Source organism: Magnolia sinica, chromosome 7 (genome assembly GCF_029962835.1).
Source record: "Magnolia sinica isolate HGM2019 chromosome 7, MsV1, whole genome shotgun sequence".
Lineage (NCBI taxonomy): Eukaryota > Viridiplantae > Streptophyta > Magnoliopsida > Magnoliales > Magnoliaceae > Magnolia > Magnolia sinica.
Genome location: NC_080579.1, coordinates 28,325,356 through 28,386,303, shown reverse-complemented (window position 1 = coordinate 28,386,303; position 60,948 = coordinate 28,325,356). Strand labels below are relative to the sequence as shown.

Here is a 60,948-nt window from a genome sequence, read left to right as displayed (position 1 = left end):
TTTTTTTTTTGCCATTCGGGCCTCTGTGCTAGCCTTTGTTTTTGTAGCTATTTTGTTTTTATCTTTCTTTTATATCTGTAGGTCTATGTAGTTGTCCCTGTTTGTGTTTTTTCTCTCTTTAATAAATTTCCAATTCATAAAAAATGGTCACATTTATAATGGTTGTGATTGTCCATGATAATGTGTTTTGAGATCGGAAGAATTGTATGATCCTCGATCCGAGCATGTGCACGGTATTCCTACCTAGTGGGAGTCATGGTTTAATGATCCAGACTATTGGTTTGTTGGGCCCCATTTGCAAGTTATAGCATTTTTGTACATTGGTATGCGAGGTATTGATTTAGGATTAAGAACTACACTTATAGTTATAGAATGTGATTGTAAGATTTGCATTTCATATTTATTTCATATGCTTTGTTTCTCTGCATCATTATTCTCGTAGGGTCTCACAACTTTTACCCTTCTCTTTTTCTAACTGTATGAAAATAGTGAGAGCTGATTTGGTTGGCTATCTTCCCTTGAAATGGACTTCTACAACTTTTCATCTTTGCATTTCAATTTGGACCTTTTATTTTATTATTTTTTATGAGTGATTGCTATTGTTATTGCTTCATAAGTTGGTTGGTTTTTCTCAAAGATGCTATATCAACAGACAACAGCTAATCTACTACAGGTTCAAGAGTTGAATGGATAACAAGTGGTTTTCGTCTGAATAGTGCGGATAAATGGATGGTGATACAGATGAATGGCCAGCAGGGAATAGCAAATGAATAGCTAATAATTTAGACAAATGAATGATAAAAAAAAAAAGTGGCCTAAACGGCTATGATTTGGACTGAAGAATGGCCAGCAATCTCAACTATAAATGGACAATAATTTGGGATGTAAAATGAGCAGCATGCTGGTGTAAAATAACCTATGATCTGGTAGTGGAAACAAGCAAGAATCTAGACATGAATTAAGGTCTTGATTTGGATGAATACAGAGCTTAGATCTGGACATTAACTCAACTCAAATAAGAGCTCTTAACTGAGCTTAGATCAGGCCATTATCTGAGCTTAGATCAAATCTGCAAATGATGGGAAATCTATGCAGTTTGTGTCAGCAATGTACTTTCTTCTTCTTTATGGGATTCACCTAATCATTTTCTTCAGTTTCTCTTTCATGCCACACATGCCATTTCAATTAGAGATAATATGGTTTGCTAAATCTGTTTCAGGCATATGAATCACTGAAGAATAAGCGGATAATTGTGAAATCTGAATGTTTGAACTTTTTAACTATCAAAATGCAAAAGGTCATCCCTCCTGGAAGACTTTTCAATGATTTTAATGGAATCTGTTTTATTAAGATCTTTATTAAGATCCCAATGTACTTTGTCTTATTGTGGAATCTGTCAAAAGTCTTCTCCTGTGTTTTGATTTCTCTTTGTTAAGATCCCAATGTACTTTGTTAAATATAGATGATGTTTCTCCTTTGGTATCTTGTTACTTATTTTCTCTTTAGGATTCATTTTATTTCTTAGCTTGTTTGGTGATAAGATGTTTGTTATGTGAATAACGCAACTCTACACGTGTCACACATGCCAACAGTGAAAGGGATGACTTGGCTATTTCCTAGCCCAATAATGGGGATGTTCCACTCATTAATTCTTGTTGAATATTTGTGAATGGCATTTTTATTTTTCTAACTATTATATTTATACATATGGACCACTTGATGAGCTGAAATGGATGACTTCCATGGCCCACTAGGTTAACTGCATTGTTTTCTCCACCTCATGAATGGCTCATTTGATGTCCCACAGATGCCAAGTTGGCATGTGTGATTGCATAGATATTTGATGAATATCTATAAATGACATTTTTATTAATCTAACTGTTATTTTGTACATGTGGACCACTTGATTAGTTAAAATGGATGACTTCTATGGCCCACTAGGTTAATTGCACCATTGACTTCACCTCATGTATGGCCCATTTGATGTCCCACGGATGCCAGGTTTGCAAGTGTGGCTGCATAGCTCATGGTGGTCACTTCTTGGTGGATAACAATAATGATCTGCATTAGGTAGTGCCAAAACTAGAGATTGCAACATTGGAAATGGGAGAAGTCTGACATGGCTTGGGTTGCAGAAAGTGCAATTCAGTCCCGTTTAGAAACTGCACATTTGGATGGGAAACTCTTATTACCTACATCATCTGTTAATTGTCTCTCTTTGTTTATTGATGTTTGAAAGCGGTAGAATTGTGTTTGAGAGTAGATTGTTCTTGTATCTTGCTTATTGTTAAATGAAAAGTTTTTGTCTGCATTTCTGAGGGAGATCGGATTCCTTTAAAATCTCTAAGTTTATTCTTTTAGATATTGGATTTAAAATTTGCTTTATGTTGATAGTTTTGCTGAGTTGTTTTTCAAATGTATTTTCTATTTCTAAAACAAATGAGCTAGGTTTCTGTTTCTCCGGAGGTTGTATCCTGAGGCACAAATCGTGCCATCATCCAACAGCTTGTAGCAACCTATAAGGAATCACATTTGGGTAGAAGAAAGTTTGTTTATGATGGTAAAAAGAGCCTGTACACTGCTGGGCCTTTGCCATTTGAGTTGAAAGAATTTGTCATCAAGTTGGTCAACAAAGATAAGGTAGGTTCCATTCATGTAATGATTGGGTTTGTTAGTCAAGCCTCATTCTCTCTTCTGACTACTGTTTTCATATTTTCCCTATGGTTTCTCTTAACCTTCCTAAAAAAACACTTAAATTGTGGTTTTTGTTCATGTTGTTTTATCTTGATAGTTATTTTGAGTTTGTTTGAAAATGTAGAAGGGAGAGAGAGTTTAAGGTGGTGATTAAGTTTGCTGCTCGAGCTGATCTGCACCATCTGAAGCAGTTTTTGCGAGCTAGACAGTCTGATGCACCATAGGAGACAATACAAGTGCTTGGTGTGGTGCTAAGAGAGTCGCCTTCATGCAAGTAATTATTTGCTACCCTTTACTTTTAATATAACCACTCAATATGAATTGTTATGAACTTTTGTTTGCCTTTGATTGTCACAGCTATACTCCCATGCAAAGATCTTTTTTCTCTTCTACGTTGGGTGAAAGAAGTCCTCTAGGTGATGGTTTGAAGTGTTAAAAGGGATTCCGTCAGAGAATCTGCACTACACAGATGGGGCTTTCACTGAACATTGGTAGTTTGTTTGCTGAACTCCAATTTTCTCATGTCCAAGTTCTGATTGATTTATGTAATCTGGTGTTTTTCCCATATCACGTATAAAATTTTTAAGGAGAAGTTAACAAACAATATTATTATTGTTGTTGTTGTTGTTGCACTACAACAACTGGGACTTTTAGCGGCGCTCGAAAGCGCTGATAGAAGCCCCTAAAACCGTTGGCAGTTATAATAGCCGCGCTAACCAAGCACCGAAAAATGGGTATGTTGGGAAAAGTATTGGCAGCGCTAGGTGACTTTTACTGGCGCTTGTCTAAGCGCCAATAATTATAGTTTTTCCCGACACGAATAAGCGCCGGTAGAAGTCTTTATGAGCGCCGCTAAAAGTAGTTTCTGAACACTGTTTCTCATGAAAAGGTGCCGTCAAATTTCTACACAAGCGCCGATAATTGTATAGACTTAGAGGTCCTAGCATGCCAATAATTTTTTTTATTATATATAATTCAATCGAAACCTGTATTTTTTAAATATTTGGAACATAAAAATGATGCCATGCAAATAAAACTGACTATTAAACAAAATTTATTTTACTAGACAATAAAAAAAATATAATATTTATTATAATACACATCTTCACTTGAGGGTTATTTGGGGGGCTTATGCCATATAAATATCTTGTAATTTGAGTTCGAAGATCTACTATGCAAATAAACTACTTCAAAATGTTCTTGGGCATGATGTATGTGTAGCCTGTCTCCTGTAATCAGGAATTACTCACATAAGTTTAGTTTCCAAAACCTTGAAAGTTAAAAAGTGCATACAATGGAAAATAACCATAATTATTTACCTTAATGTCCTCATTGTTTACATAAATATGATTGACTACTATAAGTTGGCTTGCTTCTTTCACTTGCACATGAAGATTTGCTAATGATTATTAGCCAAGTGAGACAGGCAAAGAAGCTTCTCAACTTGATAGACTTTTATTAAACACAACACTTGCTTCTCAATCTCCACAATTTGTTGCCTCTGTTGTGAAGGTGGAGTTATCTCAGCCCCCAATATTATATCACGAATTTTAGACTATACCAATGCCGAGGCATTTACATTATTCTTCTTGGCATAATCTGAGAGTATAAGATCTCTCAGAGCAACCTCAACCTGCATTGAAGGAGATATTAGCAACTCTCATAACAATGACATGCAATGCCAACCTCACACTGACATTACAATAAATGCCATAGATGGAACTTTTATGTCATAAGTTGCTTTGAGAAAGTAAGATAGTAGGAAAACTTTTGAATCTTCTCATGATGCTGAAAGATCTCAAGAGAAAGCAATTGAACAAGTAAAACAGAAGAAAAGCAACTGGGCTAGTTAGGAAACCAATAAGCAAAAAAGTAAAAACTAACAAATGGGAAAGAGTCAAGACTTGAGACTCAAACAGGAGAGAAATACAATAAAAAACAAAGTTGTGAGACCTGACCCGAGTTCGCATGTGTGCATGTGTATGTGTGAGTATGCATCTCATGTATTTTGGTCCCGCGGTCCTACAGGTCAAATTTCGGCGACCCTCGACCTTCGGATAGTGATTGCAGTCACCCTTGAGTTTGGTCACGTAGACCCGACTCGGATTGACCCAAGACCTATGCCATTGCGACCGCATCATCGCCGCGGTTCCAGCGCTGGGTCTCATGCGTAAATCCAGCGTGTTCATCAAAAGTTATGGGCCGCGCATTATTTGGACCGTTTATTGCATTTTTTGTGGGACCCACCTGATTGCACATTTCCCCATGTGCACTATTCCCCATGTAAGCCACCTTTAGGCTAGCAATGATGGCTTCTTTTCTCAAGAAAACTATGATGAGATTGGTTTCTCTAGGCAATGATGAGCCACCCTATCCCATGAGCAATGATTATTTTCTCTTTTCAAAACTCATCTTTTTCTAAGAAAGTAATCATTTCAACTTTAGAAACTCTCTCATCTCCCTCTCTCTTTCTTCATTTCTCTCTTCTCCTCTTTGCAAATGTCCTCCATTACTGAACTTTTCCAGCCCTCTTTCCTCTTCTTTTCCCCTAGATCTAACCATCAAAGATCCATCATCACCATTGAACCTCCTTCCTTGAAGCTTAAGGAGCATGGTGGTTGAAGAATCTTGAAGATCCAACAAGTGGGTGAGCATGTAGGATAGATTGCATGGTTCTTATTTTCATAGATCTTTTGTTGCATCATATGGAGAGTGTAGGACTCACCACATCAATGGTGAAGGTCCACCACTCCTTGGATAAGTTTTTTTTTGCCATCACTTGCATGCATGTGATCTTGATGGGGCCATTCTCCATGGACCCCATCTTGATGAGATTTCCTTTCTTCTTCTCTTCTCCACTTTCTGTGGTTTGGATGTAATGATTATGTGGCCCACCTGATGTGCCATGCAACCAGAATTTTTAAATTTTTGGGACATCCAGGCCCAAGTTGTTGGACACCCAGGCCCAACTGTGCTACCTAGTTTTGCTGCTTGATTTGGACAGCCTTTGGGCCTGATTTTATGAATTTTCTTGGGGAGGGGCTGGGCCTAGGAGTTGTGTTACACATTAGGGTGGACCCCACCTTGTGGAATCTATGATTTATTTTCCATTTATTAATTTTTTTGGGCTGATCTAGACAGCAACATGTTGTTGTCCAGATTGCTGGAATTTTTTTTTATGCTGTAATATATGGGTTGTAGGCCTTGTTTATGGTCTCCTTTTTCCTGATTTCTTAGACTTTTCTTTGAGGTGTGGACCCCACCTAAAATTATGCTAAACATCACCTTCAAATGTCCCTATTTGATCACCCAAAAGGGTGGGCCAAGGAGGGTGGATGGTCCAGATTTTTCTGGACTGTCCAGCCACACTGTTTGCTAGAAAATCATAAATATCAGCCTGATTTTGAAATGGTGGGCCACCTTTGTGGACCCCACCTTAATGTATACTTGTATAGGAAGGTTGGCCTTACATTTTTCCAAATTTACATAGACCTGGGCCCACTCAAATGGGGTGCTAAAGTCAAGGACAGCAGCATTGCTGCAGCAGGAAAATAAAAATCTGGACCTTGCTGTCCATAAATTGCATGAGTTAAATAAAATATTTTTACTATCTTAAAAATCCTAAATTTTTGTAGGGAGGTGTCCCACCTATGGTAGGACCTATCCACACAATTTCAGGGCCAAAGGATCCTATTTGGGCATCCAAAAGGGTGGGCCAACATACTGGACTGCCAGAAATTTCTGCTGTGCAGTCCAGCAGCATAGTCCCATAAAAATAATATTAAAAAAATTAATTTCTAAGAAGGTGAGCCATATTTCTGGATCCTAGCTTATTTTAGGCTTGATGAGGGACTTTGGGTCCAAATTTCAAGAATTATGGAGGCCCAGAACCCACCCATTGGATGGCCCAAATTGAGGACAATTATATTCCAACAATATTTCACCCTGGATAGATTGTATTCTTTAAATTAATTTAAATACTTTTGAGTATCCTAAAATCATAAAAATTTACAGGGAGGTGGTCCACCTATGGTGGGACTCACCTAAAAATTTTTGAGGCCAATGGAGTCCTGTACACACCGTGGAAAGTGCTGGAATGTCTCACCACGTTCAGGTGTCCCGATTCACTAGATTTTCTTGATGGTCTGTTTTATTTAAATTAATTAAAATACTGCCGACCATCCAAAAATCACAAAATTTTGAGGATTCGTGGTCCACCTATGGGAGGACCATCTTGTAAATTTTCATGGCCATTGGACCCCTATACTGACCGTGGTGTGGCCTGCAAACTTGGGTCAGTTTTGGGCCAGATACTCAGGCCCGTAGGACTACCCACCACGGGACGCCCCTACCTTGGGCTGTTGCTGGGCCTGTATTCCAGTGGCATGGCCCACTTCTAATGTGTGTTGTGCATTTCCCTCTCATCCGGTGGGACCCACTGTGATATGTGTGGGTCACCATGGGCTAGTAACCCATCTGAATTACATAAATTTCTGGATTCCAGCAGGCCCAGGAAGTGGGTGGGCTGGAATTCCAGTAAGGGGCCCAAATTTGCTCCATAGTTGATTGTTTTGGAGTTGTTGTGGCCCACCAGATTTAAGGGAGTATTCCACACACTCTTTGCCTTTTTCCTTAGATATTTTTGGGCGTAATTAGTTCCTCTTAAGGCCCACCTTTGTGGTGATGTTGGGGGTTAGCCTTAACCAGATTTTTGGTAGTTTATAGGTCCAATGGGCTGGAAACCTATTTCTTGAGCCCAAGATTGTGTAGGGCCTGACCTTATTGTTTCACGGGCCCAACGAGCCACCTACAGGCTGACCGTGTGTATTTATTAGCCGTGATGCCCTCATGAAATGCTTAATTATGGGCTGACTTGTGGGGCCCACATAAATGTATAGTGTGGAGGGCCTTGCTAAGTCTTTGGGCTGATGTGGCAAGGCCCACACTGTCAGTATAGGCCTTGCCCATGTGTATTCTTGGGCTTATGGGCTGTACTCAAGCCCACCATAATGTATGAATTGGATGACTTTTGTTTTGGGCCATTTCTTTAGGGCCCATTATGTGATATAGTATATGCATGTTTGTGTTAGCAAGTAGGCCTTGTGGACTCAGTTCTTTTGGATAGGCCCATTGATCTTGGGCCTATACTCTCATATCTATTGTGATGGGCTTAGGGGCAATGATACACAAGAAGTCGGGCCCTTGGTTGCCCACTAAACTGACCCTGTACTTAGGCCAAAAGTGAGGCCCAACTCACTTGTGTTAAATGTGCAACTTGCCCATGTAAATGAATTACTGGGCTGCCCATAAAGCCCACCACAATATGTGAGATTATGACCTTTGTGGTTGGGCCCAAACCTTACTTGAGGGCCCACTATATGGCCTATGAGTTGGGCTTGGTGTATGGCCTACTAGTCCACACATTGCTTAGGCCTTAGATCTTTCATTATATGGGTAGTGGTGAGCTACCTCTTGGAAACCAGTTGAGGTTGGATGTCCTCCTGGGTGATCCTAAGGTAAGCTCATAGGTTTCTCTATGGGTGGTTAAAGGCCCACCATAGACCTTAGGCCATTTATTTAAGGCTCAATGTGCATGTATGTGGAACCTACCTTAATGCATGTTTGGTCCAGGCCGTCCAAGCCTTGGATCGCCTGATTGTGGAAGCACTCTCTGCCTTGGGTTATTGGTGGACTCACAATCCAGTAGCAGGCTCACTTGATCTTTTCATGATATATACACACTCTCCATCTGGTGGGGTCCCTCAGTGAGTATAGTTGGCCTTCATGAGATTATTTCCATATACTCGACTAATTTCTGGACCTTAGCAGGCCTAGGAAGTCAAACGGGCCAAAAGTTTATCAAAGGGCCTTCGATGTACAATTTTATGGTTACAACTTTATTTGGCTGTGAGACTCACCATATTGAGAACTTGTGTACGTGTTACATGCTTATGCTTTCTTATAATCTTTGGGCTTAATCAGTGCATTCTTTTGGGTCACTTTTAATGATCTTATGAGGACCCCATCTTAAGATCAGAATTTTGGGACATCCAGTGAGCCCAGATTGGGCAGGGACATCCCAGCATGGCCCAACCATACATTGGGCCGACTTCCACCATTTTGATGGACTTGTGGGCTGGGGTAAGGATAGTATTGGGCCCTTGGTTGCCTACTTAAATTGCTAGTTATTGGGCTGATGTAGTGGGGCCCATTTCATTCAAACTTAAACCTTTTTTTGGGTCGTATATTGTATACGCGGGCTGCCCACCAAGTCCAACTTAATGCATGGATTCTATGGCCATTGAGAATTGGGCATTGGGCCTTAATTCCCTTCTTAGAGCCCATGTTGTTAAAAGTGGTATTATATCTTTTTATGGCATATTATGAGGAATATATGTATGTGGTTACTTTTATTTCTATCTTAAATGTAGGCCTTGGGCCTTTTATCCATATAGTTCATGGTTGATATGCCTTTTTGGGGAATGGTGGTTAAATGTCCCCATTATGGACCCCTCTAGGTCCGGTTGTATTTAAGAGTGATTGGATACTTATCTTAGACAGTTGCTAGGCTCATTTCTATATTACTTAGACCCGTAGTTATATGCTTAATCTCGTGGGCTACCCCAGGTAAATGGGCCCCCACTAGAGATGGGATTCCTTATGGATATTGTCTAAGTACCTAGTCTTGGTTCCTTCTTGGATAGGAAGAATGTAATTTACTTTGTATATCGCCGCATGATTCGCCTAGACCCATCTTCATGACCCATGTGCATCATTGTATGCTTGGATGACACTGTGTGTGTGGTTATGATTGTGCCATTGAGCATTGCATGCTGTCTTCCCGAGGGACGTAATATTCCCTCTTGAGCATGTTGGATGCTTGGAATTGATGCATAGATTGTATGATTCATGCATCTGGCATTGCATAATATATGAGCATTATCACCCTTGCTTCATCAGGGTTGTAGCCTCCACAGATACATCGTGGATGGCCATGTTTGGACACCGAAAATGTTACTTGAGCATACCGGGTGCATAGGATGCCCATGGGTGAAATTCCCAAAACTTCCATGGTACCAAGGATCTGCTCCAACGCCATGACCGGGTGGAATATATGAGCGCACGAGGGCCTTATACCATTAGGCCGCGACTCCCACTGTCGTGTAGTCGGTTGGATAGGGGTGTGGCCTTACTCGCCTGATGTAAGAGGGCATTGCTAGGCTGAGTCTAACCAAATCATAAATGGGTCCGCTACCGTCAGGCCTTGCTGGTGATTGGTTGTCCACAGGCAGGTAGTGAGGTCTCTTACGCTCGTTTGACTGTGTGGGGTCTGTAGAGCGGCAGTCATCCAGCAGTGTAATGGACCCCGGTGATTTCCTTATGATTGGAAATATACTTGACATATGGTTTGGTTATGAGCACTGGCATTACTTGCATCATATTAGTATTGGCTATGTAAGCCCTTCATGCATCGCCTTGGTATGGCGTCCAGTACTCATTGCATCATATTCATGATAAGCCTTGGTAAGGCTAGTGATATTCTCATTGAGCATGTCTCCTTCCTGTATCTCCTTTTATTCTTCTGTGCACTATTATCACACACTTACACCACCCTCTAAGCTTCTGTAAGCTTATGCGCGATTGATGCGTGCAGGAGATCCTAGGCAGGTGTCGCAGTGGCAGAGTTTGGATTAGAGCTGAGCTTGAGGACCCAGTATTGCATCCTTCCTTTCTTTCTTCTATTATCTTGTATATCCTTTTGGACCTTATGTAAACTTGTAAAAGTTCAAATTCTTAGTGGATTTTATGATATGTGCCTTTTTTATTCTCAGATTTACTTGTTATGATCTTGGGTATGCTCGTATTGGAAATGGTTATATTGTTATGAAAATCCTCCTTGTAGGATCCCAGGATCGGAACCTGCTTCAGGAGCCGAGAATGGGGTACTACGGAGGCTGTTGCGGACAGAACCGACCATCGGGTTCCTTGTGAATCCAGTTACCGAGTCTAGGGCGTGCCAAAAGTCCTAGTGGCCATTGCCAAATTATGATTTAGAAGAGTTTAAATACATGTATTACAAATTTTTTATTGTACCACAAAAGCATGTACTTCTTTGAAACTTCTCCTTCAGTTTCTTTGAAGTCCAGCTTGAAAGTCAGGTAATCGCAATTTGGAGGCATACCCCTCCATATGAATTCAGTTCTATATTGCATCCAAACGTGAACTTAAGGCACTGATTAATTGGAACTACAAATTGCCTATCCAAAGCAAGAATAATGGTAACAAGTTAAAAAGAAGAAGAAAAATGAAAAAAAGAAAACACCTTGTCTCTTTACAAGATCTGTACAGCTCCTGGCAGCTTCTTTTACATGCTGGAGGGAACTACTATCGAAAGTTTCTGCTGGAATACCTGGCAGCAAAGCAAATATGGCAATTAAAACATGTGCAGTTGCCATTGTGGTGAGAAAGGGCATTTATGATATGTTTTACCTCTTCAAAATTCTCCAACTATGACTTCAGTTCTGCTTCAATGTCTGTTGATGTTGGATGCATGCTATCTTGGTCTAGAGATTGACTCTTCGGTTCCTTAGGAACCTGCAACAACCTCGGATGCATGTAACCATAGCCATGAGAGGCCAACATTGAAACTTAAATTTGATAAGAAGTTGGGTTATATTTTCATTTAGCTTGGCCTTTAAATTCAGGTAATGCATTGAAAGAGAAAAAAAAACTATAGAACAAAAGTTCATGTGCCTGTTTCATGTGCCTGTTATCATCCCAACTAACATTTAAGCATAATAAACACTTATAAACAGGAAGCATTCGGATGTTTATATGCAGGCTGGTGCTTCTCTCTTCTTTGATGGCTCCAACCAAACTTGGAGATGACAATGAGAGAAACTCAGCAGCCACATGCCTGCCGTCCACCGGCGTGCGCCCCTGCACACATAAAGGTGTGCTCACATGGTACCAGGACCACCACAACTTGTGGGGAAACTGGACTATTATGAGGCCCACGTGATGTGTGCAACTAATCAGCTGTCTGTCATGTTTGCTCCCTCGTGTTTACCAGAGAGCCCAAAAATCAGGCCAATCCAAGACTCAGGTGGGCCACACCATAGGGAACAATGTCAAACCATGCCCGAAACCTCTAAATTCAGTGTGGCCCACCTAAATTTGGGAATAACCTGATTTTTTGTGTCCCTTCATCCTAGTGGGGTCAGGTGTGTGATGAATGCCTTGGATGACATATACACAACATGATGGATCTGACAAACCTCCTGCGAGGTTTTATTGGTTGGTCCCCTCCCAACTGTCCCTCAGGTGTGGCCCACCTTACTTCCTGTTCAGGCTGATTTTTGGCCAATGGCCAAACATGGAAGGCAGGGGTGGCAACGGGCAAGGGGTCCCACAAACTCTTGGGAGGTTCACCTAACTTTCTGTTTGAGCAATGGCCAATGAAACTCAAAACACTGTAAGAAAAAGGATGCATGAAATGCCTCATTTTACCAAAATTGTTGTAGTAGATAAGCAGAAAGTGAAAAGAACATGGGACATCGAGGTGTATTTGAGCAAACCTCCTCCTTTTGTATAATAATGTATTATATAATATTATTGTTTATATCATGTGTTGTTTGAGATGAAATGCAACTGGAATATCTACAATTCTACAAGTCCTTTTTGTCTAGGCCTAGAAGGTGGTTTGCCTATTGTGCTTTTGCTCAAATGTATCTATAACATTATCTAGCCAAACTGAGATCTTCTCTGCCAAGGAATTATACTCTGCCCGCCATAAGATAAAAGGAGATGGGTTGATGTCAAGTGGTCAGCTGGTTGGGAGCTTTTGCCAAGCTACCATGAGAAGCCGACCCTGAAGTATCCAGGATGATGATGATTATATTTATATCATGCCACAAATGTAATAAGATGCAGATGTAATATTAATTCTGTGTTTTTCTGAAAGATCCGAAGCTTTTTCTTGTACTATTTTTTTTTCTAATGTCCTGTTTTGTAGCCAAACCGATGGCTCCGCAAATTGTTTGTAGCGAACCCTCTAAGTTCAATTTCTATTTTTTTAGAGTGCGTTTGGTTACACCAAAATTCACAAAAATTTGCACCAAACCTATCTCTATTACATACTACTAACAAAAATAAAACAAACTCATTTTTAGATGTCTACCAAACAGGGCCTTATAATTACTAGGATAAAATAGTCAGGGAGGTCCACTTGCAGTAAAAGTGAAAAAAACATCACACAATTGTAACATCCAAGCTACTTATCAGTTGGGCCCACACCATGTAGACATGCTGGCCTGAAGTTCAGGGCTATCCAACTAATCAGGTGGGCCAGTTGTTTTTGTATGTTCAGCTCACCTGGGCCATGGAATCTGCATGGTAAGGTCCACTTGATGAGTGGCTTGGATCTTGCACATGATGACACATATGGCTGCGAATACTAAGAGTTTAGTCGATAAACTGGGGGCTTAATTTCTAGACATTGGTCATCTTTATCCATACATCTCACCAGCTTCACTGTCTCTCTTTCTTTCTTTTTGTCTAGGAAAGTATAATCTTGTCTTTCTGAACCAAGGTCGGGGATGTCCCCACATCACGGTGTAGATATCATATACATCATGGTGGGACGTCCCATTTCTTTGATCCAATCCTGAAAGAGTAGCATACATAATTACCAATAGCGAAGCCCAAATGGAGTTTCGTAAGCTCACTTGCCTGTAAATCCTATTTCATGCACACAGTCTCATGGCACAAGTGTGCGAGATGCAAGCTGTCTTTTTTACCTGACCCAAAAAAGGCTTGTCCACTTATCATGAAAAGAAAGTAAGATGATAGGAGAAGAAACATACTTGTTGAGTCCAAAGAAGAAGACAGAATAAAGTCCCCAAGAGGACTAAATGTAGTTGAAAAAACAGGCCCAGCATGACCCTGAAACAATGTATAAGATCTTTTCCCATCCTCCAAACCTAGCAATTCCTCGCTAGGAACAGATTCATTTTCTCCCTGCACATTAACTGAAACCAACACCATTTAACACACATTACACAACCTCCTTAGCAAAACCATCTTGGCAATATTAATACATACATACAAACAGATAGACATAAATCTAAAGAGGCTTGCTAGCCCCATAAACGCAGAAAACATTATGCGCCAATTATCACTAGAGAAGGAACCATATCAGAACTAAAAAGAGAAAGAAACAGCATGAACTACAGACAATAGTAAAGAAAGCTGTGACCTTAAGTCTTTAAATCATTTGCATACAGTGCCCAAATCTGCAGAGTGCGGAACTTTGGTTAAGAATCTAAAAGCAATGGTGGAGTTAAAAAAGGGCTTAAGATCCATTTACCCGGGCTTCCTCTGTTATTGATTTTGCGACGCTCAAGTCCTACTCAAAACCTGAGAATCAAAATATTTGCTGAAGGAGAAAGATAAGCATAAGAGCAAAAGAGATTCAAAGAATTTAGAAACATAGTTGGAAAAAGAAGATGTTTCACATGTCAAACATTACTTACATTTCACATGGGGCAATTGCTATTTTCATCCTATTCTAAAGTGGCTCCTCATTCAAATGATCCAATCTATCCCATAAGCAAAGTAATACTGGTCTGGCAAGCTTGAAGACATCCAGAAGTGAACATTCATGATCAGCTCTACCAAAATATTATAATCATCATCATCATCATTGAAGTACAGAACCGATTCAGTTGTATAGTATTTTCCACGGATTTTATTTTACATGATCTCACTAATCTCTTCGTGATCTGTGTTTAAACCACCTCTACTTCTAGCATGTTCTAGAATTAATTGAATTTAGAAATCAACTGTCTTCAATTGTTCCAATATGATAAAGACATTGGGAACCTCATGAACAAGAGTTTATCAAGTTCTGACCCTCAGATTCTGTTTTTACTCATTTGACTGTCAATAGAGTGTATAGCCTAAACTAAGTTTTTTAAGTTACAATTTTAGAAGTTGAAAACTTTTTCAATGTTATGGTTCCCTTGTTAAAACTCAAGTATAGTTTCCAAAACTCATGCAAAATGAGTTGCATGAGCTTCAATTGATGGTGTGAGGCTTCCGTTTGTTTAACTGTATAACACATGCATGTTTCAATTTATGTTTTGTACTTGGGCACATATCTTGTTTGTCTATGATTCTTGACACATTAAATGCCTTTGATAAAAAATTGAATAGACTTGTTTCATTGGACCTTCTACCTAAACATGTTTACTGACTATTTTTATCAAAATCAAGGGCGGATATATCTCCCAGCTGGAAGGGTCGGTTTTACAAAGTAGGAGAGCCTATAGTGCCATTGAAAGATCCCACATCTGATATGGCTATAATGGCCAGGTAGATGTAAAATACATACAAATATACATGGTGTGCAATGATATACATTTCGTCATACAACTTAAGCTTCATAAAACAAATACAAACCATTAGGTGGCCAACTCATGAATTTATTCCTCGAGAAGGTCCTCTTTAGCCCAAGCTTGCAAAAAAAAAAAAGGATGGGAACAATAAAGGAACAAATTAATTATTTAAAAACAGAAATAAGCATATTCAGACAAAAGAAATACAAACATTCCTTTGACCAAGATACCTTGATACAGCTTCCATTAATTCTGCTTTTGACAGATAATTGCTGCCACTTCTTAATATTTCTTTCAAAATAAATGCTTGGACACTACTATGGTGTATTTTGAACATGCAATAGACGAATCAAAAGAGAAGAAACTCATGAGTATAATACAAATCCTAAAAATGAGTATCAACCTAACAGAAATATCAACCATAGTAAACGTTGTTACTAATTCTCAAACAACTAAAAAAACAATAAATAAGAAAACTTACTTTAAAGATACCTGCTTCATTTCAGGTCCACTTTGAATGGCCAATTCTACTAAGCTATAAACTGTAAATTAATCAAATTTGCATGAATGCATGAGAGAAAAAAACAGATAAAATTCCTTGAGATTGTGAGTATCCACCATTGCTGCTAACTTTACATCACGGTCCAGGAAAGCTTTGACGGCTTCAGCTGGTTGTGGAAGTACCCCTTGCATTTTGAATTTGCAAACAACAGTTAAGGTAGATCCCAAATTAGAAAAGGTGACAGGCAAAGTGAGATACAGGCATTTGAATGAAAGATATAGAATACAAGCTACCATATTATGATATGCTACATTTTGAAAGGTACTGTTTGTAGGAAAGTACAATCCAATACAAAATACATATTAATATACTCATAATCCACAACTCAGGTGGGCCACACCATAGGGAAGAATGGAGATGGGATGTCAACCAAGGGTTTGCTTCTAGGGCCACCATGATTTACATAGATTGTGGATTATTTTTCACTTAAAAATTTGTCATTACCAAAGGCCACAAATGGAAGGTTAACATTGTCCCACAGTAGATTTTTGCTAGTTATGTTGTTTGTCAAAGATCCTGAAATTTGATATGGGTTACAGGAATTTGACTGAGCTAGATATACAGGAGAATGGGGTTGATGATCTTGGAGGCAGCTGGCTAAGTTGCTTCTAAATAGATTCGATGTCTAAAGGCATGTGGATCTTGTGGCCAGGGTTTGTTACTGTCTAAATGGATTCGATGCATGAGCAATTTGGTCTGCGATAGATTGTGAGGCTATCTCTGGTTATTCTTTGAGTGGCTTCTTGATTTTCTAATGAGATATGGAGTCTGTTTGTCTGATGTCTTGATGGCCAACATGATGCTGTCTTGCCCTCGGTATCTAACAGGACTTTTCCAACAAACCATTTAATTTTCTTCTTTCCACTTGCAATCATGGCACTTCTCAAATATATTGATTATGGAGTTCTGATTCATTGCCTACAGCCCTGGCTTCCATCTGGATGGCAATGAAAAAAAAGATCCTCACTTGTACTCAATTTGTTAAACATGATATTTCAATTATTATGACACTTCCTATCCTTTCATCATCATCAGCATCATCTAAGCCTCTCGATTAATTGGTGTTGGCTACATGAATCATGTTCCGCCATTCCACTCTATCAAGGGCCATAGCTTCATCTAAGCCCTTGATACAATTTTTATGTAGTGAAATTAAAAATAAAAAAAATAAAAAAAACAACTCTAATTTCTAGAGTCTGCAACATGCAAAGTTGTCTTGTATTCTAAGTCAAAACAAGAATTAAATTTTAACCCAACCTTGACCTTGTTCTAAGATTGCACATGCTAGTCTGGTTGATTCTAGACAATAGTTAGTTCCTTTATACATGTGAAATGTTCTCCATCTCTTTCTTTCTAAGGAATCTTGGAAAAGCTATTATGCAGGTAAGCTTGCATTAGTAATTCATTTATAACTGGTATTATGTTCTACTTAATGTACATACCTTAGAGAAAAAAAACTATTCGGCAGAAAGCTTAGAATGGTAATTTGTTTGCAACTTGCAGGAAATTGGAAACGTGCATACGTTGCAATGCAATATCTTGTGGAATATCTTAATTTTGATGAACCCTCAGCTACTTGCAGCAAGGTTGTGGAAATTTGTAAGTAAAAGTTTGTGTAAAGGAATGCATAATCTACCATATAACTGTCTGTTTGAGCAGATTATCAATTTTGATCATAATAGCCTTGTCCGAGCTATTATGAGGTTTGGGTATCTATTTTGGCTAAAGAGTAATTGTGAATATATAGGTAGAAGGAATGGGTACCTTTTCTATTTGGGCAGTTAGGGATCTATTTTGAACCCATCACCGTAACCTTGTCCCAACTATTTTGGGTTGGCCTGGATATCTATTTCGACTTAGAGTTTCTATGAACACAGGCAGTAGGAGTGGATCATGTGATTTCAGAACTTGTCAGGGTAGTTGCCAGGGAAATAGCACTTATTGAAGAATGCAGAGATCTATCGTCCAAGGTGCATATAATGCAAGGATGTCTTCCTTGTGCGTGTCTTCACTTGTACGAGCTGTATGAGTACAGACAAGAAGAGGTAGGATTCTGCACCACAAATCATCGAGAAAGAATTGTGACCATCAATTTGCAGTGCTCTTGGATTGCAAAATTGCATGTATAACAGGGGATTTTTTATGCATTAACTGCATGAACATGGGATGTGATTTGGTTTTCATAAGCGTTTTTCATGTCATTTTTTACTACAAGCTTTCAGTTTGAGTGGTGAAATAATACTAGAGTTGTATTGAGTTAATGCAAATATGCATTAGACTTATATTTCTACCTGGAAGCTTTGGAGACATTTCTTCATTTTTGGTTAATTCTTATAAAGAAAAATATAGTTAAGAGGGTAATTATTGTCTTGGTTTTACAGATGTAAATGAAACATCCTCAAACTCCATACACAGCCCATGGCTGTGTATAGCAGAGAATATACAGCAGGACCTACACACTTCTTTATAAGAGAAATCAAGAGTCAAGACAGGGGCAAGGCCCTAAATGCGGAAAGCAGACTCTTGAGAAACAAGAATCAGCCAGATTGGAAGATCCTGAACCTCTGACAAATGGCCTTTGAATGGATTGTGAAGCAGAGAGTACAACAACAGTCCACATCCAACAGAAAACATTACAATGGTTAAAAGGTCAAGGATCTTCCAATCCAAGAGCTTTCTAGGCATCCCCATCCAAGAGTGCGGCCCATCGGATAAATGGCATGGATCACCGAGCTGGATCCACTGCTACCGAAAACCATTCAGTTGCAAACGCAGGTTTATTGAAAAATCAGATCAAGGGAAGAGAATTGCAGGAATCTGGAAAGCGAAACCAAAATCCAAAGTAACATCGTCGAATCTCGTCGGGAAGTCAGGATATTGGAAGAAATTTGGAGAAATAGGAGTAGAAATCTAGGGTTTTGAAATGAGTGAGTGAGTTGGAAAAGGGTAGTACCTTAAATTGGAGATGGAAGAGCGTGGAATGAGATCCACATCTGTCTTTTTACTCTCTCAGCTCACGAGAGGAGAAAGTCTTGAAAAATACACAAGAAATCCACAGATGAAAAATGGAAAAAGAAAAAGCATCTTCTCACTTGAATTTTTTGAAATCCAAACCCTAGTTCTATATCTAGTAAATCCCCACCATAACCAGTCAAAAAACCTTGCAAAGTGCAGAAAATAGATCCAAAACCCTAGGAAACAAGAGAGTAGCAGATCTAGATACTACGATGAGATCCCAAAGTAGGTTGCTGCAGCTGGAGAGATCCCAAAGCAGTCGTGAGAGACAAAGAGGAGAGAGAGAGGAGAGAGTCGTGGAGTTGCAGAGAGAGAGAGAGAGAGTCAGGGGTAGGAAATGGGAGAGAGTCGTGCTGGCCAGTAGGGTGTTTTTTTTATGGTAAGATATCCGTCAGATGGTCTTACATAGCGCTGATGAAAGAGTAGCGTAAATGCCGCTTATACCTATTTTTGTTGTAATGTTGTTTCTAACTGTTTTGGCACATGTACTGATGTTGCTGGTATTAACTTCTTTCATTTTTAATTTTTTTTACTCTCCAAAGCTATCATCGTGTAGTTTTCTCTCTTTTGCTCATACATTTTATCCCTTTCTATAGATATCTCATCAACATTATTTTACGAACCAATTCCAGTTGTAGATTTTGTATCTTAGTATCTCAATTTGCAAGATCCAACAAGGCTGTTATCTGATACCGACCGTGTTAAGGTATTACTTCTACCTCCATTTGTCATTTTTTTGGGAGAAAAATGAATTATTTTTATAGGATTTTGGTTGAACCAAACATCATGAAATTCATGATTAATCAGTCTACTTTGTTGCAAATTTTCGTGATATTTGGTGCAACCAAACAATAGCTTAATGGGAGTTATAGATATGCTCTTATTTCTATCATATGGTTAATGACATTTCATTTTATTTAGCAACATCTTTTGTTTGAAACTTGTTCTCATTGGTAAATGAGATTTCATTTTGGTTAGCATGATCTTTTGTTTGAAACTTTTTCTCATTATTGTCATTGACTCATGGTTTGGTTTTTTCCAGATAAAGAAGGCCTTAAGGGGAGTAAAGGTCTATGCCTCCCACTGGAAGGAGTCATCTAGACAATATCAAATTTCAGGGATAACTGCTCAACCAACGAGCCAGCTAACGTAAGCGTAGTTTGTTTAAATAAAGCATGATATATTCCGATCATGATACTTGAAATTCATTTTTTTTAAAGCAATGCTTGAATTTCATTATAACTTATTGATGATATATAATTTTTTTTACGATGCATAAACCTCAAATATTTTTTTCTAGAATCAAACAAATTCTTTCTTTAAAAAAGATTCTAATAAATGTCTTGTTGCATTATGCACTATGTTTATTGTATTACATTTTTGAGACAACACAATATGATTCTAATATCGTGATCCTAGTAACTGTTTGGTGTGAGGTTCATTTTGCACATTGTGAATAATGAGCATTGTTGGTGCCTTTTAGATTTCCCATTGATGACCAGGGGCATACCATTTCTTCATTGAGTACTTCAAAGAGAATTATGGAGTTGTCCTCCATAAGATTTTCTTGCCATGTCTTCAAGTTGGTAGTGATGCCAGGCCAATATGCTTACCTATGGAGGTATAAAGCCACTACTATCCTAAAATCATTATTTTGCTTTTCCTGTACTCTGCATTGTTGCATGGATGTGTCAAATTTCTATTTTTGACATCATGAAGATTATATGCTGTCACATTTGTCAAATTGTTGAAGGGTAGTGATACTCGAAGAAATTGAATGAGTAGCAGATTACTGCCATCTTGAGGGCTGCTTGTCAACGTCCTGCTGACAGGGAGAGGAACATCCATGAGGTACAGGTTCTCAATTTTGTAACTGGGAAAATCAACTTTATATTGAGATGGGGCCACATCAATCAGCTAGTCGGATATAAGGGCCCTTTTTTGTTAATTTTAAGTTATTCCTTGAAATTAGGTCTTGCACCTGTTTATTCTTAATTCTTGGAGCACTTTCCTTTGCAGATGGTTGTGTGCAACAATTACAATAGGGATCAGTATGCATAGGAGTTTGGGATTTAAGTTCAAGACAAACTTGCTTCCGTCGTTGCTCATGTTTTGCCACCTCCCAAGGTGATTATTTGATTTGAAGTATTTATCTGATAATCATGGGCATGCTTATGGTTCTATTGGTTGTTTCAGCTCAAGTATCATGCTAGTGGGCGTGATGCAAACTGCTATCCTCGAGTGGGGCAGTGGAATATGATTAACAAGGTTGATCCTAAACTTGCCCTCTTGCATATTTTGGCATTTAAAATGTTATCATGACCTTAGGAACATATTTCTCTCTTGTTAATTCCATTAACATGCTTGAGATGTTGTGGCTGTACTGGAGTCATTGATTCTCCGAGAGGGATGACCTTTTGTAGACAGAAGACTTTTCAATGATCTTGACAACCCCAATCTCTAATCAGGTTGGGTTGGGGTTGTCAAGATCTAGTTTTGATTGAGCAAATTCAAGTTGAATGAAGGATTGTAATTGATTCATTATTGAATGAATGATTGTAATTGAATGAATGAATGATTATGCAGGTGGTGATTGAATGAATGAATGATAATGAATGATTATAATATTTTTTTAATGTAGGCAATAGCTAGGAATATTGACCGTAGCTAGTAATCTGACAATCGTAGTTGTTATTAAATTGGCATATTGCTACGGATCTAACACTACTTTTACCTACCAATACTATCCATAACTGTAGGTACTTTTGGCTACAGAAATAGTTGCTATGGATTATATCTGTACCTATTGTAATCTACGATTACGGATTAAATTCGTAGCCATAGGTTTTAGACCTATTGGCTCGGCACCTACGCCGATGGTCGAGCTATGGATGAAAATCGTAGATATAGGTTTATGGTTACAGATTTAATCCATAGCCTTTGCCCATTTTTTTTTAGTAGTGTCCCCTTATTGGGCTAACCCAAACCATTGGGCCCCCATGATCTTTAGGCCCATTCTTGATATGAGTAGGACGTCTAGGCCCATCCTTGATATGAGGAGGGTACATCATCATTATATAACATACTTAGTATAGCTTTACGATCTATATCTATGCGCGTCATATGTATGCTTGTTATGAGGAGTGATTGATCATAGCACATGTCATTAGGCGGATTATTATGGGACTCCCTGATAGGAGGAGTTTTCACATGAGCGCACAGTACGCACAGGATTGCTGCATGACTGGATAGTATTATTCATGCATCTCATATTTGTGTGATATGATTTATGTATGCCCTAACGACATCAGAGCCATAACCTCCACAAGCATATCATGAATGATAGAATTGGACATTGAAAATACTGTTATTAGCATCGGGGCGTCATAGATGTCCCTGTGTGAAAATTCCTAAACCTAATAGTACCAGAGGATGACTCCAACATCTAGACCGAATGGATACATGAGCAAACAAGGGCCAAATACTAAGAGGTTGCATCTCTCACTGTGTCATGGTCGGTTGGAAGGGGATGTGGCCTTACCCACCCAAGGGTAGGGGATAATTGCTAGGATGGGTCTGACTAGCTCGTAAATGGGTCCGCTATCGACGTGCCGGATAGGTATTGGTAGGCTATTGACCAGGCGGATAGTGAGGTTTCTTACGCTCACTTAGACTGCACGCCTGAGGAAGTGGCGGTGCCATTTAGAGTGTACTAAATCTCGATGATTATCCAGAGTGAGAACTGTACTGATATTTGATGCTCCAGTAATGAGTTGCATTGATATGTGGATTCAGATGAGGATTGGTATGCTTGAGTTGCATCTCCCATCGTATGGCCTTGGTATAGATGACAACATTCATGCCTTGCATTGCATAGCCTTGGTATGACTGATGGCATTCATGGACTTACTAGCATTCCCGCATTACTCTAATATTGCATATTTGCATTACTACTTGCACACACACTTTCACCACCCTCTAAGATTTCTATAAGCTTATGCACGACTATTACATGCTGGTGACTCTAGGCCGCAGTTGAGGAGCAGAAGCATGCCATAGAGTTTCTGTAGTTTTTTCATTATTATTATTGTATTTCCCTTTATGCAAATTGTACTCAAGTTTTGATCATAATGAATTTTTGAGATGGTGTTCTCATTATTGTTCGTGTGTTATGCTTATTGCGAATCAAATTCATGTTGAAAATCCTCCTTATAAGATCCCAGGATTGGAACTTAGTATATAGGTGCCGAGAGTCGAGAATAGGGTACTACGAAGGTTGTCGGTGCCAGATTCAATGATTGAGAATTTTATGAGCCTGGTTTCTGAGTTTGGGGCGTGACACTTCTCCACCCATTTGCTCCACTCCTTAAACCGTAAAAGATGCCTAAAAACATCCTAGGAAGTCCTATTTATAGTTGTGGAACTCCAACTTTCACACCTAGTTAGAAAACTCTAGAAACTGCCTCAAATTTACGCAGTTTTCTAAAATAGACTTCACTCTGTGTAGTTTTCCAAAATAGACTTTACTCTACGCAATTTCACAAAATGACCTAGAGTTTCAAAATATGATTTATCGGGACGATTTCAAGATTCCTTTTCTTCACTTCAAATATTTGATTCTCTTCATTCCTCAATTGGTTTTCTTGGATCTTTGACATGTGAATTCTTCAATCTTGGTCTCCTAAGATCAATCCCTTACCTTGGTGATTCTTGAGCATTAAATCCATGCTTTTAGCACCCCTTTCAATCCAAGTTCTTAAATTCACCTTACAACACAAACATAAGTAAAATAGAACATTAAGCATTATCATGTTCATAAAACCAAGATATAAATGAGGGATAATATGCAATATTTGACCCTCAACACAAAGTCTTGGTCTTGGCCGAGACTAGGTATCCAGACATTCAGAAGTTTGCCCTAGCTTTGGTCATGTCATCCCTCCGCCTCTGACCTTACTTGCAGGCCCATACGATTATAGTCCCGATAAACCAACGTCTCCGCTAGGTGCTCTAAAAACTCGAGGAGACTCATGAAATAGGCAATTGAGCTCAGCGAATTCGACATGTAATATCAGCCCCCGATCACCATTAAAGGCCAAGCAGTGGCTGATTTTATTGTCAAACTCGTGTCCGAGCACAACCTGGAAGCTAGCCTGAGTGGCGAAACTGAACAAATTGCTGACCAGAGGGCTAAGCCTGACCTACCAACCTGGATGTTGTACGTTGACAGCTCATCTAATTCTAAAGGCAGTGGGGCCGGGGTGGTCCTTGAGGCTCCTGCCCAGACTTGCACATAATATGCCTTAAGATTTGGATTTTAAACATTGAACAATGCAGCAGAGTACAAAGCATTATTCACAAAAATTAGGTTGGCAGCAGCAATGGGAGCTTGGAACGTGAAAGTCCACAGTGATTCACAGCTCGTTGTTAACTAGATAGCCAGCGAGTACTAGGCTAAGGAAGAAAGAATGTTCGCTTACTTACAAAGGGCCCGAGAACTCATGAGCAAAACCCTCAAGTGTGACGTTAGCTTGATCCCCATGACAGATGAACTCTAAAGTAGATGCATTGGCAAAGCTAGCCACAGCGGACGAAGATGATATCCTAAAGTCAATCCCGATCAAATTTTTGGATGAGCTGAGTATCAACGAATCCAACCCGAATGCGGTTTTTCCAGTGAATACGATCCTGAGCTAAATGGACCCAATTGTCAGATATCTTCATGAAAGTAAGCTACCCGAAGATCGGCTTGAGGCACGCAGGCTTCAATCCAGGTCAGGTCGATACACCATGATCGGAGACACCTTCTTGAAAAAGGGGTTCTCTCTACCCTATCTTAGAAGTTTTCGACCTAAAGAGGTCGAGTATGTTCTAAGTGAAATTCATGAAAGGATTTGCGGCAACCATTCTGGCAGTCATGCCCTTGCCCATAAAGTCATCCAACAATGATACTTTTGGCTGACCATACAGAAAGATGTTAAATGGTACACCCAAAGATGCGATAAATGTCAGAGATTCATGACAATACCTCGTCAACCACCTGAGCAGCTGACTCCTATGATCGTACCATGGCACTTCGCCTAGTGAGGGATAAACCTCATTGGCCCCCTACCAACCGGCAAATGACAGATCAAGTTCACAATCGTTGCGGTCGACTACTTCACTAAGTGGGCTAAGGGTGAGCCGCTGGCCAAGATCACTGAGTATAAAATCATTGAATTCGTCTAAAAAACAATCATATGTTACTAGGAATCCTGCATACAATCATCTCGAATAATAGGAAGCAATTCGATAATGATCGGTTCTGAGGCATGTGTGGGAACCTCGGAATTTGAAATGCCTACTCATCGCCTCGGCACCCCCAAGATAACGGTCAGGTCGAGGTGTTCAATAAGATCATTAAAAACCACCTCCGAACTAAGCTCGAGAAAGCTAAATGAGCCCAAGCCAAAGAGCACCCCCATGCCCTCTGAGCATATCGGACCACTACTCGGACAGCCACAAGAGAAATCCCTTTCTCCTTAGCCTTTCGAGCGGATGTCGTTCAATCAATTGAGATCAGACTCCCTACTGCACAGACTCGTTCCTACAATGAAAATCAAAATGCTAAGTAGATGGCACTGGATCTCGACCTACTCGAGGAAAGCAGGAAGTAGGCCCAAATCAAGGTTGTAACTCATCAACAACAGGTCGTTCGATTATACAATGTAACACCCCGTACTTTCTATGGTCGGGTGTTACCATGAAGACCTAACTTAGTGCTTACACAAACCTAACTCATTTGAGCGTTCACTTCACTCTAACATAAATCGGATCAGTAGGAACCATCTTCATCCATAGATTAAGTCATTCAACCATTGATTTACAAAAAAGGACTATTACATCATTAAGGAACTCACATCGAAGCATAAAGAACCAAATTCTGGGAATTCAATAGGGATAAAACATCAACTAGAGCTTTGATAGATTAAATGAGCCATACGAACTCAATTTTGGGATTCAGAACATTAGATCCACCATCCATTAGTCATTAATGTCTAATCAGATAAAACCCCCACCCTAATGTAACAAATTGGCTATTCGATCTCATATTAGCTAGTAAATTCCATGTAATTAGTCTTATAACCCAAAATCATCGACAAATTCATTGTATGGAATGAATTGACCATCAGATTTTCACAGATTGTGGATTAACCATAAATTTAGAGATTGTGACCATATATCTCAGAAATCAACTATAAAACCCAATCTAGATTAATTTAGAAAACTCGATTGTTAATGTAAAGCAGTCCAACAGCTGGATCGCATAGCATCAATACTTAAAAACCCAATTTTCGTATAATAAGGACCCTTGAGTGAATGTAATTAAACATTCATCATAGAATTTGTGGCCTAGATCATTAGGTCCACCTAAGGTTAGGCTAACACCACTCAACTTAAAGATCCAACACTGACCATCTAGATTAAATGATCTAATCACTAAATCCATCACTAACTAGTCTCAAACAAGTTCAGAAACCCTGTGTTTCAAGGTAGATCGGATTTGGAATATATCTGACCATTGGGTTATCAAAAAATGTTCATAGATGCTCAAATCAGAGAATTATGACCCACCTGAGCTTTGAATCTTCCTGATACTTGGTTAAAGGCTCTGATTAAGCCCTCCAAACGGAATGGATGGAGTGGATATACTAAGTACATCCCTGTGGACCCCACCAAAGAGTTGTGTGTGCACCATCTATGCGTGCACCAACCTTACACCAGAACCCTTCATGCAGTTTCAACCACGCTGACCTGATAACACATGAAAAAAGTGAGGATTTTCCTCTCTTTTCCTGCTCGAAGGGTGTTTGAATGAGCAACAACTCGCGGACATCTTCGGTGGCCCACTGTCGCGGATCAAATTGACGATCTGAACCATTTATCATGATCAATGGGAAGATTTGAATAGAACCCGACTGTCCCTGCGTGTTGAAACGCATGTGCATGCGCACGATAGAGACCACAAGTCGAGCTTCATACAGAGGCTTTCCAAAAATGGCTATTTCAAGCCATCGTTGTGCTGACATTCCGCGCAGCATTTCTTCTCTAAATCTAGACCATTCATCTAAGGAATCCTAGCCTTACAAAGCTAGGGTTTTACCAAAAGAAAGAGAGAGAAAGAACCGCCATTCATGGTCTAAACGGATAGCGTCCATTTGTGACCGTTGTGGCCCACCATCATGATCAACTTGGATCATCTAGACCGTCCATCAAGTTCATATTGAAAACTTGACCAAACCCTCAATACTTCCATGTGTGGCTATATATGTACATGTGCGCAATCTCAGGCGAAAAGAGAGTGCGTGAGAGAGAATTTTTGAAAGCAGAAACCATTCGGCTGACAGGTTGTCTATCCACCTCCAAAACTCCCTCGCAATCCTATCCCTCTGGGTAGGATAATCCTAGCCATCCATTCTCTTCACATGGCTTAAGGCTTCCATCGTAATGAAAGATCCGCCACAATGAAAGATCTCAAACCCACTGAGAAATGGAGTACAACCATCCCGATGGTGGGTCCCATAAGGTCTTTATGGCCCATTTAGACCATTTAAAATTGGTGGACCAAGAAATAAAGGGCCTCGTTTGATTTTTCCATGAGCGGATGCATCATCTTCTTCATTTGGTGGGAGGAAGAACCCATCGTTTGTCGTATCCTTAGTCGGTTTATTTGAAATGTCCAAAAGGTGGACCTTGATAGTATATCACCAACCACATGTTTGGATCACAACCATACAACAGAGGATGGCTATGACCAACAGTTTTTAGCAACAAAAAAATAATAATCTCTGAGAAGCTTGGATTTACTCATAACCTTGGTAACTAATCCAAGATTAGTTGTCAGACCTTCTAGACGTCTAAGAGACTATAAATAGACTCTTTCCTTTTAGGGCAACATTTTCCAAAAGAGGAAAGTGAGAAAAGAGAGAGAGAGAGAGAGAGAGAGAGAGAGAGAGAGAAGAGCATCGTTGCCACAACTAGCGAGTTGACTCAGTTCGAGTTGTGGTGATTTTGGGCTAAGTCCAAACTCATCTAAATGTGCAGAGAGTCAAGGAGAGAGAGGAAGAAAGGAGAATGGAAGAGGAGATCGAAAGAGCTGCTACCTTCTTGGCCGAGTCAGGGTCGTTATTGTCATGCTGCACCAAGGCTAAACCGACTTTAGTCCAAGATGGGTGCAAATCCAACTTGAGTTCAGACCTCATAGAAAGTCCAGAGAAAGAGAGAGAGAAGGAGAAGCTAGAGATGAAAATGAGAGAGAAGGCGCCATTTATGGTGCCGTGCAAGGGTGGGTCGACTCGATTTGAGTTGTTGCGAGTCGAGCCAAGCCGTGCTTAGTCCAGTTGCTGGACATGAATTGCAGAAGGGAGAAGATGGAGAGAAAGTAGAGATTAGAAAGAAGAAAGGAAGAATAGAGGGAGGGGGAGTTAGGTGATGCTGCAATGAGCTGCCGAGTTGACTCACTGAATTCCACCGAGTCGAGTTTTACTGGACGTGGGTTGAACGGATACAGGAAAGAGGAAGAGAGAGTTTGGGCTAGCTCATTGTCAAGTCAGTTGGGTCAAGTTGGGCATGGGCCTAACTTGGGTTTGGGTCTTGTGAGACTCTAGAGACAGTAGAGGGAAGAAGGAAATGGAGAAAGGAGAAGAAAGAGGAAGAAAGAGAGTTGTGGACTCCCAAGTGCTACTGAGTTAACTCGATGAGTCTACACTGAGTTCAACCAGGTTAAGAACCAAAACATATTCAAGTCTAGTTCACCGGATTGGAGACTTGACCCTAAAGTACGTGCACACATACTTATAAGCGATCCTTTTTGGAAGGTGAGGATTACCTTAAAGCTTTTTCTACATCATGATAGTTAGCTTGTTATTCATCTTCGTTCACTTGTCTTATTGATTGCTTAATGTGGTTCACTACTCTTATTAATTTTGATTCCTTATAATTAATTGATGAATTGGATTTAAATTCATATATCTGAACATGCTATGGATCTTAAATATCCCTATTTTGTTTTAAAATGAATATTTTATATGTGCAAGTGTCATTGATATTATTTGTGGCTTGTTTGACCACTCATGATTACTTTATAGTGCATTTAGAGGTCCTCGAACTAGTGGCCATCTATCTAATAAATAAAATCAAAGTTTATTATGAACTTACCACCTAAGGAATTGTTATGCCTTTGTGGCTTTTTGGGTCGATCCCTTTCACCGTATCCTGGAATGAACTATTTGCCCTATGTGGCTTCGATTGGCTAGTTGCCTTATGTGGCTTTGATTATATGATCACTCCTTGTGGCGTGATGGAATAATTGCCCTAAGTGACTTTTACGAACGATTTTCATACAACCTCAAGATGGTAAGTTCCACTTGTTTAATTAGTACTGGCTACTAGATGTGTAGGTTACCTTTAAATACCTTAATTGTTAGTCTCATGAGCCAGGGATGGTGCCTGAGCTATTGGCCTATGCTAGGTGACAAACCCCCCATAGTGACCTTTGAGCTTCCATAAAATGGTTATTTGAAATTGGAATAATAATAGTTGGGCTAATCATGCATCTTCATTGCATATGGACATTACCGGTGGTCGATATAAGATTCAGAGTTTTCTTAGATCACTATGGGCTGTACCATAGAGTATTTTACCAGGTGATCCTAAGTTGTTATTGAGTGCATTCGAACCACTATGGGTTGTCCTTTTTGCATAGACTTTTCAGGATAACTAGACCTTCGTAGGGCATACCTTTGAGTACTTTTCTGAGAGAATAGTTCACCTTGGGTGTCCTCATTGCATGGTCTTTTTCGGGTGGCTAGTTCTCCTTAAGGCGTACCTTTGAATACTTTTCCGGGTGGCTAGTTCTCCTTGGGCGACCTTTTTGCCAGCTAGATGTGCATCCCCAGGTCTGTGATTATATGTGCATGCATTCATGCATTTAAATAAGAAAATCTTTATGGAATTTATTCAATGTAAGCTTATGTGATGAACTTTGTCTAATTATAATAATGATTCTGAAATGTACATTATAGACTATTTCTTATAACTATACTTAATTATCTTAATGATATGATAAATCTTAGGGGTTATACTTTACTGAGATAGCCATTGACGCTATCAAACCATATTCAATGTAAATGATATGTGGATGATGTATGAGTTGACTCTAGTGCATTGCAAGGAGAGATCGATGGCTATGTGGCTCTAATTTCTAGTCTACTTTTATTATTTGGTTGTTCAATCTTTAGTTATGAGACATTAGTTTGTATAAGTTTCCGGGTAACCACTCAAATATTTAGTTTTGTATATTTAGACTCCCTCTTATACTTGATTTATTTTATTCCACTAAATTACTAACTTTGATAAATAAAGAAAAAAAATGTACATGAATTTTGGGATATCTTCAAAGGTTAACACTCAAGTTTTCGGGAAATGAGAGTATACTCAGGTTCTAAGAACTGGGGTGTTACTACAATTCCTGAGTAAGGGTGAGAAGGTTTCAAACTTGGCGCAGGAACCCTAGGGTCGAACTAGGAAGGACCCTATAAGGTGGTGGGCACAACTCGACCTGGGACCTATCGACCTAAAGATATGGAAGGATGACCCCTTCTGCACCCGTGGAACGCTGAACTGTAAGTGCTATAGTTTATATCCATGTTTGTTGTCAAATTTATGGTGCCAAAATCACTGTTATATATAACTTGCATAAGTGAAGCTCTCTCAAGGATCAACATTCATAAACAAGTTAAGCTCACAACAAGAAAAGCTCACAAGTACAAGGATCAATCTTGAATGCAAGAACTGCTCACAAGACAAGACTCAAGCTGCAAGACTTTAAGAAGAGTACAAGGCAGTTTGTAAAGAACTCAAGACACTTTCAAGATTGAGCTACATCAAGATTTCAACTACTTCAAGACTTCAAGGCTCATACTTCAAGGTCACTAGTTCCTAATGTTTCAATGTCCTTACTTCATGGTTGAGGTTTGACTGACCATAGGTTGACCTTAGAAGTAGGTCATTTTGGATACATAAGTCAAATGTTATTTTACATGAGTTTGGTCTGTTCTTCGACTAGTCCTAAGCCTTCTTCGACTAGTCCTAGAGTTGCTTCGACCAGTCTAAGAAATTCCTCGATTAGTCGTGAGTTTGTTACAAATTTTGGATAAAATCTGTTAGGCTTCGACTAGTCCAGGAATCTATTCGACCAGTCGAAGGAACAGTGTCGACTGCATCTTCGACCTGTTGAAAATCTTCGACTCAAAATCCAACGATGTTTTATAGGTTCTTCGACCGGTCGAAGGAAACTTATAACCAGTCGAAGGTGACCTACGACCAGTCGAAGGAGACCTTCGACCAGTCGTAGAACGGTCAGAGCTTATCCCGCCAGATCTTTCAAATATCTGTTATTGCTTCGACTAGTCGAAGAGCTCCCTAGACCAGTCGAAGACGCGATCTGCTCACCTATAAATAGTGCACGAATCTCAGAAGAAATTATCGAATTAATTAATCCATTCAAGCCAATCTTCGTCGAACTTCTGAGAGATAATTCTGTGCTCCATCTAAGCTAAGTGTGCTTATTTAATATTCTCTTTCCTTAGCTTTATTTAATTGATTTTGTTTCTGCTATTTCAATCTAATTTGATAAGAGGAATTGTTATTCCCTTTCTTTGGAATCAAAATCAATTAAGGCAAGCCCTATTCGGTTTAATTTAAAATCTATTAGAATTAGAACCATTGTAATTGAGTACTGGACATTGAATTTGGACATTCAATCATCTACTCTAATTTGGTTCTACCGGGCTGCTACAACGAAGGAGATAATCAGGTATTTTACATTTAATTGTAAATTCCTTTTTGTTTTGATTTCTTTCAAGATTTGCCAGAAAAATCTAGTTGTATTGGTTATCTGAGGAGAGCTAGGAAAACTCAGAAGTGGGATTTTTTTTAATTGTGTTAGCCCACAGACAAAGACACAATTGTAAAGGTTTTGGGTGAACCTGGGAAAACCTATTTTGTTAGTGAACGCTAATATCCCCTGTGTGAGGATATTAGGAGTGGAGTAGCATTTTGTGTGGCTATTGTTTAACAGTTGGTGAACACACAGGCGAACCACTATAATCCCTTGTGTTGTGATTGAATGATTTATTCTTCTGATCTTTAATTATTCTTTTGTGGGATGTATGTATGGTGGTGAATGTTGTAATCATTTGATTCAAGCATTATGAGAATGTTGTAATAGTTTAGAATTTATTTTCTACTATTCCTTTATCAGCTTGATATTCTATTTCTTTTAAAAATTGTTCTAGCAAGGTTGCCCTGCCATTTTTATGGTGTATGGCTGTCCCTAGAACAATACATTTGTGATTACAATTTATTTTAATTCAGTTTGTATTTATTTCTGTATTCCTCTTCTGTTTGAGATTTGATACAAAGATCTTTCTAAAAATAAGGTTGTCTTACCATAAACTTTGGTTTTTGGTGTAAGGTTGTCCTTAGAACAACATTTGTATCAACCTCTCAACATCTGAATTTTGAGGTTATTTTACTTTCTTGCATTGTGATTTATTTTGGCTGTCATATTCTTTTTAATTCTGCTATTATAAGTTTTATTTAGCATTGTCCTATTCACCCCCCCTCTAGGACATATAGCTAGGCCTTTTCAAGTGGTATCAGAGCCTAATAGCTCTTTTTTAATTCTTAGATTTAATTCCTGAGCTAACGATTTAAGCTATTTAAGATGTCAAATTTTGATAGCCTTTCATTCACAAGGCCTCCACCCTTTGATGGCTCCAACTATGCCTATTGGAAAGCCAGAATGAGGATCTTCCTCAAATCAATGGATGAAAATGTGTGGCAAGCCACAGTGACTGAATGGAACCCTCCTATCATGGAAGTTACTGGGGTTGATGGTTCAAAATCTATGAAAGTCACACCATATTACCAATGGACCACTCTTCAGAAAAGTGAGAGTAGTGCAAATGCTAAAGCACTAAATGCAATTACTTGCGCACTATCACCGGATGAGTTCAAAAGAATCATTTCCTGTGATACTGCAAAGCAAGCTTGGAATATATTAGAAATGACACACGAGGGTACTACAATTGTCAAAAAATCTAAAGTCCAACTCCTCACAACCAGATTTGAAGAAATTCATATGGAGGAAAATGAAATGTTTATGGACTTTTACACTAGATTGAATGACATTGTAAACTCAATGTGGGGTCTTGGCGATAAAATCCCAGAAAGTAAAGTGTGTGCAAAAATATTACGCTCACTTCTTGAACGGTTCAATTCTAAATTAACCGCGATCCAGGAACTCCGTGATTCGGATAATATGAGGGTAGAAGAACTAGTTGGTTCTCTACAAACCTACGAGTTAAACTTTAAAGCTCCTAAAGGTAAATCTATCGCACTAAAATCTTCTAAATGTAATTCAAAAGATGATTTCAGAAGATGATATGGCTCTTTTAGCTAAGAAATTTTACAAGATTTTCAAAAGCAAGAAAAGGGTTGATTTTCAAAAATCAAATGAGAAAAAGAAGTTTAGACCCAAATCTCGAAAATCTTTGAAAGATAATCAATGTTACAACTGTCAAGAATATGGGCACTTAGCAAATAGATGTCCTAAAAGGGACAAACCCAAGAAGAAGGGTATGTTGGCTACATGGGATGAATCATCTGATTCTGAAGCTTCTTCTGAATCAGAAGATTCTGAAACTGAGTCAGGTAATGAGGTTAAAGCTCTTATGACTCTAGCCAAATTCACATTTTCAGATAATGACTCAACAAGTAAAGAAAATCTGAATAGTGAATGTGAAAATGAAGATGATCTTCAAGACGCTTACAATGCCCTATATAAGGAAAGTTGTAAAATTGCTGTCAAACTTAAGCTTCAAAAAGAAAAGTTTTCTAAACTCAAAAATTATTTTGAATCACTTGTCTTAGAAAAATCACAAATTTCAGATTGTTTTGAAAAATCAAAATGCGATTTGGAATTCAAAAACTCTCTAATTATTGATTTAAAATCTGAAATTGAGAAACTTAAAACTGAAGTATCTTCTCTTCTGAGTCTAAAGGACACATGGAAATATGCCCAAGGTGATCCAAAGTTAGAGACACTTTTATCCGGATCAAGAAAATGTGGCGATCTATCCAGGTTGGGCTATGATAAAAATCTACATCCTAAACAAAAGTATACTCCTATGTTTGTTAAAGGAGAGTCCTCAAACTTAAAAGGGAAAAGTACTTATCAAGATTTTTCTAGAAATTCAAAAACTTTTCAAAAACCTAGAAGTAGCCATGTCAACTTTAATCAGAAACGAAATCCACTAGCTGAAAAGATAGTTGATTTACTCAAGGAGCTCTTAAAATCTAACTCTATAGGTCATTCCTATAAATATACACAAAAGAAGACCAACTATGTTCCTAAACCCAAAACAGTTATGAAATGGGTTCCTAAAGTTACCTGCTTGGTTGCTCACACTGCTTTCAAAGCAACAAGTCATTCAAAGTGGTACCTAGATAGTGGATGCTCCATGCATATGACAGGTGATAAAGCTTTATTCACGGATCTGAAAGATATGACTGATGGTTCGGTCACATTTGGTGATGGTAGCAACTGCAAGATTATAGGCCAAGGTACGGTTCAACTTTTTAATCTTCCTGTGTTTAAAAATGTTTTATATGTTGAAGGCTTAAAACATAACTTGCTTAGTATATCTCAAATATGTGATAATAACCATAGTGTTCGGTTTTCTAATCAAAGCTGTGAGATACTAAACAATAAGGGTTCTGTAATATTAACTGGACGTAGAACGTCTGAAAATTGCTATATTATTAGCGAATCCAGCTCATCTAATCAAACATGTTACATGGTCCATACAGACGAGACTGATTTATGGCACAAACGTCTTGGACATGTACATTATCAAAATTTATATAGATTGAGCAAACGAGAACTTATAAGAGGTTTACCCAAACTTCAGAAATTAGATAAAATATGTGGTGAGTGTCAGATAGGCAAACAAACAAAGAACTCACACAAAAAGGTGAATTCAAATACCACATCAAGACCAATCGAACTTCTCCACATGGATCTGATAGGACCTACCAGAACTGAAAGTCATGGTGGGAAAAAGTATATCCTGGTAATAGTTGATGACTTTACCAGATTCACTTGGGTAGTCTTCTTAAGGGATAAATCTGAAACCCTTGAAGAAGCAAGAAAAGTTTTCAAAAGGATTCAAACTGAAAAATCTTCTCAAATCAGTAAAATTCGTAGTGATCATGAATCGAAATTTGAGAATAGCAATTTTGAGAAGTTTTGTACCGACCAAGGAATATTACATGAATTCTCTGCTCCCAAAACTCCACAACAAAATGGAATTGTAGAAAGAAAGAATAGGGTGCTTCAAGAAATGGCTAATGTCATGTTGAATAGCATGAAGCTCTCTAAAAATCTTTGGGCTGAAGCAGTCAACACAGCTTGCTATATTATTAACCGAGTCTACACTAGCAAAGATAATAATAAAACGGCTTACGAATTGTAGTTCAATAAAAAGCCTACTGTTAAATACTTTCGAGTTTTTGGCAGCAAGTGCTATATTTTACGTGATCATGAAAATTTGGGAAAATTCGATACGAAGAGTGATGAAGGTATTTTTCTAGGATATTCCTTAAACAGTTGAGCTTATAGGGTTCTAAACAAAAGGACTGGTGTGATTCAAGAATACATTAATGTTGTCATTGATGATCACTTAAATACGCCAATTTCTAATTCAGATAATGATGAAGTACTAATCATTGATAAACCTAATACTTCATCGAATCAGACTGATTCTGAGTTGAGGACTGTTAAAGATCATCCAACCACACAAATTCTTAAAAACCCTCTCACCGGTGTTCGCACCTGTAGACAACTTGAGGATATATGTAATTATGTATGTTTTACATCCCAAATAGAACCATCTAACGTAAAAGAAGCTCTTGCTGATGAGAACTGGATTGCTGCGATGCAAGAAGAACTCAACCAATTCGAAAGAAATGATGTTTGGTATCTCGTACCAAGACCTAAAGATAAACACATCATTGGAACAAAATGGATTTTCAAAAATAAGTCTGACGAGTGTGGAAATATAATTAGAAATAAGGCTAGACTAGTGGTACAAGGTTATACTCAAATTGAAGGGATTGATTTCGATGAAACCTTTGCACCAGTAACATGTCTTGAATCTATTAGACTATTTATATCCATTGCATGTTTTAGAAAGATAAAGATCTATCAGATGGATGTGAAAAGTGCTTTTCTAAATGGCGATTTACATGAAGAAGTCTATGTTGAACAGCCAATGGGTTTTGAAGATTCCAAAAATACTGATTATGTATATCGGCTTAAAAATGCACTTTATGGATTAAAACAAGCACCTAGGGCATGGTATGAGAAACTAACGAAATTTCTTTTTAAGTCATAATTTTCAAATGGGATCTGTTGATAAAACTCTGTTTGTTAAAAAACATAATGATCATATCTTAATGGTGCAGGTTTATGTTGATGATATCATTTATGGATCAACTTGTACTGACTTGACTATTGAGTTTGCAGATTTGATGAAATCACAGTTCGAAATGAGCATGGTTGGGGAATTAACTTATTTCCTTGGATTGCAAGTAAAGCAACAACCTGAAGGAATATTCATTTCTCAATCTAAGTATGCTTTGAATCTAATCAAGAGATTTGGATTTGAGAATGGCAAGAATTTCGATACTCCTATGAGTACTACCCTGAAACTCTCAAAAGACTCTAATGGTAAAAATGTTGACTCAAAACTTTATCGGAGTATGATTGGTAGTTTGTTATATTTGACTGCTAGTAGACCTGATATTTCTCTAAGTGTTGGTATTTGCGCAAGATATCAATCTGATCTAAAAGAATCTCACTTGATTGCTGTCAAGCGAATTATTAGATATGTCGCAAGTACTGTAAATCTCGGTCTCTGGTATCCTCATAAGACTAGTGTCCAATTAGCTAGGTACAGGATTGGGCGGGTAATCTAGATGATAGAAAATCAACCATTGTGGTTGTTTTTACATTGGAAATTGTCTAGTTTCTGGTTTAGTAAGAAATAAAATTCTATATCACTTTCAACAATTGAAGCTGAATATATCGCAGTAATGCATGTACACAGCTTGTTTGGATGCAACGAATGCTAAGTGATTATGGAATTAAACAGGATTCTATGTTATTACATTGTGATAATTCCAGTGCGATAAATATTTTAAAAAATCCTATTCAGCATTCTCGTACTAAGCACATTGACATTAGATTTCATTATATAAGGGAATTAGTAAAAAAGTTATATCTCTAGAATATATTCCTACTGAAGATCAATGAGTTGACATTTTCACAAAACCTCTCGATAAAAGCAGGTTCAAAAAGATGAAATTTGATCTTGGCATGTGCATTTTAAATTGATTATTTATGCCTACTTGTATTATAGTGTATATATTTGCTAGATTGAATTCTAATTTTTGTAAAATTTGCAAGAAATATGAATTTTTGGGCATTCTTCGACCAGTCGTGAGTATACATGACCTGTTGACCTACGACCAGTCGTAGATACCCACGACCAGTCGTAGAACTTGGGAATCACTTAAATTTGGAGATTTTTGCTTTCTTTCTCATTTCGATTTTCTTCTCAAAGGAGCTGAGCTTCGACTTATCGAACCCATCTTTCTTGTTCTTCAAGGTTAGTGTTCCAAATCACTTTTTTCTTGCAAATTTGTGTCTAGATTGATTCCTTTTCAAGCTTTAAGCTTTCTATTTTGGATTTCATTGAGATTTGGGGTTTGGATTTAAAAAAATCTGTTTTGAGAAAACTCACTTCTCAATCCTTTGCAACTTCTTAATTCCTTGATATCCTTGTTGCAGGTAGAAAAACTACTTTCCGTGGTCCTTCTTCTTCCTCCAGATCGACCGATATCTCTAAACATCATCTTCTTGTTCCCAATGATGATCCATCATATGTTAGGGACATTAGATCACGTAATGTTATTGTTGAACATCCTGTTGATGTTAATCATATTGCACCTTTTGACATCCTTCCTATGCTTGAAGCTGTAGGTTAGGTTAACTTATTACATTGGGGTGGGCCTGCATACCGATCCATTGCCCAATCCATGTTTACATGTCTTAGTGCTTTCTCACAGGATAATTTAACTTTTAAAATATCTACTAGAGAAGGGCCTTTTGACGTTGATCGTCATTTAATTTCAGCCCTTATGGACATTCCTGTGAATGATGAGGGTATTCCTATCCATAACTTAACTGATAAACCCTCAATGTCTGAAAAATGCAGGCTCACTAGAGACTTGTGCAACATGGATGTTCAATGGACACATAAAGGGAATGCGCTTCCCGCAAGGTATTTGTTACCCAAATACAGAATTCTCCACAAAATCTTTGTGTCTAATCTGTATCCTCGTTCGAGTAATAAATCTGACTTGACTTCATTTATGGTTCGTGTTATCCATGCTATTTCCAATGGTACTCAGATTTGTTTACCATCCTTAATCTGTCATTTCATTCTTCAGTTTAGACTCCATCCTGGTCATAATGACATTCCTTTTGCCTATTTAATGACTGTATTAGCTACACATATGTTAGTCGATATGCCAGTTGATGAGGCACCTATCCATCATCTGATCTTCAACAATACTAATATCAATAAGATGAAGCTGGATCTACTTCCTGAACAAGGTGGTGGTGGTGGTGGTGGTCATGAAGAAGCTGGTGATGACATTAATATGGATGACATTTTTGAAGAACTAGATTCTGACGCAACAAATGATCCAGATTTTGAACCATCTGATGTTGATGCACGTCTGAGTGCATTAGAGGGTAAAGTTGAGAACATAAATGTAAAGTTGGAAAACATGTCTGTTGCTCATGATTTACAATTCAAGTACATGCGCAAATATCTTAGGTGCTTGAACAAAGGCATGCACCAACTTGATCCCTCTATTCCTGCTCCGTCATCTGGTTCTGGTTCTGACTAGTTTGTATGAGACTTCTGGTCTGTAATAACTTTATAACTTAGCACTTGGTTGACTGATTTTGAGTTGGATACTATCTATGTTTTATGCTGGATATTTATTCTATGTGAAGCTATGCTGAGTATCTCTATCTCTGTTTTACTATACTCTCATAACTCCTCATGTTTACTCTCATATTTTCCTTTATTTATTTCTCCTTTGCATATTGTGACAAAAAGGGGGAGAATGGTTTGTTCTTAACGATCCGATTGTGAGAGGAGTAACATTGGTTATGTTACTCAGGGGGACTATGAGTATGTTTGAACTAGTTGAATGAAACTGGTTGAATGTTGAATGTTGAATGTTGAATGTTGAATATTGAATATTGATTTGCAGGTAAGCTTTGTAGGTAAGCCAGTTGATATGACCTGGTTCATAACTCTTTAACCAGTTGTTTTACTTTATGTTTATCTTGGTTATGTGTTTTGTCACTAATTTGACAAAGGGGGAGATTTTAAGTGCTATAGTTTATATCCCTGTCTTTTGTCAAATTATGGTGCCAAAATCACTATTATATATAACTTGCATAAGTGAAGCTCTCTCAAGGATCAACATTCAAAAACAAGCTAAGCTCACAACAAGCAAAGCTCACAAGTACAAGGATCAATCTTGAATGCAAGAATTGCTCACAAGACAAGACTCAAGCTGCAAGACTTCAAGAAGAGTACAAGGCAGTTTGTAAAGAACTCAAGACACTTTCAAGATTGAGCTACATCAAGATTTCAACTACTTCAAGACTTCAAGGCTCATACTTCAAGGTCACTAGTTCCTAATGTTTCAATGTCCTTACTTCATGGTTAAGGTTTGACTGACCATAGGTTGACCTTAGAAGTAGGTCATTTTGGATACATAAGTCGAATGTTATTTTACATGAGTTTGGTCTGTTCTTCGACTAGTCCTAGGCCTTCTTCGACTAGTCCTAGAGTTTCTTGGACCAGTCTAAGAAATTCCTCGATCAGTCGTGAGTTTGTTACAAATTTTGGATAAAATCTGTTAGGCTTCGACTAGTCCAGGAATCTGTTTGACTAGTTGAAGGAACAGTGTCGACTGCATCTTCGATGTGTCGAAAATCTTCGACTCAAAATCCAGCGATGTTTTATAGGTTCTTCGACTGGTCGAAGGAAACCTACGACCAGTCGAAGGTGACCTACGACCAGTCGAAGGAGACCTTCGACCAGTCGTAGAACGGTCAGAGCTTATCCCACCGGATCTTTCAAATATTTGTTATTACTTCGACTAGTCAAAGACGCGATCTGCTCACCTATAAATAGTGCACGAATCTCAGAAGAAATTATCGAATTAATTAATCCATTCAAGTCAATCTTCGTCGAACTTCTGAGAGATAATTCTGTGCTCCATCTAAGCTAAGTGTGCTTATTTAATATTCTCTTTCCTTAGCTTTATTTAATTGATTTTGTTTCTGCTATTCCAATCTAAGTTGATAAGAGGAATTGTTATTCCCTTTCTTTGGAATCAAAATCCATTAAGGCAAGCCCTATTCAGTTTAATTTAAAATCTATTAGAATTAGAACCATTGTAATTGAGTACTGGACATTGAACTTGGACATTCAATCATCTACTCTGATTTGGTTCTACCGGGCTGCTACAACGAAGGAGATAATCAGGTATTTTACATTTAATTGTAAATTCCTTTTTGTTTTGGTTTCTTTCAAGATTTGCCAGAAAAATCTTGTTGTATTGGTTATCTGAGGAGAGCCAGGAAAACTCAGAAGTGGGGTTTTTTTTAATTGTGTAAGCCCACAGACAAAGACACAATTGTAAAGGTTTTGGGTGAACCTGGGAAAACCTATTTTATTAGTGAACGCTAATATCCCCTGTGTGAGGATATTAGGAGTGGAGTAGCATTTTGTGTGGCTATTGTTTAACAGTTGGTGAACACACAGGCGAACCACTATAATCTCTTGTGTTGTGATTGAATGATTTATTCTTCTGATCTTTAATTATTCTTTTGTGGGATGTATGTATGGTGGTGAATGTTATAATCATTTGATTCAAGCATTGTGAGAATGTTGTAATAGTTTAGAATTTAGTTTCTGCTATTCCTTTATCAGCTTGATATTCTATTTCTTTTAAAAATTGTTCCAGCAAGGTTACCCTGCCATTTTTATGGTGTATGGCTGTCCCTAGAATAATACATTTGTGATTACAATTTATTTTAATTCAATTTGTATTTATTTCTGTATTCCTCTTCGGTTTGAGATTTGATACAAAGATCTTTCTAGAAATAAGGTTGTCCTACCATAAACTTTGGTTTTTGGTGTAAGGTTGTCCTTAGAACAACATTTGTTTCAACCTCTCAAGATCTGAATTTTGAGGTTATTTTACTTTCTTGCATTGTGATTTATTTTGGCTATCATATTCTTTTTAATTCCGCTGTTATAAGTTTTATTTGGCATTGTCCTATTCACCCCCCCTCTAGGACATATAGCTAGGCCTTTTCATGAACATCTGAAGATCTAGTACCCATGAAGGTTGACTAGATCTCAGGTCGAAATCTACTTGTCTGTTGACCAGAATCTACATGTTTTATTCAGAATTTGCAATAAAATCCCAAAGCCGAGAATTTTAAATTATAATTGTTATGGGAAGATCTGAGCCCCTTACAGTCCCGAGGACCGACATCGTTCTAGTCTAGTCAGATCCACAAGAATATCCAGAACGGCGAACACTATTGAAGAGGAAGACCTTCAGAATGTTTAGCAAATAAGTGAAAACTAGTCACACTCCACTCAGTCTGGAACTCGGTTCGGATTCATGACAGAAGATGCATCTAAGAGAGAGAACTCCACGTCAAGCCCGAGCAGACCCTCACCGACGACCTTAATCTGAGTAAGGTGAGATCCCACTGATGAATGATGGCCAAGCCAAGGCCCCATCTTCGTCTTCGGCTTCATTTGAAGAAGGACTGATGATCCGAGGACTCATCCTCATCTTCCTCCAAGGAAGAGATGGCCCAAGCCGAGGCCCCATCCTCATCTCCAGCTTCATTTGAAGAAGGACCTCCTGGTCGAGGGCTCGTCCTCATCCTTATCCTTATCTTCCTTCAGAGAAGAGACGACCCGAGCCAAGGCTGGGGCGAAATGTGAGTGCATTATGCACCAAACTTGGAAACTACCATAAGCAGACGTGACCAGTTACTTCGCCCGCAGATGCGCATGACACAATACACGATCCTTGGATCACGTACAATATCTCCACGATCCGAAAATCCTCCTGATTGAGCGAATCATGGCGAGATTAATGGACCCAGACCATCCGACAATCAGGTATAAATACAATGAGACCCCACTGCTACAGGTACGCAAGATCTCACACCCTCTCAGCAATCAACTAAGACCCAGATTCCTTTGACCTGACTTAGGCATCGGAGGGTCCCTCGGCTTAGCTAGGGTCGCCTTTACTCACTCTTTGTGTAGGACTAGGGCTCATTATGAGTTCGCCACGCCGAGTGGAGGGTGGTCCAGATTTTGACTTCAACATTTTTGGCGCCGTCTATGGGAAATTTGATACAAAAGGTCAGGTTCCTTTTCTCAAGCATAATGGCTAGAGGAAAGAAGAAAGCAGTAGCTACGAAACCAGAGCCAAATGAGCAGACTCGCTCCTCCTCACTACTTCATGCCGAATCAGCCCCGGGGCCTTCCCACTTTCTCGCAATCGTGCAAGTAAGTATCGAGCCATGCAGAACGAGATACAGGCTCTGCGCGATGAAGTAAACCAAATGAAGTAACAACAGAAGCCACAACCATGCCCGACTCAAGAAATTCCTGTTCCCGAGCCAATCTATCATGTCATGAAAGCTCACTCCACGCCGAGGTGTATGAGGCCCGAGGCACCTCAACACCCCCAGATACCGGTTTCGGGTTAGAATTCTCCTCTGACCCAGATCCGAGTCTCGGCTCGGAATACAACCACTCGAGCTCCAACCAATGCTTCGGTCACTTTGGCCCTGACACAAACGGATGTCCGACATCGGCTAGAACGAAGGAGGGGAAGGAGGACTCCAAAAATAGAAAACCCCCAAGAAATCGTAGCGAAAAAGAAGGACCCTTGGGAGAAATGGTTCGCGAAGCTTAACGACAAATTTCTAGCTCTGGAAAAGAAATAACAGCCGATGTTAGTTCCCTCCGTTGTTCAGGAAATGATGAAAGAGATCGAGCCTCCCTTCACCTCAAAAATCATGAACAAGGTGATGCTTCAGAGGTTCCGGGTACCTCCCGTCATCCAAAACTCTGGGTCCGGAGACCTGTCCGAGCACGTGGAAGCCTATCGCTCATGGATGCAGATCCAAATGACGACGGATGCCATGATGTGCCAAGAGTTCTCAATCACGCTCACGGACTCCGCTCAGAGTTAGTATCAGCAGCTCAAGCTAAATTCCATAAGTTCCTTCGCAAAGTTGAGTCAACTATTCCTTACCCAATTCATAAGTGGTAAGAGAAGTCGAAAGCCCAACACTCACCTATTTGCTATTAATCAAGATCCGAAGGAGTCATTGAAAGATTACATCGCTCACTTCAATGAGGAAGCACTATTAATAGAAGATTACGATGATAAGATGGCACTTACAGTCATGTTCAATGGCCTTAAAGAAGGAAAATTTACCTTCTCCATTGGAAAGAACCCACCAAAGACATTACCAGAACTCGTTGCCAGAGCTCAGAAATACACTAACACCGAAGAATTCTCCAATGCCCGTAAAAATGTCCAGGTGGCAAAGCCAAATGGTAAAGGGAAGAGGCCTAGGAATAAAGAATCCCAGCCGTCCAACAAAGGGCTTAATGACCATGCCCCTCACAATCGTTGCTCATGCAGAAGGCCGGAGGGAAAGTTCTGCTCTTACACCCCCCTTAACACATCCATCGAGTAGATTCTATTGGACACCCGAGAAGAAAAGCTGTTGAATTGGCTCGTTTGTATGAGGGCCGACCTAGATCATCGAGACAAGCGTAAGTACTGCCGCTTTCACCAAGATCACGGCCATAACACGGCTGACTGTGTACATCTCAAAGATGAGATCAAGACCCTTATTCGGAAGGGACATCTACACCGATACAACAAAAAAGGAAAAACTACTCAAAAAGAAGTACGAGAGCAGCCGAATAATCCCCCCGAAAGTGCCAGCTAAAATCCACACTATTTTTGAGGGTTCATCCGGTGGGGGAGATTCGAACAGGGCTCGGAAAGCCCACTCTAGGCAGCCTGATCCAAAACATTATGTCCACCTGACTGAGCAGCCTAGTAAGGAACTTCGGGTCATCCCGTGCAGCCTGACCTTCACCGAGGATGATGCCTGGGGAATCTAGCATCCGCACGATGATGCCTTGATGGTTACCATGACCATAAATAATCACATGATGTATTGTATTCTGGTCGACACCGGCAGCTCAGCCGACATGGTCTACTCTAAGGCTTTCGAGAGAATGGGGATTCCACGATCACATATCCGACCTATGAAGACCCCTTTAAATAGCTTTACCTGAGAAAGAGTGATCTCTGAGGGAGCCATCTCCCTCCCGGTAACTGCGGGAGAAGGGTAACATTAAGTCACCCTTATGGTAGACTTCCTTGCTGTTAATGTACTGTCTGTACACAATGTCATCCTGGGTAGACCCTCTCTCAACACAATGAGGGCGGTCGTCTTCACCTATCACCTAATGGTGAAGTTCCCAACCGACGGTGGAATAGGCTACCTCCGAGGCGACCAGCGCGAGGCTCGGAGATGTTACACAATTGCAGTCAGAAAGGGATCCATGAAGCAAACGCTTGTCACCAATATTTTGGATCCTCGAGGACCCGCGGGGAACTCATCTGTAGAAGACCTGGAGAAAGTACCCCTTGATGAGGCAGACCCGGGTAAGACTGTCCAGCTTGGAATGTCACTAAGTTCCGAACAACGGTCTGAAATGCTAACTTTCCTACAGAAAGACAGAGACATCTTTGCATGGTCACATGCGGACATGCCGGGGATCTCTCTTGGTCCATAGATTAAACGTGGACCCAGACCACAAACCGGTAAAGCAAAAGAGAAGACCATTCGATGCCGAGCTGTATGAGGCCATTGCCGACGAGGTCTCCATCTTGCTCGACGCTGGTTTCATAGAGGAGGTATATTACCCCGATTGGATTGCAAATGTGGTACTTATTAAAAAAGCCAATGAGAAATGGTGAGTCTATGTTGATTGCTCGAATTTGAATAAGGCTGCCCAAAGGATAACTTCCCATTACCTCGGATTAACCAGCTAGTCGATAGTACAACAGGTCATGAAATACTCTTCTTCCTGAATGCCTACTTCGGGTATAACCAGATTGCGATGCATCCCCTAGTCAGGCAGAAGACTACCTTTATCAGGGACAAGGGACTTTACTGTTACCGAGTCATGTCATTTGGCCTGAAAAATGTTGGGGCCACGTATCAAAGACTAGTAAATGAGATGTTCTCCAAACAAATCGGAAGCACTATGGAAGTATACGTCAACGACATGATGGTGGAAAGTGCTAAGGCATCCGATCACCTGACGGATCTCAGAAAAATGTTCACTGTCCTCCAAGAATACCAGATGAAGCTGAATCCCATAGAGTGCACTTTCAGAATCAGCTTAGGAAAATTCCTCAAGTTTCAGGTTAGTCAGAGAGGCATTGAAGCGAATCTTGACAAAATCAAAGCACTCCTCGACATGAGTTCACCTTGGACTGTCAAAGAAATACAATGTCTCACCGGGCGAGTCGCAGCACTCGGACGTTTCATATCCAGAGCAACAGATAAATACCTCCCCTTCTTCCAATAATTGAAGGGCCATAAGAAGGCAGAATGGACGTCGGAATACGAACAAGCCTTCTAGGAATTGAAATAGTATCTGGGCTCACCCCCTGGTGTCCAAGCCTGAAGAAGGTGAGCCCCTATTCCTATACCTTGCAGTCTCGGCCTCGGCAATCAGCTCGGCCCTGATCAAAGAGAAAACAATCAGCACCCCATACACTACATGAGTAAGGTTATGGTACCCGCGGAGACAAGATATCCACCCCTGGAGAAGCTAGTGCTCGGCCTCATCGTTTCAAATTAGAGTTACGTCCATACTTCTAAGCCCATTCGGTCGTTGTGTTGGCCGACTCCCCTCTCAAAGAAGTTCTCCAGAGGCTCGAAGTTTCATGTTGGCTAACCAAGTGGGCCATCGAACTTGGAGAGTTCGACATTCAGTTTTGTCCAAAGACAGCAATTAAGGGCCAAGTTGTGGCCGACTTCATTGCTGAATTCACCACTCCGAGTACCAGAGAGGTCAGCGCCGAAAGCGAGACTATTCCACCCAATCCTTCGTCCAACCCAGGGACCATATCAGAAATCGGATGGATCCTCTATGTAGACGGATCAACCAATGCTAAGCGAGCCGAAGCCAGGATTGTCCTGATCGCACCTAGTTCCACGTCCACCTAATATGCGATCCGACTCAGCTTCAAAGCCTCAAACAATGAGGTAGAGTACGAGGCTTTACTGGTTGGACTCAGATTGGCAGCAAGTCTGGGTGTCCAGACTCTCCTGGTTCGATATGACTCTCAGCTGGTAGTAAATAATATCTCCACCGAGTATGAAGCTAAGGAGATGAGGATGATCACTTTCTAGACAAGGTGAGAAAGCTAATTGAAAGTGGAACTGTATGATCCACCAAATCCCCAGAGCAGAAAATTTGTGGGCCGACGCCTTGGCGAAGCTGGCCTCAGCCTCAGAAGGGAGGATCCCGCAGATCGTTCCTGTCGAATTCATAGAACATCCGAGCATCGACCAGGCAGAGAAGAAAACGGTTAATCCAGTGCAAGCTACTCCGAGCTGGATGGACCCGGTTTTTAACTACCTCACATCTGGCAAGATCCCTTCGGATAAACTAGAAGCCAAGTGCCTGAGAGTCTGAGCTGTGTGGTACGTCGTTCTCGACGATATCCTATACAAGAAAGGGCATTCTCAACCCTACCTCAGATTCCTCCGACCCGACAAAGTGGACTATGTTATTCGGGAAATTCATGAAGGAATTTGCGAAAATCATTCCAGCAGCCGAGTCCTGGCCCTGAAGATACTTTGGCAAGGATACTTTTGGCCTACCCTCAAGCAGGATTCGAAAGACTATGTCTAAAAATGTGATAAATGCCAATGCTACTCAGCTATGCCAAAGCAGCCTGCAGAGGAAATGACTACCATGAGCGGTCCGTGGCCGTTCGCTTAGTGGGGGATCAATATCATTGGTCCCTTGCCCATGGGAAGGGCCAGGTCAAGTTTGCCATCGTCGCAGTCGACTACTTCACCAAATGGGCCGATGCCGAGCCAGTTGCGAAGATAACGAAACAGAAAGTGATTAACTTCGTCTGAAAAAATATCATATGCCGGTTTAGAATTCTATGCACCATCGTGTCAGACAATGGCCGACAGTTTGATAATGACAAGTTCTGAGGCATGTGTCAAGATTTTAGCATCAAAAATACGTATTCCTCTCCTCGGCACCCCCAGTCCAATGGACAGGTGAAGGCAGTAAATAAAGTTATCAAACACCATCTTAAAATAAAGTTGGAGAAAACGAAAGGCAATTGGGCCGAGGAGCTCCCATTCCTCCTCTGGGCCTACAGGACCACAGCTCAGTCCTCAACTAGGGAAACCCCATTCTCGCTTTCTTACGACTCGAAAGCAATGGTAACAGTTGAAATTGGCCTTCCTACTGCTCGGGTAAAGAATTACCAAGAGAACTAAAACTCCGAGCAGATCGCAGCTAACTTGGATCTGCTTGAAGAAGTCAGAGACATCTCAGGGTTCCGAGTTGCCACTCGGCATCAGCAAGTGGCATGATTCTACAATTTCAAAGTTAAGGTCAGGCGGTTCCGCCTAGGGGACTTAGTCCTTTGCCGGGTCTTCCAGAACACCGCTGAGCCAGGGGCTGGGGCACTCAGGCCTAACTGGGAAGGGTTGTACCGTATGGTTCAATCGACTAAATCGGGCTCTTATCAATTAGAAGACCTCAAGGGCCACCAGCTCCCCCATCCCTAGAATGCCAAGTACTTAAAGGTCTACTACCCATGATGAAATAGCCTTTAAGGCTCTCAATAAGTGTACGCCTCTGAGCAACTAGCCTTTAAGGCTCCCACTGAAATTCACTATTTCCTCTCTACATAATCAGATTATCTACTAAGGAAAAGTTGTCTCTCATATGCAGAGGTGGAATGAACGAGTTGACCCCTTAAAAAAGGGGTTAGAGCATAATCCCACGAAAACTCGACAAGGCATCCCCTCTTAAGTCAGGGGAAAAGCCAAAAGATGACCCGACTCCCCTACAGAGGAGTCGGCTCGTCGCCCGACTAATGGAAGGAGCGGAGGTTTCTCGCCAATCGTGGGACGAGCTGACCCCCTAGGGGTTTGGACTCAACAGTGATCAGGCCATAAAGGCTTAAATGTTCTACGAGATGGCATTGGAAGGGGTTGACTCATCAAAGGGTCGGCTCGACCATGCCTTGAAATAAACCACCCTGTTAACGAGTCAGTTCAGCAATCAACAATTAGCAGTCAACATCCAAAAATTAACTACGGATTAACATGTATAAAAGAAAAAATCCTCATCCACATGCCCTCTTTGGAGGTTCAAAAAATAAAATCCATATAAAAAAAAAAGGTTTCAAGTCAACTACGGAAGAAATATTAAAAACTATACGGTCGTAGGAGCTTGGGAGTCAGGGACTTGATCCAGGCGGACATCTTCAGCAGGCATCTCTCTAGTGTCTTCAGACAACAAAGTTTTTAGGTTGAGGTCTGGATACAAATCCTGGACCACCTATCATGCCCCAGACTCGGTAACCGGACTCACAAGGAACCCGATTGCCGATTCTGGCCGCAACAGCCTTCGTAGTACCCCATTCTTGGCTCCTGAGGTAGGTTCCGATCCTGGGATCCTACAAGGAGGATTTTCAAAACAATATAATCATTTTCAATACAAGCATACTCAAGATCACAACAAGTACATCTGAGAATAACAAAGGCACACATCGCAAAATCCACTAAAAAATTAAACTTTTACATCATCCATATAGTCCAAAAGGACATACATGAGAATAAAAGGAAAAGAGAGAGAAATCAGCAATACTGGAATCCTCACTGCTCAACTCTACTCCACGCTCTGCTGCTACGGTGCCTACCTAGAGTCTCCTGCACGCATCAATCGTGCATAAGCTTATAGAAGCTTAGAGGGTGGTGTAAGTGTGTGACAATGGTGCACAAAAGAATAGTAGGAGATATAAGGAGAGAAGCATGATCAATAAGCATATCACTGGCCTTACCAAAACTTACCATGAATGCGATGCAATGAGTAATGGGTGCCATACCAAGGCTATGCATGAGGGGGGCTTGTACAGCCAATGCTAATGCGATGCAAGTAATGTCAGTGCTCATATCCAAACCATAAGTCAAGTACATTTTCAATCATAAGGAAATCACCGAGGTCTATTACACTGCTGAATGACTTTTGCTCTGCTGACCCCGCATAATCAAACAAGCGTAAGAGACCTCACTACCCGCCTATGGACAACCAATCACCAATAAGGCCTGAAGGTAGCGGACCCATTTACGAGCTGGTCAGACTCAGCCTAGCAATGCCTCCTCACACTAGGAAGGTAAGGCCACACCCCTATCCAACCGACTACACGATAGTGGGAGTCACGGCCTAACGGTATAAGGCCCTCGTGCGCTCATGTATTCCACCCGGTCACGGCGTTGGAGTAGATCCTTGGTACCATGGAAGTTTTGAGAATTTCACCCATGGCATCCTATGCACTCGGTATGCTCAACTAATATTTTTAGTGTCCAGACATACGGCCATCCACGAATACCCCTGTGGAGGCAAGGCCCTGATGAAGTAAGGGCGGATATCCACAAGCTATGCAATGCCAGATGCATGAATCACACAATCACCCATGCATCAATCCCAAACATCCATCTCTCGGGGAGATACCAACATGTCCTACACAATGGCACAACCATGGCCAATCACACCTCAACCAAGCATGCATATGATGCGTATGGGAGTAGGCCATGAAGATGAATAGGGGTGCCAATGAGGTGAAGATGAACTCTCTACCTAACCATGAAGGGTCTAGGTACTTAACCAATTCCTCATAAGGAATACAACCTCTAGTGGGGACCCATATACCTGGGGTAGCCCACGAGACTAAGGAGAACAATGGTATGGGCCTAAATATATGAAACGGGCCTAGCAAGGGTCTATGGTGGACCTTTAACCACCCATAGAAGCCCATGGGCCTACCTTAGGGCCACCAATGTGGACATCCAATCACAATTAGTCCCCAAGAGGTAGCCCATCTCTAATTGATCATGGATCAAGGCTCAAGGACCACGCAACATCAGAAATAAGAAATGGGCAGCCATAGTCATGCCACAAACACTCATGTTGGGCTTTAGAAAGGGCGGCCCAAGGCCTATCCAGAACATGGGTCCAAGAGAAACACACATAGCCCTACTCATAATTACCATTATGGGCCCGTAGGGGAAAAGTTAGGGCTCAACGTAAAGGCCACTAATCCCATATATTGTGGTGGCCTAGTGGGCAGCCCATTGCTCAAACCACATGGGCAAATGTCATGCTCTTAGTCAAGTGAGTTGGGCCTACAACCCGGCCCAAGTATAAAGTTGATTTGGTGGGCAACCAAGGGCCCATATACTTGTGTAATCCAGCCCAGTGACTCAACACAATAGTATGGTAAAATGGCCCAAGAGTTCAATGGGCCTATCTGGAAAGTTCCAGCTCAATTGGGCCTAAAGAGTTCAACAACTAGCTACATTCATGGACCCAATTAAATTCAACTATGGTGGGTCTCAAAAGTACATTTATTAAGCCCAACATTTAAGGAACCAAAGGTATAAATTATTCCCTGTAAGATCTTCACAATGTGGTGGGCCTCACTGCTCAAAATTTCAGCCGAAAGGCTAAGCATAATTATAACATGTTGCTGTCGTAAATTTGGCTACTCCATTGGAGTGGGTCCAGGGCCTCTAAAACTCTGAAAATTGAGGGCCAAGGTCCCTCATCATGCATACAATGAGAGATATTCCAAATGGTGGCCCACCATCAAAGGAAATATTTTTGAATTATGGTTTTATCAAGGTATATTGCTGGACTGTACAGCAGAAAATCTGGAAGTTCAACTATCTTGGCCCATTCTTTTGGATGCCCAAATGAGGTCTTTTAGAGCTAAAATTTTATATATTGATACTACCATAGGTGGTCCACACTCTCACAAAATTTTAGAATTTTTGGACATCTATAAATATTTTAATTCATTTAAAGAAATCAATCTGTCCTAAAAATCGGACTGATCTGGATACCATGTTGTAATGGGCCGGTGCAGCATCACTATGGTGTGTACAGGTGTCCATTGGCCTCAAATATTTTTAGGTGGGTCCCACCATGGGTGGTCCACATTTCTGTAAATTTTTATAATTTTTATACACCCAAAACTATTTTAATAAATTTTGGAATTCTAACCTGTCCAGGGTGGATTGCTGCTGGAACAGTGCAGAAAATCCAGACTGTCCACCTCACTTGGACCACACCTTTAGGACCCCTATGAATGTCAGATGGGGCTGAAATTTGGGAGACATCAAGATGAGATCCCCACCTTTTAGAAAAGTATATTTAGTGGTTATGAATAGTCCCCCAAACAGTCCCAAAATCTGGTCCAAAATCAATCAGAAACTATCCAGAAAATTCTAGACAGCAATATGTACTTGGATAAAATTAATTATATAAGTTAAATAAAAAGGAGAAAATACTCCAAGAACTAGGTGCTATGGTCCTCCCTAGTGGGCCCCACAAATGTCCAAAACAAATTCCAAGGTTACCACACCTGCATGCATCAATAAAGGTCAGTAAATGGGACACCCAACCATAGTGTAGGTGGGTATGGATGTCCCACCCTAGCTGGACTTTTCTGGACTATCCAGGCCCACCAAGTGGACCACACACATCATCAGCAATCATAGGAAAGGTAGAAGAAGATAAATAAAAATATTCCAGCCATTGGGAGAAGGCTCCGTCACTATTGAGCCTTCCCCAACACAATCACACCCATACATTGCATTTCCATCTATATTTCACCATGGATCTTCATCATGCATGATCTACACTTGAGATGAATGGATGAGATACCATCCCAACCATGATGCAAGGGTCTAGATGACCCATCAAGTTATGGAATGTGGAGAACTCTCCATGATGGGGTCCATCAAGAGGAAACCCCATGCATGGGACATGCATGCATAAGATGGACCATTTGGCCACATCCAAGGAATTGTGTAGGATCTCCACCATTGATTGGTGGGTCCTACACTTTTCGAATGAAAGAAGAAGAAGATCTACACTATGGAAAGGATATTGCATGGAATAAAGAAGCACCCACCTAAATATCTTCACCAAAACTTGGATCACCAAGCTCCAAATGCTCGAAGGAACCAAGATAGATGGATGAGATGGGTCTTCAATGGATGGATTAAGAGGAAAAAGGAGGAGAAGGGGCTGAAGATTTTGGAGATTTTTGGAGGAATGTTGCTAGGGAAGAAGAGACGAGAGAGAGAGAAATGAGAGGGAAAGAGAGAAAAATCTCTTTTAAGTTGAGTAATCATGAGTTTCTTACCTTGAATAGAGAAGAGAAATCATGGTAATAGAGAGTTAGAAACAATGTTGTAGGGTTAGTAGACTTTTTAGGTTAGTGGGTGATGTTTTAGAGATGGGTGGTGTAGGGATAGGGCCTAGGTAGTGTGTGTGTAGTGTGTGTTGAAAATAGTATAGTGTGTGTTGGAAATAGTTCCAAGAGATCGGACCTACCTAGAAATTCGTGCAGACCACCCCTAGGTGAGTCACATGATCATGATCAAGGGGTTAGAAAATAAAATGCACCTAACTTACGATCTACACATCGGATGGACGCACAAGATGCGTCGTTGGAACTACGGCGACGATGCGGTCACAATGGCATAGGTCTCAACTCGATCCGAGTCGGGTCTTCATGACTGGGCTCACGGATGACCGCAAACACTATCCAAAGGTCACAGGTCACCGGGATTCGACCGGTAGGACCGCGGGATCAAGAAGGATGGAATGCATACTCACACACACACATGCACACATGCGAACTTGGGTCAGGTCTCACACTGCCTCAATACAAGCATTGAAGCCACAATTGTAGAACTTGGTGGCTTCGGTCTCTCTTTCCTTTGAAGCCTTGAAGGAGTCTACTGCAGCGGCCATCACCCTAGCCAGGGAGGCCTCATCTTCGGCTTGGTGAGTTTCCATTGCTTGGGAGATGGCTCGGCTCCGTTCTTCTACTACCTTGGCTCTGATCTGCTCTAGGACATCGCTCAGTCGGGTAATCTCCTTAGCTAACGAATCCGCATGAGCCCTAGCTCGCGTCAGCTCAACCGCCGCTACACCGCATCGAGCCTCGAGATCATTGACGATCCCCTGCAGCTAGAGCTCTTTAGCCTTCCCGTCCTCAAGCTGCCGGTGCAGCTCACCCTGCTCAAGTTGGAGAAAAACGACTTCATTCCTCAATATCCCTGAATGAAAATAAGAGAATGAGAATAAATGTAAAAAATGGAAGCTGAGAAATACACAAGGAGGCAGGAAATACCTTGTAGAAGACAGCGGCCAGTCATTTAGAAAAGAATCATCCGACTTGGTGAGAAGGCTGGCGATCTCCTCCTTTGGGGCATGTTTGGATACCTAGTGAGCCAGGCAGGACATGTGGTAGCCTAGCTTGAACCTCCCTCCATTCGTCCCTACATGGGTTGAGCCTGCAACCTCTACGGCCCTAGTTCTGCTGCCAGCCAAGGCTTGGGCCTCAGTCCCAAGATCATTCTCGGCGTTGGGAGGAGAAACTATGTCATCGGCCATCCGAACGGCCTCCTCCCATTTGAAGGAAGATGGCACAATAATGTAAGGTCCGGGGGCTGCAGGAGGAGCCTCCACAGTAGGTGGAACGGCGGTGGGCGGGAGGGAAGGAGTTGTGGTTATTGAGGAAGGAGTTATAGTTGCTAGAGTCAGAACAATGATTGCCGAGATCCGGGTCTCGGCGGGCACCACAAGGCGAGAGGGGCCCTCCCGGCGAGGAGCGGCCCGCCTCCTCCGAGTGGTGGTCTTCATTTGGGACTCGGCCCTCAACATTTCTTCTGTCATCAGGGCAGCTTTCCTCTTCTGAGATCCAGATGCCTCGGCCCTGCCTGTGCAGAGAATAACAACTCAACAACTAAATGAATAAGTTTGATCTCTCTTAAGGAAACAGAAGAGGGCTTATTGAAAGATGTTGGAGAGGTTGGGACTTGTAAAGCCCATACCAATGAAGGTTAGCAACTATGATGAAGTTCGACCAGGAGCAAAAGCTCTCCCGATTGCGCCCTAGCCTTAGCAATGCGGTTCTTCTGGTCTGAGTCGAGGAGTGGCGTGCCCCTCTGGAAATCTATAAGGATAAAGAAAGCTTCAGTCCGACTGGTGTAAAAAAAAAAAGAGGAAAAAGTAAAGGGGAGAAAATACTTAAAGTCCGACATGGTTTTGAAAATTAGGTGGGGACCCGAGTTGTCAGAGTCCCAAGCTCTGTCGCTGGCGCCTCCCATTCGCCCGCAGCCCAGAACCACTTGTTCTTCCAGTCCTTATTGGAAGATGGAAGATTCATCCCCAGCCCCGACCCTTTGCTGCCTCGGGTAGCGAAGTAGTACCATGGTTCTTGGCTGTCGTGCTTGGCCAGGTGTAGGCTTATCAACTCCTCTAGTGTCAGCTCTGGATTCCCGACTTAATACCAGATGATAAAGGAAGAAATTAACACCCTCCAGGCGTTAGGGATGAATTGCCTGGGAGCTAGTCCGAGGTAGGTTATTATGGCTCGAATGAAAGGATGCAAAGGGAGACGAAGCCCACATTATAGCGCATAGAGAAAATGGCTACTTCTGCCTTAGCAAGCGTGCCAGCAGTGTCGAGGGGCTCTAGGGCCCTTATTTGAACAGAGTCTGGGATCTGAAACTCTGAACGGATCCACCCCATTTGAGACTCCGATAACACAGAGCCCCTTGGGACTACCTCCAAGGCTTGCCCACTCACAGGCATCTCGGTGACCTCAGTGGTTGTGGTCCAGGGGGCTCGGGCGGCTTTCTTCTTGCCAGCTCGATGAGTTCAAGCCCCTACCTCCTTTTGTCTTCGAGGCAGGGGAATGGGGGTACAGCCTCAAAGGAGCCTTCAGAGGCCCCTCTCTCGTTGTCAGAACTCCTTGGCTCGGAGTCATCATCATAATCCTGAATGGTCTCCAGATCGGACGACATTTTGAAGGGAAGAAAAAGGAACGCTAAAAGAGACTCACCGAACGGTCACCGGAAATTGCTTTTGCCGGAAATGATTGATCAGTTGGAATCGGGGGCCGGAAACTGCAAATCAATCGGAATTACCCTCACCGAAAATTGCCTCCTCCAACACGCGCTTAAATTCAGAATACAAGTTCGGAGAGTGGTTCCGAAGGGAGTTTATATAGGCAATATTAAATATTTGCATTAATGGAGAAGAATGATGGCCGCAGCCAAATCGTCTTGAGCCGACTCCAGAACACACGTGGTCATCCGCTACTAGCTCGGTCCCTATCAGATGGTACATTTTTGACATCGAATAGCGCACTCTGGTACGTGAAATGGCTCCTGAGTAGGGGAAGCATCACATGGACGCTTCCCCGGGCACACGCGGCAACCCATCATAGGCTCAGCTGTTATTCAGAATTGTAATCGTTGCCATGTGTTCGTTAAAGAACAGCCCACAGGAGCAAAATCCTGAGGCAACAGCGCTTCGAATGTTAGGACCATTATAATATCAGCATGCATGGAAGGTTCAGCAGCTGAGGCGGTTGATCTTCCTTATAATTACTTTCCGAGTTCGTTGCCGACCTCGAAAAGTAGGGGGCTTCTGTTATGGGAAGATCTGAGCCCCTTACAGTCCCGAGGACCGACATCGTTCTAGTCCGGTCGGATCTGTAAGAATATCTAGAACGGTGAACACTATTGAAGAGGAAGACCTTCAGAATGTTTAGCAGATAAGTGAAAACTAGTCACACTCCGCTTGGTCTAGAACTCGGTTCGGATTCATGACAGAAGATGCATCTAAGAAAGAGAACTCCACGTCAAGCCCGAGCGGACCCTTAGACGATGACCTTAAGCTGAGTAAGGTGAGATCCCACCGATGAACGACGACTTAAGTCAAGGCCCTGTCTTCGTCTTCGGCTTCGTTTGAAGAAGGACTGCCGAGCCGAGGGCTCGTCCTCGTCCTCATCCTCATCTTCCTCTAGGGAAGAGATGGCCGGAGCTGAGGCCCCGTCCTCGTCTCTGGTCGCCTAGCCGAGGGCTCATCCTCATCCTCATACTTATCTTCCTTTAAAGAAGAGACGGCCCGAGACAAGGCTGGGGCGAAATGTGAGTGCATTATGCACCAAACTTGGAAACTGCCATAAGCAGACGTGACCGGTTACTTCGCCCGCAGATATGCATGACACAATATACGATCCTTAGATCGCGTACAATATCTCCACGATCCGAAAATCCACCTCATTGAGTGAATCGTACCGAGATTAGCGGACCCAGACCATCCGACAATCAGGTATAAATATGATGAGACCCCACCACTACAGGTACGCAAGATCTAACACCCTCTCTCTACAATCAACTTATACCCAGATTCCCCTGACCTGACTTAGGCATTGGAGGGTCCCCCGGCTTAGCCAAGCTCTCCTTTGCTCACTCTTTATGCAGGACTAGGGCTCGTTGTGAATTTGCCTTACCAAGTGGAGGGTGGTCCAGATTTTGATTTCAACAATAATCACTGTCTACAATATCTTATCTACATGGTCTACTGAGGATTTCCCTTAATGCAGGGAAAAACTATCCTTCACCAATCGTCCGACCCTTAAAGAAAATGTCAGACCATTGATCGATTCTACTACATGGCCTACTGAGGGTTTCCCTTAGTGCAAGGGAGAAACAATCCTCACCAGTTGCCTGATCCGTAAAGAAGAGGTCGGGCTACTAAATAATAACGCTACTCAGATTGCACGATCTACAATGAGGGTCTCTTAAGTACAAGGAAAAAATTCCTCCTAAGCGTACTGCATGACCCTCTATGAAGAGGTCATTGTAGCTTGACCGTCTATTCTACAAAGGCAAAATTCCCTTAGTAAAAGGAAGAGCTCAAGAACTCACCCCCTTGCTCCTACTCAATTAAAATGCTCACGCTAGCATAACGGCCGACAAACAACAAACCGACCTAATAAGTTTACTTAGAATTCCGCACGCAACAATTGCTACAAAAAGTTTTCTTTTCATTAATATAAAAAAACGTGTACATATGGAAACATACAAAACGAGGTGAAAAAAAAGATGGAAGTTTAGAGTCTTGCCGAGGTCAATTGCTCAGTTCCTACAGGAGATGGGTCCTCGGCTTTTGGTGGAGTCGGGCCTTCGGCAAGGCTGTCCTCAAGAGGAGTTAGGTCGAGCTCAGGGTATAACCCCCTAACATCTTCAAGGCACTTGTCATACCCAAGATTATAGAGCACGTTCCTCTGTTCCTCCCTTTCCTTAGAGGCCTTGAACTCCTTCATAGCCGTCGTCCGATCTGCCGAAATAGCTACCTTGGTTTCCTTCAGTTTGGCTCCCAAACTAATCTTCACCGCAGCCAGCTCCGCCTCCAGCTCGGTCTTCACCCAAGACTCATTCTCCTGAGCTTCTTCCACTTGGGCCTTCAGAGCAACGACCTCAAATCGGAGCTGCTCGGACTCGACGATCTTCCTCATAAGACCCACCTCTGCTTCCATACAATCCTCCTCGACCCGCAACATCTCGCGTTGAGTAGATAGGATAGCGGGGCCGAACTAAAAACCAAATCCACATCAAACAACAAAAAATCTCTAAGTACAAAAGAGGTGACTATTACGAGGGAAGCATTTTACCTTATAGAAAAAAGTGTTGCCACCTGGCTTATAGCGGTTGACAAAGGCATCTCCATCACTTTAGTGAACTTGGCATTAGGAACGTTCTTAGCTATCCATGGCAAGAGGCCCTCTGTCGTAGTAGAAGCAGACCTAAGGGGCCCCCGGACCTCACCCTCCTGGTGACTAGCCGAGCTGCTCGCCTATGCTCGGACTGCAAAGGGTTGAGCCTCAGAAATAAAAACTGCCCTGACCTCGGAAGGTTTGGCATTAACCACGGGGGCCGCCCCCCTAAACGGAGCAACCTAGACAAACTCCGAGACCACTAGCGGGGTAGGTCCCCTCCTCTTCAGAGGTTGCTTCTATTTTTTCTGAGCCACCTCGGCATTGGAAGGAGCACGATGCTTGGAGCAGGTCTACTCAAGCATCCCTACACGACAAAAAGGAATGATTAACAAACATAGAGATAAAATAAATTTTGACTATCTACCAGGGTATACCTGATATAGACGAAGCAAGACCTGATTTATAGAGCAACTCGGGCGTGATCAGTTGCTTCCAAGACCTTAACTTGGCGTCCACCAACCTCGCCTCAGCTATTTTGTTATGCTCTGACTTACTCACTCCTGTACGATACTTGGGCAGAGCTGTGAAAAGCAACTATAATCAGAAATAAGAAAGGAAAGAATAAGCTAAGGAAAAAGTCAGTTTGAATATACCTAACCTGGTTGACTAAAATGGATCAAAACCCGGGGACATAGCTCGAAAGCTGCTGGAGCCTCCCAATCTCCCCACACCCAGAACCACTTACTTTTTTAATTTTTGTTCAAGGTCGGGGCATCCGTGATAAGGGCGTCAGCCGTCTTCACCCAAGCGAAAAATTAATACCAACCCTCATGGTATGAGTTAGACTTCAGCTGGTATAGGTAAAGGAATTCATCCATGGTTAGCTCGGATTGTTTGAGCTTAGTACAGAGAATGAATGACCCCACCAAGGCCCTCCAGGCATTCCAAATTATTTGCCCCGGAACTAACTATAGGCACAAGAGGATCTCCCTGACTATGTGATGGAGAGGGAGCCTCAAGTCGCACTAGAGGGTGACCAACAATATGGCCACCTTGCTATCATAGAGCTCACTTGGAATTTCACCAAGTGTGGGAGCTCAAAGTACCACTGAATTTGGAATATAGTACTCCGACCTTATCCACACTAGGTCAGACTCCTCCGACGTCGACCCAATCGGGCCGACCTCTTCTGACTCAATGGGAGATTAGGCAACTTCTTCCCGCACCGGGGTGGACCCCTCATCATTCACGGGCCTCTCAGCTAAGGACTAAGTGGCCATCCTCGACACATGGAACGTCTGGAAGTCCCTATCACTCATTATCACAAAAGCATATGGCAGATTCTCTAGAAAATTCAAGTCTTTTGGCCCTCCATCACGCTGGTACACATTTGATTCCTCCCACTAACTCAATGAACTTAACATGATTGGGCAAGATGATGATCGAAGATCAGGGGGACAGAAGAAAAATGAGAAAGGGAGGGAAGATGGGAGGCATGAAGCTCACCGGAAAAGAAGGCCTTTGAGGATCGTCGGAAATCGCCTAAGTTAGAGAGAAGCAGAGAGGCAGTAGGGCAAATAAACCTTGCACGATTAGGGCTACCCCCTTTTATAAGGGACTCGTCCGTATGAGCATTCAATGCCCACACTTAACGTAGTAGACGAAACGGCTCCTCGACACCTGCACTCGGACATGTGGAGCTCTCCCACTCATTGGACGACCCGTCTCTTAAGAAGACGCCACGCATCAGCACCTCATAAGCCATGACCCGAACAGACACCACGCCAGCGCATGTGGCCTTGAGACGACGCACGCCACCTCAAATGTGTCATACCATGATTGCAAATCACCTGATTCCTCTGCATCCTGCCTTACTTAGCATTAATGACGAATAGGCCCGACACCCCCAGGCACAAAATAGTCCGACCTAACCAATACCGACCTACTTCGCGAGCCCGCTACGCCATCTTGGAAGTAGGGGGCTTTCTGTTATGGATAAAAATGGACTGATCGATAAGATGAGGTCAGGTTGAACATCCGTGTGCAACACGAAGTTAGCCAACAACAATTATGACAAAGAACTCGGCCTCATCCCTAGTCCGAGCAGGAAAGGAGCTCGGCCTTAGTCCTCTAACGCAGCCTCCAAAGGCAAGTCAGTATGTCAATAATCTGTTCGATGCTAGGAGAAACTCAACAGTGACTCGTTAAGAGAACCCACGTCGGTGGAACCCTTCTTCGGAACGACCGTCCACCACGTGTTTCTACTAATTCTGACCTGTCTCCAATTGACCTTACCCGAGAATCCAACCAAGGATCTCGGAAAACTCCCGCAACATGGGTCTGTCCGAGATATTCACAGAAGATCTTGAAAAATCATTACGATATGCCTAGGATTCAAATCCCTCTACAATACGTTCCTACTAGACAGGGAATCCCCCTCTGCACCATTGCCATCTCTCACCTATAAATAGGAGCATCCCTAATGGTGAAAGGTACGCATAATCCAACTCAGAAAATACTAAAAACCTTACATTTTACTAAATCTAGCTTGTCTATTTGACTTTAGTATCGGAGGGTCCATTACAACAGCTAGGGTTTCCATTCTGGTCTTCTCTTGTAGGTTTCAGTGGTCTAAGAAGGACGTCCAAATTTCTGCATCAGCACTTATCTTTCTTCAAACACATTAATGAAGGAGCAATTTTACACCGTTCTTGTTGGTGTGGCCTATGAGAGCTATGGATTTGGCTGATATTATAGTTTTTGGTTTTAACGGACACAATTTGCTTGGTTACCTGACTCCGTGAAGCTCACTGTGATATATGTGTTTTATCCCCACTGTAAGTCCTGTTTGCCAGCTAATTATAGGAAACGAATGAGTAAGGATTGACCGCCTACTGTGGAAAACCTCTAGAGCCACAGAAGTCTTGGACTGGACACAAAAGCTCGTATCTTCAGCTAATGCCTGAGGCCGATGTTCGTGTTTTCGCTTCTCCAAGCTGTGTGGCATATAGACAAGTTGGATGTCAAATAAACATTATAGTAGGCCCTAGGAAGGTTTCCAAAGTGGGTGTCACTATCCCCACTCTT

The 60,948-nt window shown here is 41.2% G+C and overlaps 1 pseudogene; it reads left to right on the top strand.

Annotated features, from left to right (window-relative positions):
* The first annotated feature begins 2,119 nt into the window (after positions 1-2,119).
* LOC131250610 (protein argonaute 1-like) lies at positions 2,120-20,991 on the top strand (annotated as a pseudogene).
* The last annotated feature ends 39,957 nt before the right edge of the window (positions 20,992-60,948 follow it).